The sequence below is a fragment of the Hibiscus syriacus genome, unplaced genomic scaffold (assembly GCF_006381635.1).
Source record: "Hibiscus syriacus cultivar Baekdansim isolate YM2019G1 unplaced genomic scaffold, ASM638163v2 tig00110776_pilon, whole genome shotgun sequence".
NCBI classification, from domain to species: domain Eukaryota; kingdom Viridiplantae; phylum Streptophyta; class Magnoliopsida; order Malvales; family Malvaceae; genus Hibiscus; species Hibiscus syriacus.
In genome coordinates, this window is record NW_024062857.1 from 572,840 (window position 1) to 644,928 (window position 72,089).

Genomic DNA, 72,089 nt, shown 5'->3' on the forward strand with positions numbered 1-72,089 from the left:
TGATCGAAGTAGTGCAATCCAATACGACGTTCGAACAAAATGTTAACTTGAAATAAATTGATTTTATTTTGTTAATTAACTTATTTTAAGTCAATGCTTGTCTCGCTAAATATCAACTTATTTTATTTTATACAAATGTTGATGCTCAATTTATATTCGAATTGCGTTTTTTAATCAATGATTAGGAAATATTCTTTATGGATAAGAAATAGTCGAAATAACATTCCCGACAGAGGATTGCTAATCTCGAGATTTCTTTTCAAGTTAAAGAATTTCCCCTAATATTTAATTTGAAGTAAATTAAGTAAACTCAATAAATAGATCATATTTTAACTTTATATTTGATTCATGATTTTTACCATTACGACAAAGTGTAAGCGACACAGTATCAATTTTGGGCGCTGTGGGGTGCTAATCTTTCCCAGCGCGTAACTGACTCTCGAATCCATTTAATCGAATCTTTGGACGCAGACCAAATTTTGTCTAAAAAATGATTTTTCTTAAAATCGTTTTAGGTATTCAACCTACATAATCCAAAGGTCGATGGTGACTCTTCCAATTTAATTCCAATTAATCCAAAATCTCTAATTTTTCCAAAATAAAATCATAACTGTTTTTAAAACAATAAACAATTATTTCACCTGAAAAATGGTTATGACAGCAGATTTGTAGAGGACAATGATTTGGAGAAAGAAAACATTGAGCATTAATAAAATGGTGAAGTTTACGTTGGAAAACATTTACTTTTAAGAGTAAAGTATACAAATTGGCTCTCCGACTATAAGGTCGTGTTTTGTTAAGTTATTCTATTATTAAAAGTTATAAAATAATTCATTAACTATAGAGTGTTGTTTTGTTGACTCCACCGACTATTAAAAAGTTACAGAATAATCACTCGACTATTCATATGTTCCAAACTCATCTTTTTTTGTTAAAAAAACTAACGATGACGTTAACATATTAATTAATATATGATAAAATTATTTTTAATGACGTATACTGACATCCTCGTTGCTTTCAAACACTGACTCAACAATATAATGTTTCTAGCATTAGCTCGATGGTAAAATGTAAACAGAGAGTCGATTCACAAAATATAATTCAATCAGTTCCGAGATCAAATTTTATCATATTCAAATCAACAAGTTAAGGTCCAACTTAGACGAGCGTCATTATTAATAAAAAATAATGAGTTTAGAACATACTAATAGTCAAGTGATAATTTTAACTTTAAATAGTCAAAAGACTCAATAAATACATCCTATAATCGATAAATCATTTTATAAATTTTAATAAAATATTCAAAAAAATAACACTGTATAATCAAAGGATGACTTGTGTACTTTACCCTACTTAACTAAGTACAACTCTTTACCACTTAGATTACTGCAATCTAAGTACTTCAATGCTCTAAAGAAAAGAGTACTACTACTTTACTTCCTAGTTAGTCTCCACTCTTAGATCGCCTTAATCATGCCGAATCTTCGCCTCCTTTTCTTCTCTTTCTTCCTCGTCTTCTTCTCAGTTCATTCCCAAGAAGACACTCCCATCGCTCGATTTCGTCGTTACCTTCAGTTCAAAACCGCTCATCCTGATCCTAACTACGCCGACCCTGTCTCTTTCCTCATATCCCAAGCAAACGCCATAGGCCTCCAATCCCGAACCTTTGAATTCGTCCCATCTAAACCAGTTCTTCTCCTAACATGGTCTGGCTCCGACCCTTCTCTTCCTTCGGTTCTCTTCAATTCCCACCTCGACTCCGTCCCAGCCAGACCTTCCAAATGGATCCACCCCCCTTTCGCCGCCACCCTCACCCCCGACGGTCGAATCTACGCCCGCGGTGCTCAAGATGACAAGGGCATCGCTATGCAATACTTGGAAGCCATTCGCAACCTCAAGGCTAAAGGGTTTACTCCTTTGCGAACTGTTCATATTTCTTACGTTCCTGATGAAGAAATCGGAGGGATTGATGGGTGTGACAAATTTGTCAACTCCAAGGAGTTTGAGGATTTGAATGTTGGGTTCGTTTTGGATGAAGGCCAGGCTTCTACTGGTGATGAGTATAGAGTGTTTTATGCTGATAGGCCAGAATGTATGATAATGGAGCAATGGAGAATCTGATGAAGAGTGTGGAAGTTATTACTAAGTTCAGGGAGAGCCAGTTTGTTGTTGTTAAATCTGGGGAAGCTATGAACTCTGAGGTTATTTCGGTTAATCCTGTTTATCTTAAGGCTGGGATACCTTCCCCAATTGGAAGTGTCTGATATTTGTGTGTTCTATACTAAATTGATGCTAAAATGGAAGTTTTCTATGGTGTTTGATGATGGGGTCACTACACTTAAGAGACCTTTTCTCTGCTATGCAGTTACAGAAGTTAAATCCATTCGTAGAGCCTTCATTACAACTTTGCCGGATGTGTTAATGCCCATTGCAGCAAATTTCATTATGGTACGGCTCTTATATAACCTGACCAAGTCAGAGAAATAATGATATTGTTAAACTCAATTCATTAGATTAGAAATTACATAAGAGCATGGACACAACCTAGCACATGTTTAAATTCTGGAGTATGTATCTGAGAATATCTTTCAGTACCAATCTTCCTTAAATCTGCATACGTACAAGTTTGCAGTAAAAACTTCATAATTTTCACTCTATTGATGCTTTGGTACTGAAAGACTTGTTCCCAGTTCAATGCCACAGTGTAATGGGTGATAAGTTTGTTCAAACAGTGCTTCGATTAATTGCTTGAATTTAGCTTACAAGATAACTATGCAAATGGTTGTGCAGGACTTGAGTAGTTTACATCGTCTATATATGAAAGGCATACCTGTTTTAGTGAATAACAATCCCTATTAAGGTATGAAATACAAAATGATGCTGCGGAGGTGCGGGGTGCCGTTTATATAGTTCAACTGTTAAATATCTAGGTAGGCTCCATAATTATTTAGTACTGATTTAATCATCCATGCAAAACCTATAATGGACTTTGATCTTCTTAAAAGAAGATATATATGCATTGCCGTAAGGATCAAGGTTTTAAATTCGCAAGCAACTCTTCTCAAACAACAAGGAACAAGCATGCATGGAAGGCAATTTGACAAATACAAAAAACCAAAAGAAAGATTGGTAAAAGGAACAGCGAAAACTTACCCAGCCAGAGTAAGTCCCCATGTTGTCAAAGTATAGAACAACTTTCCAGCATGCCAAATGTTCAAAACCTTCTCCAATTTGCTGACACCTCCTATTGCTTTCAGCAGAGCTGCTCATAATCTCATCACAGTAAGCAAACACTATATGGTATTCACATTTAATTAAAAGAATGGGGGAAAAGAGATGATAATTAGTAACAAAACCAATGGAAAATAATATAGGCTGAACTTCACCAGCAAGTTTTGAACAGGAAGAAGAAGAAATGTCAGGCAACATACTCATAAAACAGAAAACCGCTTTTTAAGTGTCTAAAGATTAAGGTTATCAACCATTTAAAACAAAAGACAAGTCAAGGGCTAATGCATGGTATCTTTAGTAATTATTACAGCACTGCTGCCCATCTTCCACTATGTAGATTTGTTGCAGTGAATTGCAATGCAACTTCCTATTTATCTAAAGAACGGGACCTCAATATTTACCATCAATTATCATGAGGCATTTATACTATCAGGTAATATACCAAGAAAAAGAAATGGGTGAAGATAAGTCTATTTAACAGGGAACTTACTTTTCTGCTGTTCTTCTGGGGTCAAAGTCTGCAATACCAGAATTACAAAAAAACATACGAACATGGTATATTTAGTAGAAAAGGAAAGTCAGATTGAGTAGCTAAAAACCTGAGCTTTAGGGTTTGACTATATGCATTTTGCCATAAAGTTAGCAACCCCATCCACAACATGCTCTTCACTAAGAACAATGTAATTCTCATCATCAATTCCACTCCACTCTTCAACATTGCTTGGAACCATTTCATCAGTTACCCATATCCACCAACTTGGTTCTTTTTGGTCAACATTAATCAGAACTTCAACTGAACGTATATCATCTCCTAATTTAAAAAAAACATGTTAGCTAATCAATCAATATTTATACATTCCTAACATAAAAGGAGCAAAGAAATAGCGCCAACAATTGTCCCGAGTAATTTACCCCACCTATGAGGTAATAATTTACAAGTCTGATTATGAATTTCTATACAATGATATGAGAAAATAGCTGATTTAAAAATGAAGAGAAATCCTCGTTTATCTGTTATAACTTATCACCATACAGAATCAGTATGTCTAATCTGAACAAATCAGTAAAGTAACTTTACCCTGCCAAAAATTAATCAACAAAAAGTTTAAAAATTCAGTGAAGAGATTTGGTATATAAGAACCTGTAGCTTCCTTGAATGGAAACTCAATTTTAGTATTGGATTCATTAAGTGATTTGAGCCGGCTCAAGAAGTTTTTAGAATCTACGGTAGACATCAACCGAGCATGGAGCTGCAATTAATTCCAGAAATTAGAAAAATAAAATAAAATAAAACGGAAAAATGAAGGAAAATTACGTACGTCGGGAGGACAATCGTTTAATAGAGCAGGATATTCAGATAGATTATTCCGAAGTTTAAGGTTCTGTTCAAGCTGATTCCTCAAACGTCAGTTTTCCGATTTTAGGATTTCCAATTCTTTTTCAAGTTTGGAGTTCTCATGATTTCTGGGAGCATCGTCGCGATGGTGGTGGTGGTGGTGGCAACATTCCAAGGCAGCCCATGCGACGTCGGCGACTTCGAGGACGGTCTTGGTAACCTCCACAGCTTCATGGCCGCCCATTGTCGAACGTAAAACCGGAACTTTTCTTAAGGGTTCTTGAGATTTGGGGGAAAACGATGAATTTTGACGATGGTTTGGGAACTTGGGATGGTGTCGTTTCGCGTTTTCGTGTCCAAATGAGCGGGTTCCGTAAGACTGTAAAACCGTCGCGAACCGGTTTTGTTTAATGTTGTCGCTAAATGCTTTGACTCTTTCAAGATAACAATTAGAATTCATCAAGACATTATTGATTAAAGAGTATATAAGTTTTTTTTTTAAGTTTTAAATTCAATTAACAATCAGTTGATCTAGTGGATGAGGCATTACATTCTTTAAGTAAAGTAAAATGTTCGAATCATGACGTTTGTGAATGAAGCAATTGAGTTGGAAGGGTCGTTCTCGTCATTATAGTACCTGATCTGGATTAGTTGATCAATAAATCATATACTAGTTATTAATTTAAAAAAAATTATGAATTCAAATAATTATATCCATAAAATATATATATTTACCAATGACTAAAAAATATTTTGAACCTATATTGTCTTATAATTATTTCATACTATTCAAAAAATAAAATAAAAATAATAACACTTATTTTCTTTGAATTAGTTACTATATGGAAGTCCTTAAACTATGGCTTATGTTGTTGTCTTGAAATATTTTCTAACTTTGCCCATAAAATAATTTAATTGTAATTAGATTTTGTCATATTCGGGATATAGACAAAAGAAAATATCTTATGTTATAATATATATATATATATATATATATATATATATATTTAAATATATTAAAAAATATCACATATGAAAAACAATAAAAGAATTTATATATAAATTTTGTTAAATACAAATTCTACAACACCCTCTATTCAATTAGAAGACTCGCTCGTGATGAAATCAGAGCAGAAAATGGGACACAATCGAATCTATAATAGCATAAACAGCTCACAATAAAGCATGGAGGCACCAAATTGCAACAAAAGCATTCTTATAAGGCAACCAAATCAAACTTAAAAAAAAGTAACATAGTATTAACTTAGCCAATTATGTCAAGTAACTACTTTTGAGGCTGTGTATACATTATCAATAGATTAACAAAATATTTAAACATATATTAGATTATAATCATAATAAAACATTTAAATATATATTATATTATAATTGTATAAGTATCAATATTTCTATTTGATATCATACTCGAATGATAAATCCATTCAAAAATTCAAACAAGTATTAAACCTCTAAAATTCTATGATATCGACACCTAAAGCATAGAAAATTGGTACCTTATCAATTTTTCATACTTTTAAACTCCCCCAAGTCATTCCAGTTTTCTAACCTAAAGCACATTTTTCTTCTCGTGCAAGGCCACCAAAACGTGAACAGAACGATTCGAACCTGCGCGGGCAGAGCCACATGATTCTAGTCATGCCTGATAACCACTCCGGCATGCCCACCACATTGGTACACGTGATCTGCATTTGTTATTCGTTTTATGAATTATATTATAGTAGCATCTGTTTCGCTTCCAATTTTCTATTTTGATTTTCTGCTATTAAATCGAATCGATTGGGAATCTGCTATTAATCATATATAAAATATAATAATTAATTTTTAGAAAATTTAATAAAATAATAATTAATTTTCACTTATACTTTTTTATTCATTTTAAAATTATTTTTTAAGTCAGTAATAAAATATTTGAAGTTATACACAATCAAATTATTTAAATCATACGTCCTAAACTTTAAAGCTCTAATCCAAAGCACGGATCATCTTATTTTGGTGATTAAAGAAATCGTTATTATTTTTAGAAGATATGAGTTCAAGCACCAATAATTACAAGGGTGATTAGAAGTTCATTATCAAATGGTTAATAGTATATATAACATATACTATTTTATAATCATTTTAGCTTAATAAAAAAATTCTAATCCCAAAATTTTAACATTTAAAATCGTAAAATTTTATAATAAGTAACAAAATGTTATTTTGTTCTGCAAGTGTAACTATGATATGAAAACCTAAACGGAACCCAATTGGTTAATTATCACGGAACGTTCCATGTTTAAAAACCAATAAAAATGGCAATTAACATTTTTTTAGCTTCTTGTGCTAAGTTGCACTTAAGGGGGAGTTTGATTGGTCGCATATTAGATTACCAGGGGAATGAAATATCATTCCTCCGTTTGGTTAGTAAATATTTCCAACTTCTGGTAATCTTTTATTTTCAACAGTGGTATTTTAGGGATATATTATCGGGAATGTGAATATTCATCTTCTCTTAGGTATTGTTGGATTACTAGTATTTTGGATTAAAATGCCCTTAATTTTTTAAAATATCATTATTCTGTCGTTGAATACTTTTTTTACGAAGGTTAAATTATAAATTTATCCTTAAACTATTTTAGATTTACAAAAAAAGTCCATAATTAGAATTTTATATGAAGTTCAGGGGTTAAAATAAAATTTTATCCTTTCATTAAACTTATTTATCTTTTCGATTTTGTAAAAAAAAATTATATAAATTTTATGAATTTAAATTTTTAAAATAAAATATATAAATTAATTATAATAATATTATAGTAGAATTCAACTTGTTAAAAAAACAAATATATAATGATAATTTGGTAAAATATACATTCCGATAATCTTTTATTCATTTAACCAAACATTATAATCTTACATTCCTGCTAAACGAACCAAAACACAAAATACAATATTCTCAGTAATTTTATTCCCGCTGGTAATCCTATTCTCACTGATAATCTTACATTCCGTGAATCAAACGCATCATAAGAATTTGATTGTATTTCAATGAAGCTGTAACAGCTATGGAAATGAAATATTTTAGGCAAACTTCAACAGTTGATGGTTTTTACTTCACCATATTTAAGGCCTCAAAGTAGAGTCAAAAGATGGCAAGTAAACAATAAATTTAATATCTGCAGATCAGATGATAGATGACTTTATATAGAGGTATTTGATAAATAATTTTTTGAAGTGTTTTTAGTTTATTTGAGCATAAATAATTTATTTGTAGTTAAATTTTATATTTTTAGTGTTTGATAAACACTTTTTTTAAGGACCTGATTGTATAAAATAAACTGAAAATAAAATTAATGGAAATTTATACGGATTACAAAATGGCAAAAGTGTCCAAATAATGATGTTGAAATTTTTAATTCCCAAAGTAACGTATTCATCTTATTAATTCCTAATATAGAGTGTTTTCTATAAGGTTTTGGGATCTCTCGGTGTCTTCAGGGGTGGATCAGATTTCTCAGCGTCTTTGGGTGAATTCAATTGTGGAAATCCCGGCGTCTTTAGCATTTAAAAAAAGTTGGCATTTTTACACAAATATCACCTTAACAGAAATTAATTAATTGTTAGGCACTGTTTAAGAATATTTTACAGATCTAGCATATTTTAAATACTTTCTATAAAATTATTCATGCATTAAATTACACAATACAATTATGTTTACCAATTACTACTTGACATTTTCTGATGCGTTTTTGACCCTTTCAAAATCTTATACGTATAGTATATTCTAGGATTTTGAAAAATAATTTTGTAGAAAAGCGCGACACATTCACAGCATAGGATTTTGAAAAATAAATATTAGTTATAAAACTTTTATAAATATTTTTTAAAATCCTATGCGGTACATGTACTGCGTCTTTCTGTAAAATTATTTTCACAATGATGATGATCTGTAATATTTTATAAAATTATTTATATTTTAAATTACTTACCCTCAAAGTTTCTTAGAATATACTATACGTATAGGATTTTGAAAGGGTCAAAAACGCATCAGAAAGTGTCAAGTGGTAATTGGTAGATATAATTGTATTATGTAATTTAATGCATAAATAATTTTATAGAAAGTATTTAAAAACATGCTAGATCCGTAAAATATTCTTAAACAGTGACTAACAAGTAATAAATTTTTGTTAAGGTGATATTTGTGTAAAATAGCCAAAAACAATTTCCTGAACACCCCGAAGATGCCGAGAGATCCCAAAACACTGTAGAAAACACCTTATATCAGGAATTAATCGGATGAGTACATTACTTTGGGAATTAAAAATTCCCACATCATTATTTGGGCACTTTTACCATTACAAAATAAGATGTTAAATGATACATTTGACTTTATTATTTTCATAATTACATCGTTTCCATAAAACCTCATTATTTTCATATTTCTTAATTATTCTTATTTGTTTATACTTGTTTGTATATGTATATTTTTCTTAAATATTTATGTAATCTAAATTTATTTTCAATGAAATGGCTATGCAACATCTAATGGTAAATTAGTGAAATTTTCTTTTATTGTTCTATTTTTAGTTATAGATTCTCAAATATATTTTAGTTAAGAAAATATGATAAACCATGAAAGTAAAAAATAAATGTAGTATTAATATTTTATACAAAGTTAATAAATTAGCTAACTCTATTTCCATATGTAATGGGGTAAGGGGGAGGTAGGGTAGTAGGTTGCTCTCAACACCAGATTGAGGGAAATTTTCGTGGAATACCTCCGTTATGAATTACCCTCAGTAGGACTCGATCCCACAACCACAAGGTTAAGAGCCTTGTGCTCTACCAACTGAGCTAGACGGGCAATTTATTATACAAAGTTAATAATATGTATTAATCTCACAAGGTTAATATTTGTAAATATTAAGTTTAAAAATATATTCAAAATTTTCAAAAATATTATAAAACTTAACAACTAAATGAAACATATCCTTATTTCTCATTTTATCCATATCAGTTATCAATTAAATTTTAGCAAACACTTCTATATAAAAAAGTTAACTAAATCAATTTCTCAAATTAACTAATCAAATCAGTTGATTGGAATATGTGGGGGAATATTAATTATTTTATCAGCTCCATCATCAACACTGATTGGTCAAAATTGTATGTGACCGGCCATTGATTTTCTCATCGGTTTGTGAGTTTTTCCCATCTTTGCTTTTACCCCCACACCACAGTGTAAAGGCCAAAGAAAGCAATTGAGCAATCAACCAATCTTTATTGAAAACCAAAGGTTAATAATACCTTCCGAGGTGGACTTTTTCTGCTAAAACAATGGCCCCAGGTGCAGCTGTGATGATCATACATAAATGATGCTACAAATACCGGCCCTAGTTGCCGAATCACGACTCTTTGAACATAATACGCCACTCCGGAGCACACTATCCCCTAATCAATCACAAATTATGTTAAAAGGGTTTAGTACTTGTGTTTCATGTGTCTGCTTGGGCTTCATTGGGGTACTTACAGAGTATGTCGCCTTGAGTCCCAGCCTAGTTTCCAGGCACTTAGGTCACGGACCATAACCAGAGACACCCCTGCACCTTCCACCATTCCCATGAAACATATCCAAGCCGTAAGCCAGAGATTGGCCGGGTACTTCTTCAATGTGAAGGACTGAACCAGAAATCATACACCGATGTTAGTTCATAAATAACTAAGTAGTTTAATCATATTTTCCCTTTTTCCAGAAATATTTAAACTCACTTGCAAAATAAAGAAGCTTGATTAACCAAAGATACTTTCAAGAAGCATTATTGTTCCAATTACCCAGTTTTTATCTGCAGATTCACTGGTACTTTCCATGGTGTATAGCTCCACCTGATTTCACAAAATCAATAACAGGACGTTTGTACAAAGTCATCACTATTGCTCTCACGACTCTGATTGCAGTTCCAATAATCTTTGCTACACTTCGTATCTTCTTCAGATTGATTTTCTCTAACCTGATAATTGACATAATTAAGGATCTTATTAACGTATCTGAGTGAGATAGAGATGAGTAGCAAAATGGCAGGTTTGTAGAGGGCAGAGGATTTGGAGAAAGAAAACATTGAGCAGTAATAAAATGGCGAAGTTTACGTTGGAAAAACATTTACTTTTAAGAATAAAGTATGCAAATTGGGCCCGACTATAAAATCGTGTTTTGTTAAATTATTCTATTATTAAAAGTTATAAAATAATTCATTAATTATAGGATTTTGTTTTGTTGAGTCTACCGACTATTAAAATGTTACAGAATAATCACTCGACTGTTCATATATTTCAAACTCATCGTTTTTTGTTAAAAGACTAACGATGATTTGAGCTGGACGTTAACTTATTAATTAAGATATGATAAAATTATTTTTTAATGAAGAATACTGACATCTTCGTTGTTTTCAAACACTGGCTCAACGATATAATGTTACTAGCATTAGCTCGACGGTATAATATATACAGAGAGTCGATTTACAAAATAAAATTCAATAAGTTCTGAGATCAAATTTTATCATATCTAAATCAACAAGTTAACGTCTAACTCGGACGAACGTCATTTTTTAATAGAAAATGATGAGTTTAGAACATACGAATAATCAAGTGATAATTTTTTAACTTTTAATAGTCAAAAGACTCAACAAAATAACATTATATAATATAAATACCATTTTATAAATTTTAATAATCAAAATACTCAAAAAAAAAAAAATAGCACTGTATAGTCATCGGCCATTTGTGTACTTTACTTCAATCTAAGTACTTCAATGCTCTAAAGAAATGAGTACTACTTCTTTACTTCCTAGTTAGTCTCCACTCTTAGATTGCCTTAATCATGCCGAATCTTCGCCTCCTTTTCTTCTCTTTCTTCCTCGTCTTCTTCTCAGTTCATTCCCAAGAAGACACTCCCATCGCTCGATTCCGTCGTTACCTTCAGTTCAAAACCGCTCATCCTGATCCTAACTACGCCGACCCTGTCTCTTTCCTCATATCCCAAGCAAACGCCATAGGCCTCCAAGCCCGAACCTTTGAATTCGTCCCATCTAAACCAGTTCTTCTTCTAACATGGTCTGGCTCCGACCCTTCTCTTCCTTCGGTTCTCTTCAATTCCCACCTCGACTCCGTCCCAGCCGAACCTTCCAAATGGATCCACCCCCCTTTCGCCGCCACCCTCACCCCCGACGGTCGAATCTACGCCCGCGGTGCTCAAGATGACAAGTGCATCGCTATGCAATACTTGGAAGCCATTCGCAACCTCAAGGCTAAAGGGTTTACTCCTTTGCGAACTGTTCATATTTCTTACGTTCCTGATGAAGAAATCGGAGGGATTGATGGGTGTGACAAATTTGTCAACTCCAAGGAGTTTGAGGATTTGAATGTTGGGTTCGTTTTGGATGAAGGCCAGGCTTCTACTGTTGATGAGTATAGAGTGTTTTATGCTGATAGGTCACCATGGGGACTTATAATAAAGGCCAGTGGAGCTCCAGGGCATGGTTCCAGAATGTATGATAATGGAGCAATGGAGAATCTGATGAAGAGTGTGGAAGTTATTACTAAGTTCAGGGAGAGCCAGTTTCATATTGTTAAATCTGGGGAAGCTATGAACTCTGAGGTTATTTCGGTTAATCCTGTTTATCTGAAGGCTGGGATACCTTCCCCAACTGTAAGTGTCTGATATTTGTGTGTTCTATACTTCATTGATGCTAAAATGGAAATTTTCTATGGTGTTTGATGATGGGGAGATTTGTTTGTTTGCAGGGATTTGTGATGAATATGCAACCTTCTGAGGCAGAGGCTGGATTTGATCTTAGGTTGCCACCAACAGCTGATCCGGATCTTATTAAGAAAAGAATTGATGAGGAATGGGCACCTGCTAGAAGGAATATGACTTATAAGGTAAAGCATAATTTTCATTACATGTTTGTGATGCTTTTCCTTATGATGGTTTGCAGACATATTATTGTTTTTTAAGCAATTAAGTTGATTGATTTGATTGGAATCAGTTTCATGTGCATCTCTTGGAATTGATTTGTTTCTAGACTATTTACATGATTTCTTTTGCAATTGGTGGTTATTTTGCTTTCGTGATATGCCCAATTGAAGTTATGGTGCTACTCGATCTTTTACAATATTAAATTGCCGATAACTGAAGGAACATTACAAGATTTACAGAATAATTGTGGTTTTATACAAGAAGTCTGATTTAAGTATTCTGCTGAATCTGCAACTAGCTCTTTACTATAATCAAACTCATAGAACCTTTTCTTTAACGAAATGCAGAGTAATCAATCCACTTGTTAATCATTCCTACATGTTATTGAAACCTCGCCACATTATATTCGTGGCCTAGCTTTTCTTTGTTTTTTTTTTTAACTAAAAAAGTAGGCCCTTAAGCAGCCTAGAATACAAGAAAAGAGCACATAATCAGCCGAAAGCATCCTCCACTAGCAAGTGTCAGGTGCCAGGTGCCAGGTGCCAGGAATAGGGTCCTTATAGTTATATAACCTCAAACTAAAATCACCATGCATGCAATATTTGACTATATGATCAGTCGCCTTATTTGTTGTTCTATTAACATGAAGCACTTTCACTTCCCGGTTTCTTTATAGTCTGTCTTGAATATCGTGGACAATAGTTGTTGATCACCCAACAGCCTCCTATTGTTGATTAGATCCACCAGTAGATTATCTGACTCAAGAATCACCTTTTCAAAACCTTACTGCCATGCAATTGAAATACCTTCAATCCTAGTCCAGAGCTCCGCCATCAGCACCGTACTCGGACCGATATTACTGGAAAAACCAGCAAGCCACGTGCATTTTCATCCCAGAGCACCCCGCCAACTGGAGCTTCTGCAGATTGCAATTGACAGAAGCATCTGTATTAAACTTGACCCACCCTTTACCGGGTAACTTTCAGCTTCGATCTGCCAAACTCCTCGAAGCAGCTGAGGGTCACTTTAGATTGGACGGCACTATGTTCTTGCACATTGCACAGTCACTCTATCAGTGCTCCACGCTTCCTGATTAAATACCACAAAATTCCTATGCTTCAACAAGGTCCAACAAACAATGGCCAATAACATTCTCCACTCACACCCATCATCTTACATTTTTGGCCTATCTTTTAGAACGAATCCTATAAGGCAGGCTGTGATTTGGTAATTTAGGACTGCATATTTTGAAAAGTGATAGAAATGGCTTCATCTTCATCAACCTAAGTAAAGTTGATACTGAATCATAACTTATTTCGGATGGGCGTGTAAAATGATAAATGTTAACAGTGTTAAAGCATGTATTCTTACATTCATTATCATGTGATCAATTGTATTCTTTACTGCCACTCAAATTCCATTTCTCTAGTCAACTAGTAACATACACAATGCCTCATATTGGGCCACCTTTTATGTACATCTGCAAATGTTTCCTTTCAATATTTTTCTACTCACAAATTCATCCCTAGAATGGTGAATGGTTAGTCTTCAATAATGTTCTGTGGAATCTTGATGAATAGAAGTACTTGCTAGGAATGCTCCTACGTGACAGTAGGGGTGCACTTGTTTGAGTGGTGAAATAGAAGGATGGAAAGAGCAGAACAGAAAAGTGGAAAGAAAATAAATTTTGAATGTGGTTGGCAGGAAGGAAAATGAGAGGAAAGAAACATGAAAGATGCCATTTACCATCCTAATGCATTAAACAAACCATTCCAAATTGGAATGATAAAGAGGAAAGAAAATGAAAAAGGTGGAAGTTAGCTGTTCATTTTAAAGTTTTCATTTCTTTCCACTCATTTTTTACTCTGCTCCGCAAGTGACAGAAAGAAATTATCTTTTGTTTCTATTTTTCATCTTTCCTTCGAAGCGCACCAATGGAAAGAACAAATATATTTTCAATCATTCTATTTTCTTCTCCTAAATTTTTAATCTTTTCAATTTTCATTCAACTTTACCAAGCAAGCCCAGGAGAGCCAAACTCTTGATCCGAGAAAATTATAAAACAATAACTGGTTGGCAAGTTGGAAAGAAAAATTGGGAAGACGAAATTTTAGAGTAGGAGAACATAGAAGATAGAAAATATATTTTTCTTTTCCATTTGATGTGCTTGGTAGAGTTATAAAATGAGAGAAAGAAAATGGAAGTTTTAAACAATATTTAGTTGTTTCAATATGTGCTTTGGCGTTCTTACTTAGTCGCTGTTTACTTGAAGTGTGCAATGAGTTATTTTAGCATGCTGATGATAATTGGTTTAACTGTTTTGTATCAACATAGTCACATACATTTTTGTTCTCTGTGGCTTCTAAATATGTATAATTTTATATATCTACCATTAGAGAATCCTCATGTTGAAAGATGATAAGCCCCATGGTAACTAACTGTTTTGTTCTGTAATACGCTTCTTGAATTTGACAGATCAATTAAGCCATGTCCTACTTATTAACATATTAGTCACTGTGCACTTGAATTTGCAATGAGTCATCTATACGTAGAGTTAATTAAGGTGTCAATGATTCACCAGCAAAAAGTTTCTTAGAACATTAAGTTTTAATGATAAAAAAGGATATAAATCGTCAACACGCTGGATCATCATCTATCTGCATTATTCTTATTCTCATGCAGTATTCTTGATTAGTAATAACTTATAATCTCAGATTTTCATTTTTCTGTTGCGCTGATTGCATTCTAATTTGGTAGTTAATCGAGAAAAGGGCCAATAAGAGATTACCAGGGCCGCCCTCTAATGACATTGACAAACGAGTCTAATCCATGGTGGCCTGTTTTCAAGCAAGCTATTGAGGCAGCTGGAGGAAAACTTTCGAGGCCTGAAATTTTAGCTTCAACAACTGATGCACGATTCACGAGACAAAGAGGAATTCCCACACTTGGTTTTTCCCCAATGACAAACACTCCCATCCTGTTGCATGATCATAACGAGGTTTGACTAATTGCAAACTTATAATCATTTTTCTTACTATTAAGATTAATTCCATTTCTTACAACGGTTCTGTCTTGCAGTTCCTGAAAGATACCGTGTACTTGAGGGGAATTGAAGTGTATGAATCCGTAATAAGTTCTCTGAGTACCTTTAAAGGAGAATCTAATTAGATGACTTCAACTGGTTTGACAAATCAACATGGTTGCAGTGTCTCTTGGTAAGATCAATCATCTTCTGTGTTCTGCTTGTGCAATATTTTCATAATGTACGTTATTTTTGTAAGTAACAATATCTTGTCTTGCTTGTTGCCATGTACTTTTCACAAAATCATTCATTTCCGTAATATGAACCAGCTTGCTATAATCTTACCAATGTAAAGCTATTGGTACGAAATCCATCTAACCAGCAACCACTACCAATCTAAGACTCCTTTAGTATTTAAACAATATGTAGACGATGTTGTTTGATCTGAATTTTACTGTAAGCATGAACGTCCCCATAGAATCTAAGAAGCACATAGAGCTGCTTTCCAGTTAATTGTGTTTGTTGTTGGGATGCTGTAAGTCAGGGGTTTGGTAGTTGTCCTTTGTCTCACCAGTTTTTCTGAGTGAAACTGTGAAAGCTTAGATTACAGTGTTGGTTTTTTTCTTCTTCAAAAATATCTGAATTCTGAATCATTTCAGGGTTCGAGTGCTTCAGGTTATCATCAACATCTGCAACAATTCAGATCGAAACAATTTGGAATCTGGACAGGTCAAGTGTTATTCCCAGCATGTAATTTACAAAAAAAAAACTTGTATTTCCTCCATAGCCGTTCATGAGAAAGAAACTGATATTCAATAAGTGAGGAAACATTCCACAAAGTTTCATGAATTGCTGCATAACAACTACTGTAATCTGCAATAGAATAAAGTAATCCTTTGGAACTTTGATGGATGAACATCTTGCATAAAACTTGAAGTTTAGTGAAATAGTCGTGTTCCCAAACAAGTCTATTAGATTGTTGTCAGTCGAACCTCATCCTGTTCCATTTCTAGTGTTTTCCAGGATCCTTCTTCCATCTTTCATGCAATGACAAGAGATTATACTGGCAGGAATGTTATTTAAAAATATTTAAAATCTTGTCGATGATATTTATTTTGTTATAGTATTTTGTAGCATTTTAAGTTTATACTTAAAAAGAAGTTTAATGATAATTTGGACCTTAAACTTAAAAATATATATGTATTTTTAATCTTGATTTTTCTCTTCTGTTTTAGCCATTTAACTTCAAATATTTTATTAAGCTGAATCAATTGGTAAAAAGGAATAACAATCTCGTTAAACCGACGTTTATTGTTTTATCTTTAGCCAATGCTAACATCCATCATTTTTATGTAAAATAAAATATTTAAAAATAATAAAAATATTATTTTTTAAAAAAATATATATTTAAAATAAAAAATGATAGAATTACAAAAAAATGAGGAAAATTTAAAATTTATAAGAAAAATATAGAAAATAGTTAAAAAATTGTTATTTGTTTCGTCAATTGATTCAATTTAATTAAAAGAAAAACTTATAAGTTTGGTGTCAAAAGAAACGAAATATTTAAGAATTAAAATAATATTTTTTCATAAAAAGATTGATGTTCAAAAATATTATTAAATCTATCTAAATTGTTATAATTGACTTTGGATAAGGAGGGAGCATTTGAACTAGGAAGCTTAATCCTTATCCGCCGAGCTTTCTAATTAAGATCAATGACTGTTGAACGATTAATTGGTATAATCATAGTATTCGATTTATTAATCGATTAATATGGACCTAGTATTGTAGAGGTGAGGACAATCCTACTAATACAGTTTTGTTTCATTCATAAACATTAAAATTTGAACCTTTAACTTTGCTTAAGGAATTTAGTGTCTCGTCACGCTAGACCAATTAGATCGATGAAGTTTGAGAGCTGAAGAATTTTTTTTTTAATTATGTTTGACTAACATTTACATTTCTAGTAACATTTTAAGAACTTGTATGGAAGCAACTAACCTCCTTTCATTTTCCGTATTTCATCTGCAATTTGTACTTATTTATTATACAAAAAAAAAAAACTTAAGGATTCGAATAGTTTTATCTTCATTTGTGCATGATTTTGGTCAAAATTAGATATTTCTCAAAAAAAAAATGTAGAAGGCCGAAAAAGACAAATGATGTATAGTATAAGCATTACGTTAGCCCTGAGTGTAGATATGGTGGTTGCAGATTTGACTCTTATTTTTCCTGGAAGTTTCTGTTTAGTCTAAACCCACATGGATTTTGCCTCTCTACCATCCAACATTCTCAATCCTTCTCAGCACTTTCGCCCATTCCCCTTTCAATATTCATTCAAAACAAAGCTATAATTCCAGTTGGCTGAGGCTCAATTCTCCATATCGTATTTAATGCAAATAAAATCTTCATTGTCACCTTCCTCCCTACACACCCGGTACGGAATAGTTATGGGACAGTACGGTATTTTCAATGCCAGTTATTGATGAGACTTGAGATGGTGGAAGAAGCATGAATCTTCATTAATGGCATCTCTGTTTGTTTGTTTGTATCAGGTAAGGATCTTGATATTGATACAGAAAGTTCTAGGACAGATTTCTAATATCTGCTTTTTCCATATCTTTATTCTTAACCTGCAGAGTTGCCCCAGACAAACATATTATCCTTTGCAGTTTGCATGCAATTTAACTTACGACAGTTGATGATGGTGCTTTCCATTATGTTGTCTGTGTATATCTATTGGATGTCACAAGATGATTCAAAATCTTATCTATTGTTACTGTTGTTTTTATCAAGAACAGAAAAACCAATAAACACTATGACATTCAATATTTAATCGGGATCCTCCGATTTGAATGTCAAACATCACATTAATCATCAAAATGACCCAGAATAAAATCAGACTTAATTTCCCACGTTTAATTCTTTTAAAAACAGTAACATATAAACATTGATATAAACATACATAACACGAGTCATCATAAGCAATTAAAATCAAGATTTGAGACCTCATCCTCCTATTCCTTCATCTTTTCATCTATATTTCCTTCTCGCATATTCTTTTCTACTCCAAAATCTATGGTATTTGAGTTGATAAAATCAAGATCTGTAAAAAAATACCATTCACTAAGAATTAAGAGAAGGTAAAATCATCTTCATTTTTAGAGTTTCAAGAAATCCTCCCTTTTGTATCATTGCATGGTAGGAAGATATTTGGGGTTTAGATTATTGGACGCTTCATTAACGAGTTTAATTAATTTTTTTTGTCTAACCCTAAAATTGTATTTTATAAACTTTAGTATTGATATAATTAATATGATATCAATATCGTATGAAAGTTTATAAAAACCTGGATAATTTTGAAAGAAAATGTTGATTCTCATTCTTGAGGTGATGATATTTTTCATTGAGTATCGGTATTTTGAATAAAGTATCGATATTGGTTTAAAAAAATACAATTCCAGTTAACCAATTTGGTATTGACGCTACACACGAGTATTGATACACTATGGAGAGTAACATACTACTAGATGTGTATAAATACCAATACTTATAAAATGTTAAAAACTGAAGCATAATTTACTCAAATCACTTGTAATATTTCATAAGGTTTACAAATGGATCATGCTTAAAATGATTCAAACTCTCTGAAGTATATTGTGCCTTGAAATAAATAAACACAAATTATGCATGAAACTTCGATGTAGTGTTTATGATGATTAAATGTCTTTTGAGAAATGTGATTTGATCTCGAATGATAATATTATTGATTTATAACCATGTGTGACATGGGAACATGTAAGGTTCAACGTTATTATTGATTTGAATTCCATACATGAGTGGTGCTCTTACGATTTGTGGTCCTAAGTAACGATTAATGATTTATATTTCTGATTTGCTTTCATGCGTGACGATGGATTAGTCATGTTAGACTTGATATTATTGTTCGATTTTCAATCATGAGTGACAAGGGACTATCCGAACATATCCATATGTTTGTGCATATGTGCAATTATTGTTATTGTTTGAAATATATGCAACATGTGTTGATCATTAGTTAACTACCAGTTTCAATAGAACATGATTATTTTGACTAAAAATTAAAACGTTGAGGTTAATATACTTAAAAAATGAGTCAAAATGACCATTTAGATAAATATTAAGGATAATTTTGTCATTATACATTTTTACAATCGGTCATGTAAGTAAATATACAATATGTAAACATGTTTTTTAAGACATGTGTGATATAATGTATTTTTATCTTATGACATAAAATAATATTAATACAAAAATTTAATCTAAAAATGATATTAATTTATGAAATAATTCTTTATAAGATGATATTTAAGTAAATGAAACTAATATCAATTAATAAAAATTTATCCATTCAAAAATTTATTAAGCGATCTCAATAATAAAAAGGGTTAATATTGTTGGTTTTAGATATCCCAAATCCGAATAGTGTGTCTACAAAAAATGTATACAAGATATAAAAAATCCAGACCAGCTGCCGAATATAGAAAATGAAATTACTTGCTCATTTCCAAGAAACTAACCCTGTTTCATTCCTAAATTTCTGACAAGTTCAATTAGAGAATTGAGCAAAGATGGGCCGAGCATGTGAAGAGAAATTATTTTGAAAACCATGTTCTTATTGCAGAATCAGATCGTGCCAGCCCCAGCAGCAGTATTTGATTGAATAACATTTCACAATTGATTTAGGACAACACCCTCTAATTATAGTAAAGAGATGCCTTCTTAGTTCATTCTTTTATTATTTAGTGTGACAATGGGAAAGCAGCAAGATTTGTCAAGGTATCCGACACTCTTCTTTCCTCCCCACATGAATTATCATTGGAAAGAGCATTTCTATGTGCAAATTACTTAATATTTCTCTGCCATTGCCCCTTTTCTTCCTTGTGAAAATGTATTGCATGTACAGATTATGTCCTTTTCCGCATTATATCATTGCAAACAGTTAGCTTGGCCTGCCTTGTGCGACCTATCTTACTTGATGTTTAAATCCTATACATGCACGAACATAAATATAAAGATATAATTTGGAAGGAGAATCATGAATGTTGATTCTAGCGAGCTGACGAAGATGATGAATAGTGAGATTAGTTAAGAGAGTGAAGGTTCCGAATCTCTTCTCCAATATGCATGATGTTTTATATATTAACTTTTAATATTAGTGTCAGACCTAAAATAATGAAGGTATAGTTTGTAGAGAATGAAGGTATAGTTTGTAGAGAATTTTTGGAGGAAATATAACGAACTCAATACATACTTTGGTTTAAACTTGGGACGCATGTGGCCAAATGATTGTAGTTGATCTTGGTTCGAGTGCAGAGAGAACTTGGGGAGAAAGTCAAGCCATGCATGCGTAAGCAGCTAAGCAAATAGCATGAAAGAGATGAGAGATGATGTGTGTATTGAGGCTTTTTGTAATTTATTAATTATACTTTAAACAGAAAAAAGAAAGTGCACGAGGCTGATGGATGCCCAAGAGACGCGGTTTTAGACCTGCCAGACAGTGCAGCAACAGCTGGCCTTTTCCTCTTATTGTTTTTTCTTTCCATCGGCAATGGCTTTCTTTTAAATTATTTATGTCTCTTACGTAATGTTTTTCTTTTTTGAAATACAGTTCTATTACCTAATAAGATGCATACAAAATTTTTATATGAATTTTTTTAACGAGTTTTAATATCGAAAATAAAAGACTATAAGATATATCATCATTAACAATTTAAGATTTAACCCTAATATCTAGTATTTAATTATAAGATAGTTACTTGATTATAAAGAAAATTTATTTAATAAAAATCTACTCAAATTAATTTTTTTACTAGTAATCAATATAAAAGAAAATAAGTTTCAAACTCTTAATCAAACTATGTTTTATATATTCCTCAATTAAATTTAAATCAAACTATAATATAATAATTTAATCCGATTTATTTACAAATTTAGATCAAACTATATATATATTAAGCAATCACATTTGAGTAACATGATCATAATACTTCCAAGAACTAAAAAGCATGTAGATCTTGGAAGTGCCAAGGAAGAATCCAATGTTCCTCTTTTTCTTTCTAAACTCACATTAGTATAACAAATAAACAAAAGGGTATCTGAACTCACATGAACAATAAAAACATAAAATGATAAAGAAACCAATATGAAAGTTTTGTGGTTTGTATATCATATTCGAACAGTTATATTTGTATAATATGTATATTATCAATAATTTAAAAATATTTTGAATAAATATTACTTTATAATCAACCTAAATTATTAAAAAAATACTATCATTCCAAGAGCAGATATAGCCAACTGCAATGGGATATCGGTTGAATCATTCAAAAATGATTTCTAGCTGTAATTTTGTGAATGGACAAAACTATTTGACTCCTCGAGAACAAGTAGGATGAGTGGTGAGGTTTGCAGATTGACATTTCTCAACTGCATGTGTCATCCACATGTTTGGTGCAAAATATTTACCATACAACCAGTCATATATCTGTCAGTCAAACATTTCTATGTTTTTTGTATTCATATGTGGAACCATACGGATTTGACCAATGTATCTGTTAGGTATGGCTCATAAATATACCAGTAAAGAGGACAGGAGATGGAGCGGAGTGAGCGAACATCAACTGTCCTTACAAAGAAAGTCTCGTTGTGGGGTTACGAATGATGTGGGTTGGGGGTGCGGGGGCGCAGCCCGCGGTACGGTACAGGGTTAATTTTGTAATTATGTACCAGGGTTTTCTATTATAAATAGAGATGTAACCTAGACCTAAAAGATCATTGAATAAAAACTTCTAGCGCCGCCTAGGCACCGAGGACGTAAGCACATTGCCGAACCTCGTAAAATTCTCGTGTTCTTTTGTTTTCTTTACCCGTTTTCGTCAACAATTGGTATCAGATGTCAGGAGCAAAATTCGAAGTCGCGAAATTCGATGGTCAGGGTAACTTCAGATTATGGCAAACGAGGGTGAAGGATCTATTGGCGCAGCAAGGGATCTTGAAGGCTTTGCGATCTACAAAGCCGGCGTCGATGGATGAGGAAGATTGGGAAGAATTGCAGCAGCGAGCGGCAGGAACCATACGATTATGCTTGGCGGACGAGGTCATGTATCACGTCATGCATCTATCGTCTCCAGACGAAATTTGGAGGAAGTTGGAAAGTCAGTTTATGTCCAAATCCTTAACGACAAAACTGTATCTGAAGCAGCGGCTGTATGGGCTGAAGATGCAGGATGATCACGATTTGGCGCAACACGGAATGTCTTCAATCAAATCGTTTCTGATCTGGCTCGGCTTGATGTGAAAATTGAGGATGAAGACAGAGCGATGATTCTGTTGTGTTCGTTGCCTCCCTCTACGAACACATGGTGACTACTCTACATATGGGAAAGAGACTATCAATGTTGAGGAGATTACTGCAGCCTTGTTGGCTCACAACCAGCGGAAGCAGAATGCAGGGGAAAGCTCTCAAGCCGATAGCTTATATGTCAAGGGTAATCGAGATCGTGGACGGAAGCCAGAGAAGGCAGGGTCCGGGAAGCGGAATTCCAGATCCAAATCCAGGGATAAGAAGACGATTCACTGTTACAAGTGCAAGGAGGCGGGACATATGAAGCGAGACTGTCCGAAGTTGAAAAAGCAGACTGATGAGAAGCGTGATGGCTCATCCAAGTCTGTGAACGTGGTCGAGGATGATAATTCTGATTGTAGTGAGGGTGATATGCTTTCTATTTCAACGACACAATGACGGATGCTTGGATTCTGATTCTGGATGTTCTTATCAATCACGCCAAATATGGAATGGTTTTCGACATACAGGCCGGTTAATTCTGGTTCGGTTTATTTGGGTGATGATCGATGTTGCAATATTGTTGGTATTGGTGATGTCAGAATTAAGATGCACGATGGCTCCGTTCGGACGTTGAGTGGTGTTCGACATATCCCAGACTTAAAGAAGAATTTGATTCCTTGGGCACTTTGCACAAGAATGGTTTTATCCCTAAGGCTGACGAGGATAGGGAAACCATTCGGATTGTTAAAGGATCATTGACTGTGATGAAAGGCAAGATGACTGCAGGGAATATCTACAGATTGTTAGGGAGTACCGTTGCAGGTGGAGTCACTCTGTTGAGTCCTGTGATGATACGACAAAATTGTGGCATATGCGCCTTGCTCATCTTAGTGAACGTGGTATGGCAGAATTACACAGAGAAACTTGTTGCATGGTGTCAAAAGCTGTAAGCTCGACTTTGCAAGTATTGTCTTGGTAAACAGACTAAAGTCCGTTTCAAGACTGCGAAGCACACAACTCAAGGGATTCTTGATTATGTGCATTCTGATGTATGGGGGCCTTCCACGACATCGTCTTTGGGTGGATCTAGGTACTATGTTACTTTTATTGATGATTTTTCACGGAAAGTTTGGGTGTTTTTTGAAACAGAAATCTGAAGTTTTTGAGAAGTTCAAGCTGTGGAAAGCTGAGGTAGAAAACCAAACAGGACGAAAAATCAAGTGTTTGCGGTCTGACAATGGCACGGAGTACACAGATTCACAGTTCCTACAATTCTGTAAGGAGCATGGGATTCAGAGGCATTTTACAGTGCGCAAGACACCACAACAGAATGGTGTTGCGGAACGAATGAACAGGTCGTTGAATGAAAGAGCCAGATGTTTGCGGTTGAATGCGGGGCTTCCCAAACACTTCTGGGCTGAGGCTGTTAACATGGCGTGTTACCTTATCAACAGATCGCCAAGGGCATCGCTGGCTGGGAAAGTTGTAGAAGAGGTATGGACTGGTCATGATGTTAGTTTGATAACTTACGGATTTTGGTTGTCTGCTTATGTGCATGTACCTGCTGATGAGAGATCCAAACTTGATGCAAATCGAAGGAGTGCTTTTCTGGGTTACAAGAAAGGTGTCAAAGGATTCAAGTTATGGGATCCAGTTGCGAAGAAAGTTGTGATTAGTAGAGATGTCGTTTTTGATGAACAATCCATGTTGCAGCAGAAGCAAGACACGACAGTGGTGGATTTCGAGCAGTTTCCAGTTGAGAAACCAGAAACTTCTCAACCGACTTCTGGTGGTTCCACTACGGATGATTTGCAGGATTATAGTCTCGCCAGAGACAGGGTGAGACGGACGAATATAAAGCCTCCGAACAGATTGGGTTTTGAAGACTTGGTATCTTTTGCACTTATTGTAGCAATGATGATCCGGTACTTTTCATGATGCCGTTACTAGTCAGGAAAACGACAAGTGGATGGCAGCCATGGTTGAGGAGATGGAGTCTTTGAATCACAATCGCACATGGGAGTTAGTTCCCCTTCCTGAGGGTAAGAAGCCGATTGGTTGCAAATGGGTGTATAAGAAGAAACCAGTAGTAACAGAAAAAGAGGGGGAGAAGTTCAAGGCTCGTTTGGTAGCGAAGGGTTTTTTCACAGCAGAAAGGAGTGATTATGATGAAATCTTTTCTCCTGTGGTCAGGCACACTTCAATCCGAGCAGTACTTGCATTGGGGCTAGTTGGGATTTGCATTTAGAGCAGATGGATGTTAAAATGCTTTTTTGCATGGTGATTTAGAGGAGCAGATCTACATGCGGCAACCTGAAGGTTTCACTCAACCTGGAAACGAGAATTTAGTTTGCAGATTAAAGAAATCTTGTACGGGTTGAAACAGTCTCCGAGACAGTGGTATAAACGGTTGATCCTATATGATCAAGATTGGCTACAACCGATGTGAGTATGATTGTTGTGTCTATGTTAAGAGCCTTGATGATGGTTCTTTTATTTTCTATTACTGTATGTTGATGATATGTTGATTGCTGCGAAGAACATGGATGATGTTATCGGTTTGAAAACTTTATTGAGTCAGGAATTTGATATGAAAGATTTAGGTGCTGCAAAGAAAATTCTTGGAATGGAAATTTGCAGGGACAGAGACTCAAAGAAACTGCGGCTCTCAACGGGGTTATGTTGAGAAATGCTAGAAAGGTTTGCGATGAGCAGCGCAAAACCAGTTAGCACTCCATTGGCGAATCACTTTAAGCTCATCAGAACAGTGCCCCAAGACAGATAAGGAAGCTGAGATATGGCAAAGGTTCCGTATTCTAATGTGTTGGCTACTGATGTATGCGATGGTATGTACTCGTCCTGATTTAGCTCATGCTGTTAGTCAAGTTTGTAAGTACATGTCTAAACCTGGTAAGCAACATTGGGAAGCAGTCAAGTGGATCTTTCGGTACTTAAAGGGTACTGTGGGACATGGAATTGTTTTTGGGAGTCAGCGGGATAATCCTTTGGTTGTAGGATATGTGGATTCAGATATGCAGGTGACTTGGATAATAGAAGATCTACGACAGGTATGTCTTTACTCTTGGTGGAGGGCCTATTTGTTGGAAGTCTACTGTTCAATCTATGTGGCTCTATCTACAACTGAAGCTGAGTACATGGCAGCGGCTGAAGCTGCAAAAGAAGCTTTATGGCTATTGGTTTAGTGAAGGAGTTGGGTGTTCAACAAGGTGGAGTTCAGTTGCTTTGTGATAATCAAAGTGCTATTCACTTGGCTAAGAATCAGGTGTATCGTGCTAGAACTAAACATATTGATGTAAGGTTCCACAAGATCAGAGAGTTGGTTGCATCTGGAGAGGTTTTGTTCAGAAGGTACATATGATGAAAATGCCGCTGATATGTTCACTAAGCCAGTTACGACAGACAAGTTCAAGCATGCTTGGACTTGTTGAATGTTTCGAGTTGTTAAAGAATCAAGGTAACCCAACCCACATTGAATTTTCAAGAGGCAGGATATTCGCCAAGGTGGAGATTGTTAGGTATGGCTCATAAATATACCAGTAAAGAGGACAGGAGATGGAGCGGAGTGAGCGAAGCGAACATCAACTGTCCTTACAAAGAAAGTCTCGTTGTGGGGTTAATTTTGTAATTATGTACCAGGGTTTTCTATTATAAATAGAGATGTAACCTAGACCTAAAAGATCATGAATAAAACTTCTAGCGCGACTAGGCCGAGGACGTAAGACATTGTCGAACCTCGTAAAATTCTCGTGTTCTTTTATTTTCTTTACCCGTTTTCGTCAACAGTATCTTCTTCCAACTTCAAAAACTGAGGCCTCCCCCCATCTATAAATACTCCCCACTTTCAGCTCTTACCTCATTACCTCCTACGTTTCAAAAAGAACAAAAACCAGAAGCATTGATCCTTCAACCACTACACACTGTAATTTGTCCATGATTACTTACCTTGTCAATGGTGAAGAGTGGTAGCAAAAGATACAAGCAGAGCCAATAAAGCAAATGACACCATTGACATCTCCAACACCATCATCGTCATCATCCTGCAAGAAGAAGTACAAGGGTGTAAGAATGAGGAGCTGGGGTTCTTGGGTGTCTGAGATTAGGGCACCCAATCAGAAAACGAGGATTTGGTTAGGGTCTTATTCTACAGCAGAAGAGCGCTAGAGCCTATGATGCTGCACTGCTATGCCTCAAAGGTTCCTCAGCAAATCTAACTTCCACTCAATCCACTGATCATACATCCCTGATAAAATGTCTCCTAAGTCAATACAAAGAGTTACCGCCGCCGCTGCAAATAGTTCCGTTGACAATGGAAGCAGCAGCAGCAGCACCCCACCAATATCTCCAACACCATATCATCATCAACAGTTTCTTCCCCATCATGTCCTCTTCACTTATGATCAAGCGATGATGAAGTATCGCTGATGCCATCACTTGAGCCTGTTTCCATGATGGAACATCATGGTACAGCTCCTTGACAGCCTGCAATCTCCAAAGTACATTGATCAGATGTTCAACTTAGCCCCATTTGATCCACCGACAGTGATGATGAATGATTTTTATGAGGAGTTAGGCGATATTCGTTATGGAGTTTCTCCTAAGGCAAAGTCACCATTCATTTTCGTCTCTATTGTATTCATTGATGATCTTCAACTGCGGCAGCGACTCAAAATTCATATTTCAGATTATAATTCAGTCAGGGAGAAGAAATCCGCATGGAGATGAAACATTTTTTGGAATCCCAAATGGAGATTTCTACGTATTCAATATGTATAAATTAAAGGGCATATTACTTTGTAATGGAAAATAAGTATATTTGTTATTAAATGTTAGGGTTCTTTCCATTTATTTTCCAAACTTTGGGAACTGTGGTGGAGCCACAAATTGCTAGCCAGTTGCCTAAGCCTCCAACATCTTCTGCCGTGCTGGAAGAAACTTCGGGTCGGAGAAATAGTCACAGTTAGATTGTTCATCGGCCCTGCTAACTGGCAACTCGTAGCGGCAAACGGGGCAAGAATTGTGAAGCCTTAACCAAGGCACGATGCAATCACTGTGGTAGATATGGTTACAAGGCAACTCCCTTGCCTCTCCACCTACCTCGAATTCCTCCTTACAAACTGGAAACTGCGAATCATGGCGTAGATGTAATTCCGATACCTTCACAGTCGGAATTGCATCGATTGTTGACTCCGGAGCCGGGGGGTAGTCCTGACCTGTCATTTGTGATAGTTTCTCTATCAAATCATTTAGTCCCGGTCGGAAAAGAAGTTCCTTGGATCAAGACCAGGGCGTGCAGGGGTTTCATGAGGCAGAGTTGGTTCACCTTCGCCTTGGCCAAATGGACCTGCTGGTCGTATGATATTCCAAGTTCTAGGAAGACGTAGAGATTCAGGTTCATCAGTTCATCAGCACTATGGCTCCTGCGCCTGCGAAGATGCTCTACGGGAAAAGTTTGACCTTCAGAGTGAAGTAAATTGTTCCGACGTCTGAACCGAGGCCAGCTTTGAGGTCTTGGTTATCAGAATTGCCAGTATTGATTAGCCTGATGGGGGATCCATAAGAAGAGAAAGTGCTTCCAACCAACGAGCTTCAGAGGATGGATCAAAAGCAGTGAAACCAATAACCATCCTAGGTCTGGGGATTTCCATCTCGCAAACAAACTGCCCGTGACATCGAGGGCAGATGATCTCCCGAGGATTCGTAGGGGCAATCCGGACAGATTGATGGCAGTGGTAACACGAGTAAAGCTGGTAGTTCCTTCAGGGACGGCACCATTCGTCCCATCGGTAGCATCAGTGGTAGCATCGGTGCCACTGAATCTTGTTCTAGATGGTCTTTTTGACATGATCTTCTTGTTTTAAGATGTTTTTCTTCTTGTTTCTGATCAAATTTGTTTAAGGTTTAAGAAATTATGATAATTGGAAACAACATATATCATACATGTACCGAGATAGCAGAAAAGTATGGCTTGTAGATCTGCTAAAGCAATCCTCCCTTTCAAGAGTTTGGCTTCTTTTATTGTATGTATATATTAATGTTTGTTTGGCTTTGGAATGTCTATCTTCGCACTGTTATCGTCATACAAAGGAAAGGATGAGAAAAGTTTTTGGCAAAGGGATCTTTGTTGTTGTAAGCAATACCATAAACACTCTAAATTTTTATTTTGGACGTAATTGATATAATCTTTAATTATCAACATCAATTCGGGTTTATACCAAAACATAAACAAGTTTTTTTAATGTGTATATATATATATATATATAAATTTATGACCACACTCATAATAAAAAGCAATACCATAATCTAAAGAGGTTATTGTTATTAAGTAAATATACTAATACAATACACTTATATACACTTTAGTGCAAAAAAATCAACATTATTCAAATACTATAATCATTAATAACATTTAAAATATCATGAAGAGAATAACTTTACAATTAAACCAATTTGCTTGAGATAAGATTATTGTATTAAAATACGTAATGCGGACATATATAGTATAATGTTATTATAAAATGTGATACAAAATTGTTATCAATTACATAAATGTGTCATAGGTATTAAAGTGTTATGGAAATATAATAAAGATAACATACAGTTGTACTTATAATTGATGAGTGATATAATTATAATATTAAGATTGATTCAATAATCAATTATACAAAGGTAGTGGTTCCCAAAAAATAGTTTTAACTTGTATTTTTCTCCATCCATTCGGAGAATTTTACGGTAAAAAAATCAATTTTATTGGAAGATCAAAACTAAAAGATTTGAGGCTTAATATATCAATGTATAAAATACGCTTTCGCATTTAATAGTTTGTTCTAATGGTTTGATATGACAGATCCTAGATTTTAGTTTTATTTAAGTTCTACGGTTCTATCAAAGAATTATCATAGCAAGACAATAAGTCGCATAATAACATTTTGTTGGATCTAACAAAATTAGATAAGTTGGAAAAAAATTTAAGCATCAATCAATGAATAGGTGGTAATATAGATAACATTAAAATTTAAACTTCTAATCTTGTTAAAGGATCTAATGTCTTGTTCCATTAGATTAACTGAAGTTAATACAAGTAATATTGCTTTCAAGTTGAATAGGGTTAACGAATCAGGTATTGTTGTGCAGTTAAGATTGAGCTTGGGTATAAAAATTATTTGTAAGGTATATTATATTTTTTAAAATAAAACTTTTAAATATTAAAAATAATATTATTAGAAGAAACATGTATAAAATTTAAATATAAATTTCAAAACGAACATAGAAAATATTAAAAAAATAAAATGAGGGTTCACATGACCGTAAACCCTTTACTCTTGGGCCTTGGATCTACTTCTGAATGGCATAGCCCAAAAGTCCAGTCAATTTTAACTCTAAAATCATCGTCGTCATTTGACTGAATGAAACTTGATAACAAATTGTTTGCCATTAATTTTAGCATTCTTAATTGCAAAAAGAGGGTCTTAAACCCAATTCCGTCTAGGGTGACAGTTGACTAACAGGTTTATAATTGTAATGGTTGTAAACATTTCATTTGGAATGTGAATAGAGACAACAAGATGTTTTGTGGGGAGTGAATTTCTAAAATTTTAGAGGAGGTAAACTTATAAAAGTTTAGATACGAAGAAAATAGATTACCAACGGAAAATATAAGAATATATCTAAATTTTATGATAATTTTAAATTTTCAAAAAGACGACTATCCTGGTTCCTGTTGCTCTCCTGTGTCCTACCCTGAGTGTAAAGTGAATTGTTATAAGAATTCCTTGAGGACCTGTAATTTGGGTTTGGTGGACCATTCAGTCAGATTGTAGGAAAAGAGGCTTGTGAGAGCTGCTGCTGTTAATTTCCATTGAAGCAATGAAAAGCAAAATCCTACATGCTTTCTGATATGAATATAGACAAGAAACAAATGAACAGCTTTCATATTACCATTATGACTCAAAAAGTTTAATAAAAACTGACCATTTGTGCATGAGAGAGTCTACGCTACAACTTGTTATGTAAGTTAGGAAAAGATAGAATCTATTATAATCGAAAATGTTATCAAGAGTATAACCTTTTAATTGGACATAGTAATATTTTAGGTTAAACCGAAAAGTTTGTATTACTTTTTTGGTTGTGAACCCTAAAACTACCGCAATGAAAATATTATAAATTTGTATAACTTTTTAAAATTGAACATGACAATATTTAAAATAAATATAACCTTAAATAATTGCGGCTTTGCATGTTGTTTACTCTAAACTGAAATGCAGTGCTGTCCCATTTCAGTATGAAAATGCAGAACTTGAGGAAATATCCTTATGTGAGAGGATCAGCACATTAGATAAAGATGGTCCAACCATTGACCCACTGTTCTAACAACACCAACATGGGTGGTGGGTTCCCAAAATTCCCACATCTTTTGTTTGCTTTTGCAAGCCCTACTCTCTGCCACACTTATAATGATGTGGTTAACTGTTATTATTCTCTTTTTCTCTCATGTTGCTTCTTTTCCTCCGAAGTCCTAATCATTTCTTCTACGTATGTTAAGTGTGCATTCACGATGATAGGACTTTTGAGCTTTTCTAATTTCAAGAATGTTATCATGAACATGTATGTTTACTATGAATATATCTATTTCTTACAATAAAATTCCAATATATTTGAGGATTACCCCAAAACTATTACTCTCGAAGTCAAGAATTCACTCCTCACTTATCATAAACTTTTTATTATAAATTACTAAAAGTTCACTATATTATAATTTTTCACTATGTCAATTTTTTCAAATTTCTCTAGTTGTATTCCCTTGTGATCTACCATATCCATTCGAATTTTATTTTATAGCTTGTAGCACTTGATCTTAATGTGCCGTTTTTTCTTGTAATAGTATATTTTTCTTGTGTTCCTGAATTTCAACCTAGTGTTGACATCACTATCAAAAATCATTTTTCTTCGGTTCTTCCACGAACCATGATACTCTCTCTGAAAGAGTCAAATTCAACCCCAATATCAATGTTTTATCTTATCTAAGGAGTCGCGAACTTTTTCAATTGTGAGAGATTCATGACTATACAAAATTGTATCTATAAATGTTGAATAATAAGGGGATAATGAATAAATTAGAAATAATCTTAAATCATTTTTATCATACTTAATATTCGTTTCCAAATCTAAGATAATTTCTTTAAAGATAGAGTATTCTACCAAAAACATACATTCTATCAAACACACACACACGCACGCACATATATATATATAATAACTCGGAACACTTACAACATCCCTACAAAATTCATCTTTGTAATGTAAACTCAAAAATTTTAGACAATACAGAAAGAATACATCTCTTCAAAATAATTCTTTTTTTCATAATTTTAAAATTTTAGGCATGCCATCTATTTATAGGGTCAAATACTTTATCGAGAAGAATTATTATTTCATAATTTTTTTAACTAAATAAACTTATTCACCAAGTAATCATCAATCGGTAGAATTACAATAAAATATAACTTAATTTCTAATTAAAATTGAATCGATATCTAATATGATAAAAAAATTTAAATAAACAAATTAAATTCAATAAAATCAAATAAAATTAACTAAAAAATAGGCAATTATCAAAGCTGCTTCGATTGTTTATGGCTCTCGTCTATTTATTTATTTTTTTCAGAAAAAAGGAAAGAAGAAGATATGGATTTTGTATATGTAAGAAACACGATGGAATTGGAAGGTTTTGTGAGTATATTATTCCAATAGCCTATTGAACCCATTCTTAGTTGCTTAACGTATTTTTTATAATAATATATATGATTTTGTTATTATTATGGAATGCCAAGAGAACTCAAATCATGAGATAATGAGTACAAAACAAGAGTCAAACATACAGAATATCTAAAACTATGTGTATGTGGAAGGAGGTGTAACCCCACAAATCAATGACACTTGACATGGGCAGCTGTTAATGGAAACCCACGCAGAACCTCAGAACGCACGCTGCTTCAACTGTGGCCGATGTGGGTTTTGGGGTCTGTTTTTCTTTAACTTGGCTTCTTTCACAATCGATACATATATGATGCCAATAAAACTTGTTTGAGACGAAGTGTAATAAAGTTGGTTTAGATTTCCAAAGGCATAATCTTAAAATTAGTCCCTATTTATTTGAATGGTCATCTTAGTCTTTATTCTTTTTTCCCTAACATATTTAGTCTCCAAGATTTTAATTTTTGGTAAAAATGGTCCATGTTAGATAAAAATAGTTAGTCTACTAACGGTTAACACATATTGTTGACATGATATTTTCACACGTGTTTAACTGTTGACGTGTCATATGACATGTCGTCACCTTAGATGACATGATACATGCCATATTATCACCTTGGGTGATGTGGCGCACAACACTTCATATCTTAGGTGACATGCAATATCATGTCAGCAACATGTATTGATCATTAGTCAACTATCACTCTTCATCTAGTACGGATTATTTTGATAAAAAATTCAACTATTGAAATTTTAAATGTTCCAAACAAAAATCAAAATGATAACCTCAACAAATGTTGGGGAAAACTTTTACATTATTCATTTCCAAAGTGCAAACTTCTAGTAAAAATCAAATTTGTCAGATTTTTCATATTTCATAAAACCATGGATGAAGACAAGACAGGGAACTCCACTGCCATGGAAAATTTCAATTGGATGCAGTATTTGTGCTTGGCGTTAGCAAATGGAATGGAATCCACACAATGAAGGGAAACAAAGTTACGGGTGCAACTGTCTTCCATCAAACAAGGTACACAATTTGTTATTAACTAGTTTCTTCGATGGTCGGAAAATTTTGTCCCATTACAAACATTAGAAGCTTGATGTTTGAAGTTTAATTTCAGTGTTGAAAAACGTGTCCCCCTGAGTTGACATTTCTGTTGTGAACGCCATGAATATCAGATGATGATATCTTCCATGCTTTAAATGCCTTGCGCCAATCAAATATGACAACACAATCTTCACTTCAAACAAGCTTGTATTTAGGCGTTTTGTGTAAAGTTTTATGAATGTTAAGCCATCGAATTCACATAACTGAAAGCAGTAAGTATTTAGCAAAACAAAGATTGAATTTTGCTACATCCGAAACAAGGAAATTATCCTTTGGATTAGTGAACCCCCCCCCATTAAAACCCTGTGTAGATGACAACAAAACAGGGCAATATAGCCTTAGGATTGAACACATACAACTCATCTAAGTTGGAGTAGACCCCAAATCGCCCCCCACTGAGTCGTAATCCTCCATGTTACCTTCCATGCTCTTCTGAACTCTCCAGCAATCACCCTACAAACGAGCATTGCCCTCTTTTCATTCCCATCTTCAACTCCGGCCGCTTTATCATGAGCTTTGCCACTGTTTGCTGTTGTGAGGATTCCTTTTCCATTGGCTTCTTGAACTACCTTGAAACCGTTGTTTAGAATGCTACACACATTGCAGTTTGGGATTGAGTTGCATAAGTTGGAGGAGCCGTTGTGGCCGAGTGAACATGCAAAAGTGGTGCAGTGGAACCTGAGGAGCTCGTTGCCGTCGGCTATGCAGCGTGGGTGCTTTTTGGGGAGCTTAGTTGCTTTCAATTTGATGGAGTCTCGGTATTCCTCGAATTTGGAGATGGTTCTGGGGGTGTTGTGGACTTTGAGGATATGATCAATTTTGCATATGGGCGTTTGTTTCTTTAACCAGCTTGACTGGAATATGATTTCCACTATGTTCTTGCTGGTGTCCTCAGGACCCAGTTCAGATACTGTTGATAAACATGGAGAGCAGCAAAGTAAGATTAAGAAACTTATATATGATTGTTGAAATTGCAGGGAAGATGATTTACCTGCATGTCTAGCAGCTTGATGAAGCTCCAAATGTTCAGCTTTCATGAAAACCTCACCACATTCAGGGCAGGTGCAAATGGAAGTCCTCAAGGAAGGATCTTTGGCTATCCCAAGGACTGGATCAACCACCATTCGGCACTCGTAACAGCCGGAGAATCTCCTGAATGGCATTCCTCTGAAAGACCCACCACCAACGGAGGAGGCTGATGCGGCCGAAGATAAAGAAAGCGAAGAATTCGTTGAAGAAACAACACCATCGAGTTCATGTAGAGGACCTTTCATGGATCTGCTAGAAGAAGCTTCAAGTGATGATGATGATGCCTTTTTCTTATGGACTTCAGGGGAAGAAGCTGCTTCAGGCTTTTGCATAACCTTGGTGTTGCTACATAATGAACCCGAACACCTCATTTTCTTGCATTTCTTCCCACTTTCTTCCATCAGCTGCTCCTTTTTCTTTTTTTCTGCTGCTGCTCTTGTTGATGTTGGGGGGTTTTGCCATAGAAAAGGCCTTTGACAACCGCCCAAGGAGGTGGTTTGTCATTCTTCTGAGGCCGCTTCTTCTGGTTTCAGCAAGTGCTCATGCTTGGTTTTCTTTGATGGGTAGGTCCAGCCATTTCCACTGAGATTTAGACAAAATGATGGGTTTTTTCTTTATATCATAATCTCTGATGGACTGTCTTAGGAGACATGAAGCTGAGACAGTTTGGAAGTGAGAGAACTGCAGAGATGCTTCTTAGCATGATTTTCAGAACCGGACCGGTCATGCTACCAGTTTACTAGTTCAACCGGTTAAACCGGTCTGACCGGTCGGAAGAATCGGACGACGTTATAATTGTTTAAAAAATTAAATAAAAATACCAAAAATATTTAATAAAAAATAATTTTTTATATCACAAGTCATATTCAAAGCAATTCATAACATATACAAGTTAAAAACCATAAAATCAAGTGAAACAAAATGATTCAAATTAACTACAACATAATATTTAAGGTAAAACATATTAAATAATAAATATAATTATATAAATATAATTAAAAAATAAATTTGGAGTTAAAAAAATCATAACAAAATGATATTGTTTGGTTTAATTTTTTTTTTAAAACAATACCACATGGCTAAGAAACATAGAAGAGCATCACAAAAGTCTAAAGAGAAAATATGAGAACAAAACAATCTCATATTACTAAGAAACATAGAAGCGCATCACAACTAACTTCTATAAATAATAGAGGTAATTTGACATTCAAAATCATGGAGCCTTTTGGTGAGCATTGAGTAAACTATTCTTTCACTTCAATCAAGCTTGAATTTTAGGCTTCAATCGAGCTTCTAATTTTTTTTTTGAGTTCACGAGTTTGAGTTGAACTTGATAATTTTTAGCTTGTGAGTTTGAGTTGAGTTGAGTTTACTTTTAAAATTTTCAAGTTCGAGTCGAGCTCAGCAATACTCGAGTTCGACTTGGCTCGTTTAACGAATGACGTTGTTTGGTTTAAAGATTTAAAAAAAAAAAACAAAAATCCCGATTTTCTCGGTTTTTTCCCATTTTTTCCGATTTTCAGCCGGTCCGGTTCGAACGGTTCAACGGTTCTGGCCGATTCACTATTAGCGGTTCAACCGATTTAGATTAAACCGGACTAAACAACAATTTTCGATTGAACCGACCGGTCCGGTCCGATTTTCAAAACAGAGCTTCTTAGGTGGCTACTCACTTGGCTTATTATTTGCAAATTTTATTTATGTAAAGGGTTTCTAATTTAATTTATCTCTATAGATTTATTCATGGCAACTCCAAGCCGTTGAATTCCATCATAGATATTCGGATCATCTCTCTACGAGAAACGAAATGTGGGTCCCAGCATTAAATTACATAAACAGAACCTCCTTTGTTTTTCCATGTATAAACCTCCAACTCGACGAGGGAGGGATTACAGGGACTATAAAAGAACGCAAGATGAAAATTAATGGCAGTTATTTTTTTGAAGTAAATGAGGTGCAAGGATCATTTGAATGACCTTAGCAGCAACGTCGGCGTCTGCGTCACTTGTCTCCGGCAGCATCTTCTTGCGATCCTCGCCACCCAATCTCAATTGGCACGCGCTGCCGAGAGTCTTCGGAAACCTGACCCACCGCCGCTGATTTTCCCTCGGTCTGTTTCTCCGTAGGTTAGTAGACGGAAATCTGAAGACGACGGTTCCGATTGGATCCACCACCAGCGGTTTTACAGCACTCCTCAGGTTTGGCCTACCCACGGCACCGGAACCAGCAGCTTAATGGCAGTTATTATTGGATAACTACTATTTTAAAATAAAATAAACAATAATAGTAAAAAAGTTGTATTGTGTTACGGAGAGTTATTGTTTTAGAAATTTTTATTTTTATTAATAATCGAAAATAAATGTTATCCTTTGAAGTTAACATTATATTTTTAATTCTAAATATTTGAAAAATGGAAGATGAAACTCAAAATAAAATACTCTTTTCTGGGAAAGAATAAAAAATGTCGAAAGAATATGAATATGAAGAACAATCACAATGTATATCGTTAAATAAGATAATGGAAAAAGTTTAATGAAAAAGATACAAGTGTCTGAATTAGATCTTTTTGATTATTTCAAGTGTTTAAAATATTTTTATTTAAAGTAGACGTTTAACATTTCTAACGTTACTCTTTTAAGTACATATATCGTAATGATCGTTAAATTTTTTTATTATTTGAAAGAGCAACATTAAAAATATTATACACCTAATTTGAAGGAAAAAATATTTTACACACTTAAAATGAATTAAAGATATAATTTGAGTACTTAATTTTTTTTCTTTAAACTTTGAGAAAATTAAAAAAAAAAGTCTGAAAAGAAAAAAAAAAGAACTAAATGATTGAGTGGTTTGCAAATGAGTAAATGACTTCCTTATAAAAGAAAAAATTGAAAAGAATACATACGAACAAATTGTGAAAAGATAATACACGATACGTGTCAAAAATAAATCATCAATACGAATATAAATACAGGAACTGAGTGGGAGACAATAACGACATGCATGAGCGGGGCTTTTTTCTATTAAAAGTATGAGTAATAGAGCACGAATCAAGTAGTCTCCGTAATATAAAAATTGTTGTTATTTCTTACAGACCCGAATTCGAACACTATAAATGTTATGAGAGATTGAAAGTTATCATTTAATAGTTATTATTTCCACTTATAACCCAAATTAATATATATATATATATATATATTATCGAGAAAATACGTATATAAATACTCTTTGTAAGGCTAATATCTCATTAATGTGAGACATCCTTCTTAGATTACCAACAATCTCCGCCAGTAATCAAAAGAAGGAAGTTTGGGGACAAATTCCACACGCAGAAAACTGAAAAGGATTGGTGCTGACTGCTGCTGGTGATTTCTTTTGAATTCCTTCTTTGTCCAAATGAAGAAAAACTAATTGTACATTGTTTGCAATTGAGAAATATCACGAGTTATTCGAGTTTTAACGAATCAAAACGAACTACTTAATATTTGACTCGAAAAACTCTCAAAAAACTAAAAAAAAAAAAACAATATCAAATATTTATTTTTTAAATTAAATTATTAATAATATTAACATTTATAAGGTCTTTTAGAATATAATATAAGATTTTCATGTACTTATGGTTCATATTCAAACTTGAGTTCGAGTTTGAATCAAGCTCGAGTTTAAGCTTCAATCGAGTCAAGTCCGATAATATTTCGAGTCAAAGATTTTACAAGCTTTAATTTTTTTTATTTGAACTTGAAAATTTGAAACTCACAAACTTTAAAGTATTGAATTTTAATTTTTTATTTATTTCCAGTTTGAGTCAAACTTAACCCACTTAAAATTAGAGACCGACATGTCCATTCAAATGTTTTTATCTATTCTCTTGAGGCCTATGCACTCGCATGATTAATTTAGGAAGGAGCACCCAAAAACTTGGACTCTACAAAAGTGGGCTAAAACTAATTAGAGATGGGCCTAGCTAAATTAAGTGAATGTTAGTCTTTTTAGAAGTTTTGAATTCGAATAATTGTATTCATAGAATATATGTACATTGTTAAATAATTATAAAAATTTAAATAGATACTATCTTATAATCCCCATACTATTAAAAAAATAACAACCAAATTTTCAAGAAAAAAAATCTCTATGAAGAGTTGAGTTTAATTGTCTTTGTTAACTAGGCAAAAGAAAGTGTCTTATTGCTTAAAAGGGTTTTCAGAATGCACTGGAAAAAATGTAGTTTAACTACGTTGCTTTCAACAACAAAAAAGTTCAAATAAACTAGGAGGACAAAGAAGATGAAGAAAGAAAAATTGTATGAAAGACTGTATAAAAAGAATCTTGTCGTTCAATGTAATTTTACTAAACCTATTCAATGTAATTGATTATCCAAATATTTTACTAAACCTTATCCTTCTTTCTCGGTTTATTTCTTCTCTCTCCAAGACAGTTTTTATTTTGTATAACACAATATAATTTTACATTATTTCCCATTTAATTAAATATATCTCAACTCTCCTAATCCAAAACATGTAACTTATGTATAACTTTACTAGTAATGCATGTATGCACCTGTGAGTTTATTGGGCTTTTCTAGAAGAGAAAATAACCTCAGTGACCGAAAATGTCTTATAATATACGATTTTAATCAAATTTTTTTCTATTTGCCAAAATGACCAACAAAATCGCAATGCGATCTCTAAATCGCAACGCGATCTCCAGTATCGCAAATCAGTTTCCAGATTCGCAAAGCGATTTTGACTATTGCAACGCGATTCTGACTATCGCAACACAAAATTTCAAATTCGCAACAGGTTTTAGTTTCGCAACACAAATTTTTTGGGTATATAACTACGCAGCAGCAACAACTCATAACCTAAATCCCTAAATCGCAACTCATTCCATCTCCATCTATCACTCTCTCCGGCGATATCCATTCCTATATCCAACGACATCTTATATCCAACGACATCTTTCCCCATCCGACAACAGGTTTTAGTTTCGTAGCTTGTTTGTTTAGTAAATTAATTTACAATAATGAAATCATCTAATGTTGATCATGTTTGGATAGATTTGTGTTTTGGAGGGTCATGGGAGAATGTTCATGGTGTTTTACAATATATGCCTTTACCCATGAATCTTCAACTAAAACTATCATTAAAAAAGTTAACTTATGAAACTCTAATGTTACGTGTTGCAAATAAATTGAATTTAGAGCCCCTAAGTGGATTTAGGCTATATTATCAAAGAAAAGGTAAAGTTTATTTGTTAACCGACAATGAAGATGTTGAAAAATTCATTGCTTACATTAGTGTTTTGTAAGTTGATGTTACATTGTATGTTGTTGAACCTAGAAGTAGTGAAGTTGGGTCAGTAGCGGGTAGTAATCAACTAAGTTTTTCAACCTCAATTTATGGTGCTCAAAATTTAATGGTTCCACCACAATTTCATCACCAATCAAATTTTGTTTCACCATATTTCCAATACCAAAAACAATCTCAAAACCCACAACCTTTCCCTAATCCAAATCCTAATCAACTTTCAGCACCAAATTCCGGTTTTCATATTGACCAGTTAGACGATGATGAGCCAACATAAAAAATTGTGAGTACTAGTTAGTATTCGAAATTTAATCTTGCTCAATACCCTGACTTTGATCTTGGTCAATACTCGGATTTTGATGATGTTTTAGAAGAAGAAACAGACCTTGCATGTAATGATTTTGATATTGGTCAATACCCGAATTTTGATGATGAAACAGCCGCTGCCGAGGAAGATGTTGTTGATGATAATACGGAGGAATTTACGACTGTGAATGAACATGTTGAACATCCATTATGTAATTCATATAACCCTGAAGAAGAAAAAGAAGAAGAAATCCCCGAAGAAAAGTCCCCGAAGAAAATGCCACGGGAGTATAACTGGAATATGCCAGAATTATTTCAGATACCGAAAGAAGAGTTGGTAAAGATAGCAGTTGATTGTTACACAAAAATTATTCGTATCAAGAAAGATGATTGTTTTGATACAAAGGAAGACTTGAAGATAGCTTTGTATACGAAATGTGTGGAAGATGGATATCAACTAAAAGTTAACAAATCAAGCAAAGATCGTTTCAAAACAAGGTGTATGATTGATAAAAACTGTATGTGGCGTATGATTGCAAAGAGGATAAAAGATTGCGAAATGTTTCAAGTTAGGACTTTTATTGATAAACATACATGTTAAAGAACCCAAGTTTTTCCTCACCCTAGACAGGCAAACAAAAAGGTGTTGGGTGGTTTTCTGGCTGAGTTAATGTTTTTGAATGGTAGGGTATATCGGGGACATGAAATTATGACTGACATGAATGCTCGGTTCAAGATTAGTATCTCATATTCTCAAGCTTGGAGAGCCAAATGTTATGCATTGGAATTGTTGAGGGGGTCGCCAGAAGCATCGTTTTCCCAACTGCCGGCTTATTGTCATAATTTAAAGGTGAAAAATCCTGGGTTGTTAACTCATATCAAAACAGATAGAGATGGACGCTTTGAGTTGCTGTTTATCGCCATTGGTGCTGCGGTTAGTAAATCAATATAATTTTGTTGACTCATTTTTGTTAGTTACATGCATTTCACATTTAAATGATTATATTTCTTGTGTATATTATTTTGTAGATTCGTTCGTTTATTACTTGTATGCGCCCAGTTATTATAGTTGACGGAGCACATTTGAAAGGTCGATACCTTGGAGTAAACTTATTAGCAGTAGTCATGGATGCTAACAATGGGATATTGCCAATAGTTTACGGGGTTGGCAAATCTGAAATCTCTGATTCATGGACATGGTTTATGGGGCATCTTAGGGATTGCATAGGTCCTATTGGCAATATGACAATCATATCCTATAGGGCAAACTCAATTGACAACGCTGTTAGAAGGTGTTTCCCAGATGCCTTTCATGGACTTTGTGGTGTTCAATTGTATAGAAATTTAAAATCAAGGTCTGCTGGTATAAAATATCACAAATGGACATACTGGAAGGCTGTAAAAGCTTATCGGGAAGTGGATTTTAATAAGCATATAAATTGTTTAAGACGTGTTTTGCCTCAGTGTGCTCAAACACTAGAAGATGTCGGGTTTGAAAGATGGTCAAGAGTACATCAACTTGGAGCAAGATATGGTTTCATGATGTCTAATAGTGCAGAATCAATCAACGCTCTAAGTCGTCATTCCCAGAAATTACCCATTACTATGTTAATGGAGATTTTTCGAGCCTCTATTCAACAGTGGTACTACAAGAAAAGAAACCATGCAAGTATTATTTCTTTAAATTCGTAACTTATCATATATTTTACTAAGTATTATTTATTTAAATTTACAGGAACATTGGAACATCGTGTTACACCATGGACTGAAAAAAAGATAACGAAACGTGTTGTGAAGTCAACGTCATGGAGAGTTGAACCATGTTCAAACACTTTGTTTGAAGTACTGGATAATAATTTAAATGGGTTTGTCGATCTAAATGCAAAGATGTGTAGTTGTATGAAATGACAAACATTTGGTTATCCATGTGGCCATGTTATAAAAGTTTCTATTCATCTAAACCAAGATGATTCAAGCGCATACGCTATGGATTGCTACACTACAGAAGTATATCGACAGACTTATGCCGAGATTATCTACCTATTCTACATCTTTCTGAGTGGGACATACCAGATGACTTACAAACAATTTTGCCACCAGCCATGGACAGAAGGCTACCTAACCGACCAAAAAGTCACGATCATATACCGTCTAAAGGTGAAGAGAAGAAGAGATCGACATATAGTCGGTGCAAGGAAAGTGGTCATACAAGTTTGACATGTGGATCACCAGTGCCATCACAATCATCTTTTCCTCTACCACAATATGGATCCTCATCAAAATCCAAAGCTCATATTGTGTCAAGCAAAAGGCAATCAAAATCGCAATCAAAATCAAAATCCCAATCACAACCAGCTTCACCTTTTAGGACTATTAACTTAGGTGATTTTTAAATGCAAACGTTGTATTATGTGTATTTTATGTGTAAACTTTTAACATTTTCAGTTAGGCATGTATTAGTAACTTGAGTTTGAACATTGCTATGATCTGTTCAGTTGTTATCACTTATTACACATTCATTTGAATATCGCAACGTGAATTTGACTATCGCAACGCAAAAATCGCAACGCGAATTTGATTATCGCAACGTGAATTTGATTATCGCAACGAGAATTTGACTATCGCAACGAGAAAATCGCAAAGCGTATTAGACTATCGCAACGCGAATTAACTTTCGCAACGCGAATTGACTTTCGCGTTGCGATTTTGGATTTCGCGTTGCGATTTTGGATTTCGCATTGCGATTTTGAGTTTAGCGTTGCGAAAGTGTACCTTCAACAGGTCTTTTGCCTTCAATATGATGCAGATTGAAAATCAACAAATCAACTTTTACGTTTCAATCAATTAAACAAGCACAAATAAGAATTATTTACACATCAATTAAACAAATCAACTTTTACAAATCAATTAAACAAGCAAAAAATAATAATAATTCTTATTTTCCTCATCAATTAAACAAATCAACTTTTAAGAATCAATTAAACAATAAAAAAAAGTGTACCCCAGACAGTTGTTTATGCACCCATACATCAATTTCACGCAGCTCACTTCAGGATTAACCTGCAGAAACCAAACATTTGCTTAAACAACACTTTCTACACATCTAAAACCAACAAACAACAAATTATTGAATTCTAGGTACTTAACAACACTTGCATTTGACTTACCAATTGTTTATGGACACTTTCATAACACGGATGCAGGTAGGCAGCGTCTCGCATATATCTCTCTAGCCATAAAATGCCGAAACCACAAGCTTACTGCACCTCTATCTCTATCGGTGGGAGGTAGAAACTGTATACTTCCTGTCGTCAAACGCTCCAAACACATGCATACGAGAGGACCACAATCCCCTCTGGCTCCCTGCATTTTTTGTGGCACGATCTCGTCTCTGATAACTGTAACATTGAACTTCTTTGGCTTCTTGTTTCCAGAATAAGTCCAATAATTAATCACATCCAAGAATTTAGCCAAAATTAGAGCTCAATCCCTTAATAATATCTCTCAAATCAGACAATGATATGTAATTTATCATGCTGTCATATACTATTATCTTCAGGGATGGGAGCTGAAGCTCGACGAGAAACCAATGATTATGGTTCCAAAACAGGGATAAACACCTGCAATCATAAGTAATAATTCAATTGCGCACTTATTTATGAACACATTTAAAATATTTAAAAATAAATACTAACTTTATCGACCTCCCACCATGCAGGATAAAGTTTAGCTTGTCCATTACCCAACACATATGATTCATCTCGTTGATTCTTCAAGTGAACTATGTGAAAAGACGTCGGCATAATTGTATATCACGTATTTTTTTTTATTTTTCCTCATTTTCCTTATTATTAGAAGACGTGACACCCATGCATCAATATGTTGTTTTACAAAAAAGACATATATTAGTGAATTACATAAATTTTAAAAAAAATTAATCAAAATGAAATATAAGAAAAATATAATTTTTTTGGTTGAAGTAATGCAATTCATTCAAGTTTCAATTTGCAGAAGAAGAATAGTTTCTGAAACTTAAAATCGCAACACGAAAATGAAAATCACAACACGAAAATGACTATCGCAACGCGAATTTGACTATCACAACGAGATAATCGCAACGCGAAATGCAAATCGCAACGAGAAAATCGCAACGCGAAACTAAAATCGCGTTGCGATTTTGTCGTTGCGATTTTCATTTCGCATTGCGATTCTTTGTTTCAAATAGTCATTCTCTAAAATTGAAACTTGAATGAATTGCATTACTTCAACCAAAAGACAAAATAAAGACAAATACTAACTTCAAAGGGTTAAAGACTAAACAGTTTAGCAGTATTGGCAACAATCGAATGAATTTAATAAGCAATCTAAGTGAAATAGTTAATCTATTATTGAAATTACCAGTAAACTTATCATCAATTTCAATATGAAAAACCTAATAATAATGCAAAAAATTTTAAAATAAAAATAATTAAAAAAAACTAACCCTCGGTGGTTGATTTGGTTGATTTTCCATTTCTGACCGTGAATGATTGTGAAGGTGGCTCTGAGAGATGGAGATAGATGGATTTCGCCGGAGATGGGGACGGATTTCGTCGGAGATGGGGACGAATGTTGCCGTAGAGAGTGAGAGATGGAGATGGGACTGAGTTGTGATTTAGGGTTTTAGGTTATGAGTTGCGATTACAGGATATATTAATATTCGTGTTTAGAATTTGAAAATAAAATACGCGTTGCGATACTAATGACGCTTTGAAAATCACATTGCGATTTTGTATTATCGCGTTGCGATTTACATATTCGCATTGCGATAGTCAAAATCACGTTGCGAATCTAGAAACTGATTTGCGATACTGGAGATCGCGTTGCGATTTAGAGATCGCATTGCGATTTTGTTGGTCATTTTGGCAAATCGAAAAAAAGTTGGTCTAAATCGTAATTATAAGACATTTTTGGTCACTGAGGTTATTTTCTCTTTCTAGAATTTTGTCTCTATTTCCTTTGTTGATCACTAATCCTTACCCTAAAAAAACTCACTTATCCTTGATTTTCATTACTTTGCTCGTCATCCATTACTTTAAACCTACTTGACAAAACATTAACAACTTAATTTATGTAAGAAGGTCATGAAAATATCGAGTGTCTTTAGTGGTAAAAGAGTGTGTTGTTCTCATAGATGTTTTGAGTTCGAACAGTTGCCTTTGCAGGTGGGTGTATGCATTGTCAATGCTTAAGAAATGTCCTGAACAAATACTATCATGTAATCAAGAATAAAAATACTAGATGCGAAAGCGTACCTAAATTAATTGATAAGTTGAGATCTTTGAGTCTTTCTTTAGTGTGATATTCCAAAAAGATATATTTTCTCTTGTCGTAAAAACTCACATGATAAGTAATACAAGTTAACCATTTTTGGGACGACTATCTCTTTATATAGACTAAATATTGAGTAAATTTTTTTAAGTATTTATAATTTTGTTCCTCGTCAAATTATATACGTAACTTATGATATCTTCATTTTAATTTCATAACACTTTAATACTTATGACACATATAACATAATTGATTACTTAATTTTATGTCATACTTTATAATAACATTGTATATTATACATATGTACCTACAATTATAGATTTTAATCCGACATTCATTATTACATTAATTTTTAGTCAAAATTTATGTTTTCTTTTTCTTTTTACTGACCCTATTGATTTTTGTATAGTCGATTGTGGTTGGATTATGTCTGGATAATATTATTTCTAAAAATTAAAACATTTGACCTTAGTTTTCTTTTAGTTTGTGTTATTTAATTATACTATAAAATTAAAAGCAATCCAACTTACTGTAATTATTTTGTTAGTTAATTTAATTAGACGGCACAACACAAACAGCAATACTAGGCCACTAGACATCAAAGCATAAAATAGAAAAACAAATGAGAGATAAACAAAATAATTTATAAATATTCAAATGTTGATACCATCCAAAGTGTTTGGAGGCATTTCCAAATTGTTTGGGATGACCCAATTAAATTATTAAATATTTGACAGAAAAATGAATGAGATATTTAATAGAATATAAAATAACGTGATAAACACACCACAATGAATTTGATACCCATATTATATTTATATTTAGAATTTTATATTATGCGATACATGAACTCAAATTGTCCATTAGGATAAAAAAAATTGTATTTTTCAATCCTAGCTATGTGTTATAGGGTCCAAAATATCCTACCAAAAGGAAATTGCGTTGGCCAACATTTACATTGTTATTGGTAGCTCTAGTTCATTAAAGTACATTCTTCTATGATAGTCAAATACTCAAAGGCACTTTCATGAATAAAGTGTTAGTGTTCCACTAAAACTTGTCTATCTACCAAAGTTTTAAATCTTCATATTCAAACATTGCACCAAGACAGTTAAAATTAAAGACTTGTTGACATAACAATTAGATTACAACATTTATAATTTATTTATTTATCTATTTATTTTTAATTTAGAAATAGAGTTACGTTGAAAGATGATCAGTCGGTGATGGTGTCAAGATTATCTTTCTCTATGAGGAGATATAAGAGAAATGAATAAGGGTGAGATGATTCTAATCATTTCTCTCGATTATGGTCGAGAAGTTTTTTAGAGGGTCTTAGAGTTGGCATTAGGTGTAGGGATCTAATGACTAATTGTAGGTTAGATCTATATAATTAGGTGACAATATATTTAACTCTGATAAATCACATGAGTCTGTTGGAGGTCATGACAATAGATTACAATTTTTCAAGATAGGTTAGATATTTAAAGTTCTTCTTTCACATACACTTTTTTTTTTCTATATTTTCGGAATTCCTAGATGTCAAAGATTCATAGATGCTTTTGAGTCCTCTGAAAACTATAAAATGAGGTAAAAATATAGGAAGAACCTTTAACATAATATAGTGAAACTAAAAACCATTGTTAAATTCTTTTTCACATCGTAGCGCTAGGTAGTAAAAAAATTGTTTGACGTTTTTTATTTATTTAAATTAAATTCATCACTATTAATTTGATTTAATTCGGTTGATTCATATAATTGCTAGAGATTCAAATTATATATGTACCGTTAAAAAAGAGAAAAGAACGTATATAAAAAGATTTGGTATAATATAGGATCTCATTGTTCAAAGTCAGGTTAAAATGGTTCCCATGAATTGAAAAAAGTGGTAAGAGGCCAATGAAAGGCGATTGCGTAAACTAAGCGAAAGGTTACCCTTGGAAGTTCCAAGCAGCAAGAGCTGTTTATTTCAGCTCCCAGCCTGTACGCGTCGGTGTCGGCTCTTTCGCCACTGCTCCTTGGACCCGCTCTCTATAAAATTAATTTACAATCATAATAATAAAGTAAATATTCACTGACATAAAAATTTAATTATTTAAAATCACACAAGTATAAGGAAAATATTAAATATAATTAAAAAAATTAAATAAAAGATAAATACAAATAAATATAATTATATCAATTAATTTAGATAAAATATGCAAAAGCGGTTAATTGGGAATTTATGAGTACAGTTATCGGGAGATGATTGCCCTTTGCGCAAGGATTGAGCCACCTTTGTTTCTGGTGTCTGCTGCACGCACAGTCCGTCGCCAGTGGATAAAACTGGTTTTGACAAACTCGAATCAGGTCCATACATTGCCTTTGCTGTTGAAAAAGGGTCATTAAATTAACAAAAAAAAAACATAGTGCTGGGAAATAATAATTTGGATTCGGAGTATAATTTATTTGGTCTCTGTTCCTTTGGCTTTTGCTCTTTGTTTTTTACTGTTAAAATAACCAAATAAGTATCTAAACTTTGTATGCCATATGATTCTTGGTCAAGAGGCATCTCATATTCACCATCCATTATTATGCCCACATGTGTACTTCCCTAGCTAATTATTTTTATATAGTTTACATGCGATTACAATTTAATATTTGTTCAAAATATTTCTTAATTATTGACAAAGTACACATACCTTTCAAACACAACTGTTCAAACTCATGACGAGAACAACATTCCCCTTAATAACTAAGACCTCTTGAGTTTCTAGCTACTTAAAATATATAACATATTCATATAAACATAAACAATTTGTTCAATAAATTTAAATTGTTTAAATTGTCTATAATTTACCTCTACACATAGAAAGATGAATGAATTTATGTTAGAAAAATGCATACTTAGGAAGTTATATTAAAAATTTAAGGCTATGGAAATATAAAATTTCAAGAGATAAAAATTATATCATCAAAAGAAAATATAAAAAAGATACAAATTATATTATAAAAATTTAAAATTTTCAAAAGATACGATTTCACTACTCAATTCATCCTATTGTATATATAATATATATGAAGTTACCAACAGCAAAAGTACAAGTGTAAGCTTAGCACACTTTTGATATTGAAGATTCATGAATGATTCTCACTTTTTCCCCCTTTGGGACCAAATCATAAGAGAAATGGAAATATAGGTAATAAAGACAGAAAATTGATGGAGCAATTAAGACTTTATGATTCACCACCGTCAAGGCATAATGGTAAAGATTAAAGAAGGAATCCACATAACTTTTAGAAAGTTCAATTTTCATTCTTATTACCATACATGAAGTTCATGTGTTCCTACCATAAATATACACATAATATTTCTAACGTAAGATGACTTTATAAACTTGACTGATTTTGCAATCTGTTACCTTGCAGATACCAAGAGAAATAATGGGGATCGTATGATTTTATATTAAGAATTTAAACTTTTTAAATTTTAATAAAAAATAAATTTGTAAAATTTTAAAAGATAAAAATAAATTATTAATAAAATGTAAATTTATTTAAAATATAATAATTTAAACTTTTTAGAAGGCTAATGTCTCGATCAGAGATGGATCGATGGAGTGCGACCTTATCCCCTATAAATTTCAAAATTTCTTAGATTTTAATTTTTTCTTATATTCTTATTAATTATCTAATTTAACACTCTTATTAATCTTATAATTTTATATTTTTTAAAATTTTAATATAAATTTTTAAGTCTCGTAGGTCAGATCTCCACTGTCTCATCCATTCGTTCATTCTTGGAAGGAACGATATAAAGGGATATGCATTGTTTATACCTAGTCACGTTGGATCTCTATATGAACTTCACGTGGCAAATCCTCAATTTTCCAGCAGCTGCAAGCAATACAGACGTAAGATTTATACCTTATTAACCTTTTCCCTATATTTATAATTGAATTTTAAAAAAAAGTATTTTAATTATTAAATAGGTTCACTAGGCAGCTCAATCCGAATGACTAACTTTTTATCTGGCAGAAGGTACATGAGGTTTTTGTATTTTTTTTGTAAATCAATATGATATTGAAATTATTTTTATATTTAATGTGATTCTAAAAATAAAAAAAATTAAAAAACCCTAATATGGTTTATTAATTAACGGTTTTCATTATATATCATTACAATATTAATATGACATTTCACGGTGTTTACGGGCACTTTAGGGTGATTGATGATATGACAGATTGATTAAATTAATTTTTTTTATTGAGTTTGAGAGTCAAATTGATTTTTTTTTCAAAGTTAAGGAGTTTATTTAATTTTTTCTAAAAAATATTTTCAATTTAAAGTATACAAATATACAAAATATTAAATATTAAATTAAATTACTAAAAAAATATATATGCACTAACCAGAGTGATTAAAAATATTATTCTTAAATGATTTACTGAATTTATAGGAGAATTCTAATGTGACTTTTATTTTATTTTTATTTTGTAGAGATGAATTTGTTATTTTTTGAAAAATAAAAAATAGAGTGACAAAAAAACCTAGAATACATGGAGTAGATATCCATCTTAACTTTATAGAATTGTATCTCATAAAAATGGTACCTAAGACCTTTGTTATATTCACTAAAATGCTCCTCTTAATTATATTTTTAAATTATATAGTTTCATGATAATTTATAAATAAACTTTAATTTCATAAATTTTAAATTTTATTTTTTATAAGATTTTATAAGATTTATTTTATTTTATTAAAATTTAGTGAAATAAAATCAGAAAGATATTTGGAGTTTAAAATAATTAGATGTACATATATAAAATAAAATTTTTGCAGGATGAATGAATTTAGATTTATATAAATAAAAATCAGGTTAAATTTGAGATAAAAAAATAATAATATATATTTTTAATTGTTAGTAATTTTTTTTTTATTATTTGATTTATTTTTTTAAATTTTTTTATATTTTAAATTTAAAATATTTTTATTTTAAAAAAATCAACTAATCTCTTAAAATATAAAAAAAATCAATTTGGCTTTCAAATTCAATAGAAAAGCAAATTTAGCCTATCTACCATGTAACCAGCCACTGTGGATCACCATGTCAACATCGTTGATCACCACATCATCACCGGGAAATGCCACATTAACGTCGTAACGATCAATGATAAAAACCGTTGGTCAAATAGTCACATTGAGTTATTTTTCTATGTTTGGGAGACACATTAAATATAAAAATAATTTGAGGGCTACATTATTTTTTTAAAAATATACAAGGACCTCATATACATTTTTACCTTTTTATTTTTTAGGTTTAACTTAAATAAATTAAAATTTTAATAATTAAATCGACTAAATATTCCGTTACAAGTTTATTATCTGTTGTACTAAAAGTTAAGTTAAATATTAAATATAATAAATATTTGATAAAAAGTGTATTTTACTAAATAAATTTAAAACAATTTATTGTCGGTTTGAAGGATTCTTATGTTGAATAGTATATACTGGACTCTACCCATTTCGATTCAACTAGTTAATTCTATCCAATTTCACAACACCGAAATAGAGGTAAATTTGATAGAATAATTCTTCCGCTAAAATTATTTTGAGATATATGATTGATAGAAAATTATTTAGGAGTTTATGATATTTGTTAGAATAGATTAGGAACTCATTATGTGGCCAATTTGAGTTTTATAAAATATAATTTTTATTAAAATTCGTCGGGTAGATATAATGAATTCTAATAACAAATTATATTTGATGGAACTCATCTATAAAATTCGTCATATTCAGGTGACGAGTTTAAAATAAAATATATTTTGTGTAACTCGTCATACTCGCAAGATCAGTTCTTAATCTACTATAACATATATAATATATACTTAAATAATTTTCCACCGATCTTATTTCCCTTTTTTTCCACCCATAATATCTCCCTAATTTTGTCTAAAATAGATCAGCCTATTCTTAGATAAATGTAACACCTTCATTTGATTATTTTTTACTCTTTCCACTTACATGTTTACGTAATTTGTTATTGTCAAATCTATTATCATACAATTATATTCATTTGTCACGTCAACATACAAATAGTTATTTTTGTAACTCCCTAGACCTGACTTATGCGTTACGACCATATCTAGCGGATTACAATAAAAATTTTCAAAACATTTTTCAATTATTTAAAACCATATTATGAATAAACATCTTTAAAAATATAGTTGATAATATTAAAGTTCAATTCCAGTAATTAAAAGTCGTCGTAAGGACTGAGTAAAATAAAATATTCCATAATCAGTTTCGAAGCAAATATATTATCAGTATCAAAAGCAACATACGTCGTAAAACCAATATTTTCAAAATATAGGCACATGTCACCCAAAATAAATGCAACTCGGAAGATAAATACATTATGACAAAATGATACTGAATGAATGTGTCGATCCTCCAAGTGACAGGTCTGGGTCACTTATTAAAAAGTATCTAAAAGAAAAAAGTTTGGGGAGTGAGCTAGAGAGCACAATGTGTTCCAATAGTGCATAAATAAAACATACAATTAAGTGTCCAAATCAGTTCAGTTCAAAGTTATGAAAATGTCAGTAGTGTTTTTGGCTTAAAATACAGAATTGCCCTCCAACCGAATACCATATGCAGTTCCTTAGAACTGCATCCATAAGGACTTACCCTAAGCCCAAAGGGCGTAGGTGCCAACCTAAGGGAGCACCTTGAATCCATAAGGTCTTACCCTATCCGAAGCGTAGGTGCACACATGAGGGGTGTGCCCTCTAGTCCATAAGGATTTAGCCAATGCACATAGTAGAGGTGCCACCCTAAGGGGGGACCTTAGGGTCCATAAGGTTTTACCATTAGGCCCATTGGGCCCAAGCGCCCACCCAAGGGTCGCCTTAGGTTTATAAGGAATTATCAGCTTGATCGGTGCTGAACCTGCATGAGGAATTACCAGCTTGATCGAAGCTGAACCTGCAGAGACTTCATACCAGATCCCAGATTACCCCAAAGAGAATCATTTTCAAATAGTAACTAACAGTAGGAAGGAAATCGGAGCTCAAACATATATCAATTCAGTAAAAATAGTAAATAGAGAACATGAATCAGACAAGCATGCTTAAAACTTCAGTAAATAAGAAATCAGGCTTGAAACAGATAAATCATGTAAAATTAAATCAGGTCAGCAAGCCATATTGTAAATCAGGTAAAACAATCATGTGCATATAATATTTCAAACAAGTATTTAAAATAGATATATATAGCACACAATGAACACACCTCGCAAAAAGAATCGGTCTGGTAGATCTATTGAATACCAGCTGCACTATGCTTTTCGATTGTACGATAACCAAAGTCATATCAGAACAAGGTTATTATCGAAGTAATACACTAAAATGAGTATTTAACAGGGTTGTATAACTATACGAGTAATCACGGGCTCTCACAGACGAGCGGGTTGGGAGGAACCAGGCCGACCAGACGAACGGTCTGGAGAATCACGGGTACCTTAATTAAACGACATAATAATTTAGTCCTTGACCCTCAAATTAGTTGCACTTAAATTAATCTCCTAAATGAATTACTTAAATTACATATGTATATTCGGGTTTATGGGTCAATTTAGAGGCTTTCGGGTTCGAATTTGGCAAAACAGACTTCAAACTCAGGACGTCGAAAAACATAAAATATGACTTTTTGGAAAATTTGACTTTTTGGTCAAAGTCAATGTGCATGTCAATAGTCAGGTCAAAGTCAAAGTCAATGGGTCAAATCAGTTTGGACTAACTCAGGTCAGTCCGAGTTGACTCGGTCGGGTCAAACAAGCCTGACTCAGACAGAGTTTGTAACACTCATTTCTCATATACCCTTCCGTACACGAGATACAAATGTCACATTATTCTTAAAATAGTCATCATTAATAACTTTCCGAAAATATTTTTTTCTTTTTTCCCCTAAAATATAACTTTGTAATATAAAATCAACATTGATTTAACCCGATATAAGTTCTACTTAATTAAAGTTGAAAACATTTTAATATTGTGATTACATGCCAACTAAGTTTTTACAAAATAACTAGATTGTCTTGTGTCACGAATTAGTCCACCTTAGTTGATGATCACCACAACTACAAAATCACTCACTCAACTAATCTTTTCTTTGTCCTACTCGTGAGAAACAACACACGTTAAGCATTTACTTAGTGAGATATAATATAGTAAATAACTTTAAAGAATACATAAGTATCTTATAGTTATTTAACTTAAGAAGAAGTTATATCATCCATAGGAATTTGTTAAGTCATTCGTGTTATATCCAAACCTTGGTCATATTATCCTCAATATCATCTTTAGTATGCCCAACATACTTCTCTTTAGCTCATTAAACTCTATTATGTCTATTTTCCCGTATTAACACATCAATTTATACATTTTAATATATATATATGGAATCCTTTCATGCCTTAATGAATCCTTTCATGCATTTTCAATTATGGCATCCTTTCATGCCTTAATGCATCATTTCATGCATTTTCAATTATGCCAATCTTTCATGCCTTAATGCATCCTTTCATGCATTTTCAATTATGGCATCCTTTCATGCCTTAATGCATCATTTCATGCATTTTCAATTATGTCATCCTTTCATGCCTTAATGCATCCTTTCATGCATTTTCAATTATGGCATCCTTGCATGCCTTAATGCATCATTTCATGCATTTTCAATTATGAATTCGATTTAAAGCAGTTCATTCTCTAAGATGTATTCATAATATCCTTTTTATACTTATAAATGTCATAATCAATATTATAAAACATATATATAATTTAAACAATCTACATAGAATATTCATCTTCTTTCATACTTATAATAAAGTACTCACCTGGCTTGCATTGCTTTGATATCCAAAAATATACAAATTGCTACTCCGGAACTTGGCCTTTGCCTTTACTTGATTCAGGAGCTTGGTTCCGATCTACCTAATTACCCATTAAGTACACATAACATACAAATGTTAGTATACTCCTTAACCTTAAACTTTAAACATATTCAAAATATCATTATCTCAATTTCTATAATAATTTCAACCTAATTAGCCGAGCTAGGCTCAATAGTATCGATATTACTACCCTGATACCTATACTTCTATACCATGGTACCGATACCCCATTTCGGTATTGATACAAAATTTAGCTTTGATGTTGCCTGGTATCGATACCCTTACCATGGTATCGATACTACTATACTATGGTATCGATACCCCCTTAATATATCGATACCAAAATTAGATTCGATGTTTACTTGTTATCGATACCCTTACAATGGTATCGATACTGCCTCAATGGTATGGATACTGATTAAATCAATATCAATATTATCTAGCAAATTCCTCCCCTTTTGCATATAGTATTAGTACTGTTCTATCAATACCGATACCCCCTTGCCCAGATTTCCAGTTTATAACCTGAGGATTACACAAGTGAGGGAAAATTTAGTTACATTTACCTCATACAATACTATTAAACTCTTCTTTAACTATCCATACTAACATTCCTTTATTTTAATACTTAAAACATATAGTACCCCTCAAGATCATTGGATTCTAAGAATCACACCAAAATTTCTAACTTGAATTTAAGCTCAATCAATTCTTCTAAATTTTTATTTACTAACTTAACAAGTCAAAACTACTAATAATCATTAATAAACACCAATATACTAACATTTCATTTCCAAACCCATTTTCTAAAATCTCCGTTATTTTCTCTATTTCATAGTTTTAACCTCAATTAATCATTCCTTAAGCTTTTATCATACTCCGATCTTCAATAACCAACATAAAATAAAAGAACAAACCTTCAAACTAAGATCTTACCTTTAGCTAAGGTTGAAGGTTTTTCACGTGAAAGAGGAAGAATAAGAGAGTATTAGTTTTTCTTTTCCCCTTTCTCTTATTTCCCTACTTAATATACCATGTAAAGAAATGAATTTTTAATTCATTTTTACTCCAATTACCCAAAATTCCCTTCTTAATCATTCATCACTACAATTAAGTATAATATATTATTCTCAATCCATTCTCATCTTTATAAATTAATCAATTTAGTCCTCCAACTTTTTTAATTCCTTTTAATTCAACCACTAACCTATTATTTGGGATATTAAAGAGTTGGGCTGATTCGATCCACCTGGATCGTTTCTAAAAGGGGCCAAAGCTGGATGAGGAGCCCAATGTGTACACGACGGTGCGTGGCAACGGTGACCAATTACTCCAAATCACCCAATCATCATTGCAACACCAAACATCTCAAAAATCAGCCAAAAACCACAATAATTAACCGAATTTAAGCATTTGGAAGCTTACCCACGGTGGACAGTGAGAACGACACCGGTGGACGATGAACCTGGTTGGGTTTTGGTCGGGCAACGATGGGGAGTTCAGAGGCGGTGGCGATGAGGCAATAGAATGATCATGGCAGTTAAAAATGTGATTAACTGAGGCGATGAGGGGTTTAAATGAAATTTTAAACTTTCATCCACGTCAAACGACAGACGTTTAGCGTTGATGGTTGGCTGTGTTGCTTCACGATGGCATAGCGCTTCGATTGGAGGTGTCGAAGTCGCTCAACAATGAACGATGACGGAGGAGGGTAGTGAGGATTTTAAAAGTTTTTGCTCTTGATTCAGGCCAAATGGCGTTCGATTCGGGGTCGTTAACGGTTGGGTACGAATCGTGGGAGGATACCGATTCGACTGGTGGCGATAAAGCATGACAACGGTAGCCAGAGTAGGGTAGATTGATGAAGGGGTCGACTAGGGATTTGGGGGGAAATTGGGGAACTTGGGGTTTAGCTCCCACTGGGGGGTTCCGATTTGGGTATTTTTAACCTGAGCCTAACCATTAAAATTTGTTTTTATTTTTATAATCACCAACATTGGCCTAGGCTAGATGGTAGAGGGATGGCTGGCTATGCCCTAGGTCATGGGTTTAAACCATCACAACCACTAAATTCTATTTTTTTAATTTTCTCTACAACCCAAAAATAGGAAAATTCAGGACTAAGTCCTTGAACTTCCCAAACATATGAGATTAATCAATAATTTTCAAAATTATCCATTTTAATCCCTTAACTAAATTAAATATATTTTAAAATTAAAATTGGTGTGTGACAACTCTCATCCCCTTAAAAGAATTTCATCCTCAAAATTCATTTGAGTCGAATAGAAAATGAAAACTAGGTCTCTAAAGGTTCTTTCATAAGACAAAGGTTAATTATTCTATTGACATTAACTGGAAATATTATTAGACTCAGAATGGAAACAAGGGTATCGATTCCTCAAATAAAAAAAATATGAGGGTATTACGATACAAAATTCGAATATAGAAAGGGCATTGTTAGAAATGCATGGTTAGAAACAGAAATAACAATAAATCTACATGCAGAAGTCCCTGACTCAACTCGATCACTAGAACGTCAGGTAGCATAGACAAGGGCAGACTGTCCAGTCTCAGGAATAGTTAGTCCTTTACTCTGCGATCGAGCTCTACTGTCGACCCTAGAAACAGATCTGGAAGTCCTACCCTGAGTGTGACTCCTAGCAAGAATCTGAACAAAAGCTTGTGAACGTGTTGGAGTCTGAGAGGGGGTCTGATCGACAGAGGCTGGATGCGAATAATTCCTCAGAAAGTGCTCATTAGATCCAAAATGATAACAAGTACCTATCTTCTCACGACACTCTCCCCAGTGTCGATTTTTACAATGCTCACAACTCGATATCAGAGTGAAACCTAAAGAATCTCCTCGACTAGGTGCTGGAGGTAGAGGTGATGCAAGCCTCGACTGACCAAAATGTCTCCTAGATCGCTCTCTATCTACCCTATCTCTATTAGTAGTAGAAGCCTCAACTTCTTCAATATCTTTTGCTCTCCCTACTACAATATCGAACACCTCATCCTGGTGAGTAACTACCTGACGACGCAACTCGTTTCTATCCCTAAGAAATATTTTGGCACCTATCACTTTCGGTAGGTACCAAACTAGAATCACACTTCAGCAACTTCAAGAACTCTATATTATACTCAGAAATTGTCATGTCTCCCTGAGCCACGTCCTGGAAATGATGTCGCCTCTGCATAAGATAACTCTCTCCCAGAAAATAACTCATAAACCACTATCTGAAGAAATCCCATATCAAGCGATCAGCCGAAACACTACTGGCCATATACTCCCACTATGTGTGGGTATTCCCGTCCAACATAGAGACAACTCCTAAATAACATCGTTGGAAATCTAAACCTAACTAATCTTACGTCGCTCGGTATCACATCCTCAGCCTTAATTAGAGCTCCACCAATATGGCCTCCAAAGGTCCTAACTCCATTATCAATTATAGTCTGAGAAATAGGAACTTCATATTTAACACCAACAGCTCGAACCGCTCCCTGAATCAACTGAATAAACTGTCTACCGAGATTCTCATATAATACTACCTTCATAGACTCAGTCTTAGAAATGATCGCTCCTTTAACCAGAGTAGTTAAACATATTCTTGGAGTAGGGGACAGATCCATCGGGGTCGTAGGGGTAGAATTATTTATCAGAGGTGGGGGATCTACACGCATCTCATCTATGGGTTCCGTAAATCTAGTCGTTCAACCTCACCCACGCCCATGTTGACGAACACGCCTAGCAATCATATCGGAAAACCTTGAGTTCACTACAGAAAGGTAAAGCCTAAGATTATATTGACACTTGGAGTCTCACATAAAACTAAACTCGTAAAAACTTAGTGACATGGCCTTCGTGACTTATTTTGTAAAATATTTTAAAACCGTATTTTTAGTTTGGACTCATTCACAGTCCAAGGTTTAAAAACCAAAAGCTCTTATACCATCTAAATGTAACCCCTAGACCCGACCTATGCGTTACGACCATATTTAGCAGATTACAATAAAAATTTACAAAACATTTTTCAATTATTTAAAAACATATTACGAATAAACATTTAAAGTTGACTTACACTAATTAAAAGTCATCATAATGACTGAGTAAAATAAAATATCTCGTAGTCAGTTTCGAAGCAAATATATCATCAGTATCAAAAGTAACACACGTCATAAAACAAATATTTTCAAAATATAGGCATATGTCACCCAAAATAAATGCAACTCAGAAGATAAATACATTACGACAAAATGATATTGAACGAATTTGTCGATCCTCCAAGTACCAGGTCCGGGTTGCTTATTAAAAAGTATCTGAAAGAAAAAAGTTAGGGGAGTGAGCTAGAGAGCTCAGTGTGTTCCAACAGTGCATAAATAAAACATACAATTAAGTTTTCAAATCAGTTTAGTTCTAATTTATGAAAATGTTAGTAGTGTTTTTGGCTTAAAATACATAATCACCCTCCAACAGAACACTATATTCAGTTCCCCATAACTGCATCTATAAGGACTTACCCTAGGGACAAAGGGTGTAGGTGGCAACTTAAGGGAGCACCTTGGGTCCATAAGTTCTTACATTAGTCGAAGCGTAGATGTATACCTGAGGGGTATGCCCTCAAGCCCATAAGGACTTACCCAATACACATAGCAGATGTGCTACCCTAAGGGAGTACCTTAGGATTTATAAGGTCTTACCACTAGGCTCAATGGGCCCAAGATCCTACTCAACGGTCGCTTTAGGTCCATAAGGAATTACCAACTTGATCAGTGCTGAACCTACATAAGGAATTACCAGATTGATCAAAGATGAACCTGAAGAGACATCATAAAGATCCCAGAGTACCCCAAAGAGAATCATTTTTAAAAGGTAACTAATAGTAGCAAGGAAATCAAAGTTCAAACATATATCAATTCAGTAAAAACAATAACCAGAGAATATGAATCAGGCAAACATGCTTAAAACTTCAATAAATCAAAAATCAGGCTTGAAACAAATAAATCATGCAAAATTAAATCAGGTCAGCTAGCCATATTGAAAATTATGTAAAACAATCATGTGCAAATGATATTTTAAACATTATTTAAAACATATATATATAGTACACAATGAATACATCTCGAAAAAAATTGATACGTTAGATCTATTGAGCACTAGCTTCACTACGTTCTTCGACTATACGAGAACCTAAGTCATATCATAACCAGTTTATTATCAAAATAATACACTAAATTGAGCATTTAACAGGGTTATAGAACTATACAAGTAATCATGGGCTCTCGTAGACAAACAAGTCTAGAGGAACCGAGCTTAGTAGATGAACGATCGGGAGAATCACGAGTACCTTAATTAAATGACATAATAATTTAGTCATTGACCCTTAAATTAGTTGCACTTAAATTAATATCTTAAATGAATTACTTAAATTACATATGTATATTCAGGTTTATGGATCAATTTGGAGGCCTTCGGGTTCAAATTTGGCAAAACAGACTTTGGATTCGGACTCAGAATGTTGAAAAACATAAAATATTACTTTTCAAAAAATATGACTTTTTCGTCAAAGTCGACGAGCATGTCAAAAGTCAACATGTAGGTTAACGGTCATGTCAAAGTCAAAGTCAATAGGTTAGACTGGTTCTGGATAACTTGGGTCAGTCCGAGATGACTTGGTCAGGTCAAAAATACCTGATTCAGAAAGATTTGGGTCGGTTTGGTCTACCTGGACTGTTTCTAGAAGGGGCCAAAGCTGGAGGAAGAGGCCACATGCATGTGACGACGTGTACTGATGACGATGAGATCAGAGACGACGACCAGTTACTCCAAAATACCCAATCATCATTTACAACACCAAACAGCTTGAAAATTAGCCAAAAATCACAATAAATAATCTAATTTAAATGTTTTGAAGCTTACCCACGGCAGAAGACGATAACGGCGATGATGGATAACAAACATGATTGGGATTTGGTTGGACGACGACAGGGAGTTTAGAGGCGGCGACGTCAAGGCATGAGGACGGTCGTGGCGGCCGAAAAACGCGATTAACTAAGGCGACGGGTGGTTTTGTCAAAACTTTAAATGTTCATCTACGACGAACGATAGGCGTTTAGCATCGGTGGTTGGGTGCGGTTACTTCGTGGTGGCTTGGCACTTTGATTGGAGGTGTCGGAGTCGCTTACCGATGAGCAGTGACAGAGAAGGGGCAATGAGGATTTCGAAAGCCTTTGCTCTCGATTCAGGCTAAACGGTGGCCAATTTAGGTCGTTGATGGTTGAGGGTGGGTTGTGGGAGCACGACAATGGCGGCTAGAGCAGAAGGATCAATGAAGGGGTCAACTAGGGATTTGGGTGGAAAATTGAGGAACTTAGGGTTTTGCTTGCACTGGGGGTTCCAATTTGGGTATTTTTAATCTAGGCTTAACCCTAAGTTATGGGTTCAAACCATCACAAACCCCTAAATTCCATTTTTTTAATTTTCTCTATAGCCCAAAAATAAGAAAATTCATGACTAAGACCTTGAAGTTCCCAAACATACAAGATTAACCCAAAAATTTTAAAACTATCCATTTTAGTCCCTTAATTAAATTAAATATATTTTAAAATTAAAATTAGGGTGTGATAACTCCATAAAAAATTGTATTTAAGGCCTTTTCACTTAAGTTATTAATTGTCTAAAAGCCTATATAGGATCATATAGATTTATTTAGAAGGATATAGTTGCATGTGGTGGATATATTTTGACGTGGTATGCTATTTTGGAAAACGAAGTTGCGTTATGGGGAATGTGTGTTGTGTAATGATGTACAAGATTTGAGAGAAAGGATGTGCAAGGAGAATTGTCGTGACAAAAGAATATATTTTTATTAAAGCCAGTTGTACTTATCTACACGTGCTTTCTGCTGCAACCACTTAAGAGGGGACCACTTCCACCTTTGTACCACCCCTCACGTGAATGGAATAAACCTTAGGGTACCATGGGAATTTTGACAGAAACCTCTAGGTTTATTCCCCACTATAAATAGGATACGAGGTCACCATATTTAATGGGACTTGATTTTGAAACATTTGAGATGAAACTTTATAGAGAAGAGGCAGCTGGAAGAAAAAAATTCTCCTTTTTCTTTATCTTCATCTTTTTTTGTAGTGTTCATCCATTAACAAGCTCGAGGGAGTGGCAAGCTAGGCATCCGAGAGAAGCTAGCATGCTAAGGTGGTTTGTGGTGGCCGAAGGGAGCTTTGGCAGTACACGTAGAAGGCTTTTCCTCTATCCATTTGATGTTCTTTCTCACTTATCACATTCAGGTTGTAAGAAACGAATTGATTTTATGATTTATTTCATGGATTATTCGAACCCCACCATGAACTAGCTTTATTTGGTGGGAGTTCAGTATGGATGTTTAAGTTTTTTTCTTTAATGGATGGTTGTTCTTTTTTTGTGTTTTTATTTGTTTTGTTTTTGGTGCTTAACGACTTAAGGTTGTAGGAGCTATGAGAGTAGCCATTCCTTAGGAAAAGAATTAGTGTTCGAGAGAAACTAAGTAGCTCATCTTTAGTGTTCGAGAGAAACTAAGGAGGGTCAATATAAATAAAGGGTTCTAGATAGTAACTAGACCTAATCCACCCTTAGGCATAAGGCTGGGATTTCAATCGACTAAAAGGAGTAGTGCTCGGTTGAGAGGTTATATGTTAGTGCCAACACTGAGTGGTATTGTCGTGATATATTATATTGATCTGAACCAATAGGATTCATGCGCCTGCTAATGCCGAGAGGTATTTCCATGACATTCTAAATATATCGAGTCCCTTGACTTGAGATAGCATAGGGCATTTTCGTAAACCTTGTCATACAATTAAGATATAAAAGTAAGACCATCATGAGAAGACAAACTTAAGTTTCCTAAGTGACTCCTATCATTCATTCCTGTAGTAGCTTGTTGTGTGAGGATTGTCAAGTCATTCTATTCAAATCCAGTGTTTATATTTTATTTTGCATTTACATTCTCATTTGATTACTCTACATATAATCTATTTTTCATGACATCTCCATTTGCTTCCACGTTACACTATCATTATATCCCCACCAATATACATTTCATTTTGTCTCAGCACTCTCATTAGTACATATTATCACACTAACTATGCTTAGATTAAGTAGTTATTTGCTTTGATTGAACTTATAAATTTCCTCCAATCCCCGTGTATACGACACTCACTCATCCATCATTGTATTACTTGTTCAATTGTGTATGTTTGCACATACTTCGTTTCCATATTTAGTACTCACAAAACGTGAACAAGTTTTTGGCGCTGTTGCCGGGGATTGACAACTGGAAGTTAATTAGTTTTTCATAGCATTTTTATATTACTTCTTCAATTTTATATAGTTTTACTTGTTATTTTCCTGGTTTTTCAAGATTTTGTCGGTGTATGACCATAAGAAATTCTGAAGAGCCATTAAAACCAATTGAACCTGGGATAGAGAGACTTTTTAGGCAAATGAGACATGCTCAACGTGCTCTAGCAAACATGTATCAAATTGGCAATCAAGGTATTAATGATGAGGAATATCAAAATATTGAGGCAATTCCGAATGTTGGAATGAAGCTAGGTCTCATGCTATTCGAGATCATTTAAATCATATCTTGGATGACTTAAATCCTGAAATTGTGGCACCCAAGATTCAGACAACCCATTTTGAGCTCAAACATGTCATGTTTAATATGATGAATTCGATAGGGAAGTTTGGGGACATGCAGCATGAAGATGCCATGCATCATATTCGTAACTTCTTGGAGGTATGTGATTCTTTACAACAACAAGAAGTGCATGAAGATGTACTAAAGCTAAAGTTATTTCCATATTCTCCGTGTGACCAAGAAGGAGCTTGGTTGAGTAGTGTTTCAGCTGGCTCGATGGAGTCTTGGTCTGATATGTGCAAACATTGTTTGCTGCGGTATAATATGCCAAACATGAGCACCCAACTGAGGAATGACATTGCTTCTTTTCGTCAAGCTGATGATGAATCAATGTATGAATGTTGGGATCAATATAAAGGACTACTTCGTAAATGTTCTAATCATAGTTTTCAAGATTAGACTCAAGTAGTAATGTTCTACAATAGAGTCAATGCACCCACGAGAATGATGTTGGATGCCTTGGAAAATGGGACATTGCTTGATAAATCACCTGTAGAGGCATTTGACATCATGGATAGGATTGCCAACAATGATTATCAATTCCCATCTACAAGGCTTGGAGTCAGGCGAAAAGCGCCGGGGACATTCGAGTTTAATACTAAGTATTTCGTGTCTGCCCAACTTTCTGTCATCACCAATATGTTAAAAAATCTGCAACGATCAAGTGAGATGAAAAAAGTGCAGGAAATCAACTCAGCATGTCTACTATGCCATGGAAATCACTATGAGAGTGAGTGTCATACCAATCAGGAATTCATCAACTATATAGGAAACTACAATCGAGGCAATAACGACCCCTATTCTAATACCTACAATCCTAGATGGCGTCAACATCCAAATTTCTCATGGGAAAATCAAGGAACCAACAATACAAGTCAATCCGCTAGGCAGCAGAAATTCAATGACTCCAAAGGTTTTCAAATGATATGCCATGTATAATTCTAATAAGGGAGTACCATCTTCATCCAACACAAGTTCTTTGGAGGCCACGATTCAAGATTTTATAACAACCACGAAGAGGATGCTGCAAGACCATACTACATCTATAAAAAACCAAGAAGCCTTATTACAAAGTCAAAGAGCTTTGTTTCAAAGCCATAACTCATCTTTGAGGGCTTTGAAGGGTCAGGTTGGTCAAATTGTCGTCATATTACAAAAACGTCAACCAGGTCGTCTGCCAAGTGACACTGAAGTTACTAAAGCTCATTTTAAGGAGCAATGTAGTGCACTCATTCTACGGAGTGGCACCCAAATCAATGTAGAAGATAAGTTTAAGGGAAAGAAGAAGAATGATTCAACCCATGTAACAGTGCAAGCTTAGCAAGAAATTCGAGAAGAGACACAAAAGGAGGATGATAAGGATGAGGATTCATCTAGAGAAACTATTGAGAGAGCAAACAAAAATGCCATGGAAAAAGTTATTCCCAACCAGTCATCAGAAGAAGTCAGACCCCCACTACCCTTCTCACAAAGACTGAAGGAACATAAGATGACATTCAATTCAAGATGTTTTTCGACATTCTCGACCAGTTATAGAGAAAATGCCCACATATGCCAAATTTCTCAAAGAGATTCTTAAAAAGAAAAGAAAATTTGAGAAGTACGAGGCCATTACCACGACAAAAGCATACTACCCTGCTTTAAACAAGCTAACACCAAAGCGACAAGATTTAGGCAACTTTATTATTCCATGCTCGATATGAGAAAACTATGTTGGGAATGAACTATGTGACTTAGGTCCAAGTGTGAACTTAATGCCAAAGTCGATCTTCTTGAAGCTTAGAATGGGAAATGCAAGACCCACCTCCATTATTTTGTAACTAGCCAACCGCTTACATATTGGGGAGACCTTTCCTAGCTACTGAGCGTATTCTTATTAATTGTGTGAAGGGCAATCTCACTATGAGAGTGGCTGACCAATGTGTGATCATGAATGTCTTCTATACTCTCAATTATATGGATGAGTCTGAAGAATGTCAAAGCATTTTAGAAGCAGATTCAGTGGTAGTAGAAGAAGCTGATCAATTTTCCCATAACAATTTCATTCAATTGAAAAATTATGAGAGGCTTATTGAAGAGGAAAGCGTCGAGGAGCCTGAAGACTTTTCTTGGAAGGTGCAGCAGGCTAGCTTCATCACAGCTAGCACAAGTATACACTTTGATCCTCTTGATCTTGATAAGTGTATTTCTCCTAAGCCCTCATTACAACATGCACCTACCCTAGATCTAAAGAATTTGCCACATCATCTTAAATATGCTTACTTGGCTATTGGTGAAACTTTACCTGTCATTATCTCTTCTAACCTTACTCCTAACCAAGAACGTAGCTTCCTAAGTGTTTTGTCATAACATAAAAAATACATTAGGATGAACTATGACAGATCTGAAAGGGATAAGTCCCACTATTTGCATGCACAAGATTATGCTGGAAGGATATCATGGCAAACCCATATATCCATAAAGAATACTAAACCCTGTCATGAAGAAGGTTGTAATGAAAAAAATCCTCAAATGGCTTGATGCTGGATTGATTTACCCCATATCTAATAGTTCATGGATAAACCATGTCCAATGTGTTCCCAAAAAAGGAGGCATGACATTAATGTTCCTTTTCTTGAAGTTGTAGAGAAAATGCCCACATATTCCAAATTTCTCAAAGAGATTGCTACAAAAAAAAGAAAATTGAGAAGTACGAGATCATTTCCACGACAAAAGAATATTGCTCTGCCTTAAGCAAGCTGCCACCAAAGTGACAAGATCCAGGAAACTTTATTATTCTATGATCGATAGGAGAAAACTATGCTGGGAAGGCACTATGTGACTTAGGCTCAAGTGTGAACTTAATTCCAAAGTCGATCTTCTTGAAGCTTGGAATGGGAAATGCAAGACCCACCTCCATTATTTTGCAACTAGTCGACCGCTCCCATATTCGTCTTGAGGGGTGAGTCGAGGATGTCATTGTCAGGTGAAAAAATTTGTGTTCCTAGTAGAATTCCTTATACTTAATTGTGAGGCAAATAACACGACGCCCATAATATTGGGGAGACCCTTCCTAGCTACTGAGCATATTCTTATTGATTGTGAGAAGGACGAGCTCACCATGAGAGTGGCTGACCAATATGTAAACGTGAATATCTTTCGTACTCTCAAGTATATGGATGAGTCTAAAGAATGTCAAAGCATTTTGGAAGCAGATTCAGTGACAACATAAGAAACTGATCAATTTTTGCCTTAACAATTTCATTCCGCTGGAAAATTACGAGAGGCTTAATGAAGAGGAAAGTATTAAGGAGCCCGAGGACTTTTCTTGAGAGGTGTAGCATTCTAGCTTCTTTATAGCTAGCATAGGTACACACTTTGAACCTCTTGATTTTGATACGTTTATTCCTCCTAAGCCCTCATTACAATATGCACCTAACCTAGATCTAAAGAATTTACCACAACATCTTAAATATGCTTACTTGGGTAGTGATGAAACTTTACCTATCATTATCTCTTTTTCCCTTACTCCTAACCAAGAACATAGCTTGTTAAGTGTTTTGTCACAGCATAAAAATGCCTTAGGATTGACTATGGCAGACCTGAAGGGGATAAGTCCCCCTATTTGCATGCACAAGATTCTGCTGGAAGGATGCCATGGCAAATCCATAGAGCCACAAAGAATACTAAACCTTGCCATGAAGAAGGTTGTAATGAAATAAATCCTCAAATGGCTTGATGCTGGAATAATTTACCTCATATTTAATAGTTCATGGATAAGTCATGTCCAATGCATGCCCAAGAAAGGATGCATGACTGTGGTGACCAATGAAGACAATCATCTATTACCAACAAGCACCATCACCGGATAGAGGATATGCATGGATTACCGCAAGTTAAACAATGCTACAAAGAAGGATCCTTTCCATTTTCCCTTCATCGATCAAATGATAGATCGATTGGTAGGCAAGGTGTTTTACTGTTTCTTGGGCGGATATTCTAGGTACAATCAAATTATCATTGCACCAGAGGACCAGGAGAAGACTATGTTCACGTGTCTCTATAGCACTTATGCTTTCTGAAGGATGCCTTTTGGACTCTGTAATGCCCGAAAACTTTCAACATTGTATGCAAGCTATCTTCTCTGACATGGTTGAGGATTTTCTAGAAATCTTTATGGACGACTTCTCCGTTTCTGGAGATAACTTTGAAAAATGCATAGGCAATTTGGAAAAGGTACTCAAGTGATGTGAGGAGGCCAACCTCATACTGAATTGGGAAAAATGTCACTTCATGGTGACCGAAGGCATTTTGCTCAGCCATATGATATCTCATAAGGGCATTGAAGTGGATAAAGCCAAAATTATGGTGATTGAGAAGCTACCCCCACCAATATCTGTCAAGAGCATTATGAGTTTCCTTGGACATGCTGGGTTATATAAAAGATTCATCAATGACTTCTCCACGATATCTAAGCCCTTATGCACCCTGTTTCAACAAAATCAACCCTTCGTGTTTGATAAAAATTGCCATGACGTAGTCACTGAGCTGAAACATAGACTTATCTCTGCACCCATTGTTATACCCCCCGATTGGATGTCACAATTTGGCTAATGTGTGTTGCGAACGATTATGCCCTAGGAGCTATTCTTGGGCAAAGAAGAGGTAAAATTTTCCATGTTATATATTATGTTAGTTGTACCTTAAATGAAACACAATCGAATTATACTACTACTGAGAAGGAATTACTTGTGTTGTATTTGCATTTGATAAATTTATGTCATACTTGATAGGCATCAAAGTTATTGTTCACACTGATCACTCAACCATAAAATACTTAGTGAACAAGTAAGATTCCAAGCCTAGACTCATTAGATGGATATTACTATTGCAAGAATTTAACTTAGATGTGATTGATAGAAAATGTACTGAAAACCGGGTTGAAGACCATCTATCTAGGCTAGATAATATTTCAAAATGTCATGACAATTTAGATATTCAAGAAGAAGTCCCAGATGAGAAAATTTTATATGCCACAATAATTTTGTGGTATGCTGGCATAGTTAATTTTCTTGTTAATGATATTTTGCCTTATGAATTGAAAAATAAGGGTAGGAGGAAGTTCCATCACAATTCTAAGTTCTATTTCTAGGATGAGCCATATTTATTCAAACAATGCACAGACCAAATTATTCGACGTTGTGTCCCTGAGGAGGAGCAAAGGGACATTATACACCATTGTCACACAGTCCCCCTGTGGAGGCCATTTTAGAGGTGTAAGGACCATTGTCAAGGTTCTTCAATCCATCTTTTATTAGCCTGCACTTTTCAAGGATGCTCATGAGTTTTGCAAAGTGTGTGATAGACACCAACGCATTGGGAACATTTCCAGACGACACAAAATGCCATTGTAAAACATTCTGGAGATCAAGCTCTTTGATTTGTGGGGCAATGATTTCATGGGACCATTCTCATATTCTTTTAGAGACTTATATATCTTGCTTGCGGTGGACTACGTGTCCAAGTGGGTTGAGGCAGTTGCAACACCGATTAATGACTCTAAAACTGTGCTCAAGGGACTTCACAAGAATATCTTTGCACGGTTTGGAGCACCTAGAGCCATCATTAGCGATGAAGGTACTCATTTTGATAACAAGCTAATTGCCAAGGCATTGCATTGATATTGAGTGTGACATAAAATTGCCATGTCATATCACCCACAAACCAATGGGCAAGCTGAAGTATCCAACCGTGAGATTAAGCAAATTCTGAAGATGGTAGTGAATCTGAGGAGGAAAGATTGGTCCCTAAAGCTTGATAAAGAACTTTGGGCTTATCGAACAACATTCAAAACACCTTTGGGAATGTCACCTTTCAAGATGATGTATGGGAAAACATACCACTTACTCGTAGAGTTAGAGCATAAGACATATTGGGCTATGAAAAAGCTAAGTTTTGATGCGCAACTAGCTGAGGAGCAAAGATTACTCGACTTGAATGAAATAGAAGAGTTTAGAGCACAAGCATATGAAAATGCCAAGCTTTACAAGGAAAAGACCAAGAAGTGACATGATAAAATGTTTTTTCCAAGGTAGTTTCATGTAGGTCAGCATGTGCTCCTTTACAACTCGAGGCTGAAGCTTTTCCCCGAAAAAATTAAGTCACGATGGTCTAGACCCTTTGAAGTACACCATGTCTACCCCCATGGTGTTATTGATATAAGGAACATAGATAATGAGACCATTTTCAAAGTCAATAGCCAACGTCTGAAAGTATACCAATGAGCCCCGCCTTTGTGTGTCAAATCGACACAACATTTTGAAAATGCCACGACATTTTAGATTTATTATAGTGCATAAATAATATGTGCAATTTATTTTATTTTATTATTTGTTCAGTTATTTTTCAGTTATATGAGTAATTTTTAATTTTTTCAAGGACCCGCACAGATGGCATGTGAGGATAGTACGATTAATGACATAGGAGTGGGTGGCAACAAGACAAACATATGAGAGAAATCTTTACTTTTGACTTTTTAAAATTTCTTTCTTTTTGGGTGTTACTTTTGCATTTAATATTTTTGTCTATTTCTTTAAATCACCACATCCACTCGTTAAATAACCCCTTTCTCCTTTTTATTTTTATCTTTGTACTCTCTTACTTCAACTTCATCTTCTTTTCTTCTTCTTCCCTCATTCAAACAACACGCCATAACTTCAAGCTTCAAGCTTTTTCATCTTTTATTTCTTTTGTCAACCAAACGACGGTGCATTCACGTCCTTCAACTATTAATTGTTACTTTCAATTGCAGGATATTGTTGATAGCCACACCACGTTCACAAAGGAGGCAGACAACGAGACTCATGGCATTTTAGAGGACATATGCTTTTCAAACACAAAATGGAATGTGCAACAAGCGATCCGATGATCGGTCGATCGTGAGAGGATGTGAACCACTTTATAAAGCATAAGCTCATCCCCACTACCCATAACACCATTTTTTTCATACAGAGGATGGTTCTGCTACACTCTATTTTGGTTGGGTGCTCTATTTATGTGGGAAAGATCATAGTGGATCAAGTTCATACTTGTTTGAAGCAACCCACAAGTGCCTTGGTATTTCCAAACCTTATCACGAAACTTTTTCGTAAAAAAAAGTGATTGTTGACCAATTTGATGAAATATTGCCTGGGTTGTTGGGTATTACAAAAGTCAAGCTATATACGCTGCTATGGTTCAAAGAGAAGAAGGGAAAGGAAAAATATGAGAGCACCTCCCAAGCTGATGCGAAGCAAGATGCCATGGTGAAACTAGATACTCTCTCAAAGGTAGCCAAGCGAACCCAGGATCAAGTGGCAAGTTTGACCAACAACTTGACGACCTTCTTTGCCTATGCCAAGCGAAAGGATGAGGTTGTAGAAACTTTCTTCATGGAGCTCCTTCTGCATATAGATCATGACTTCCCGTATTCCCTGATACACTCTTGCGAACAAATGAGGATGTCACGGCATCAGCAGATGCTACCCAATCAGCTAATGAGGAGGAGTGAGAAGATGTTGATCCAATCCACACAGTGCCCGTAACCGAACAACAACAGACTGAGCCCCAACTACCAATCTTGATAGCACCACCGCAACCCACGAAGCCACATGATGTAGCACAATCGAAAATGCCATTGATTTTCCCTCTGTGAATGAGTCGATGTCGTTTGAAGAAGGTGTCTTAACTTGAGGAGCCTCAATTCACTCCGATCTGTAAAGGCCTTAAGACCCCCTATTGCACCGCCAACAAACTCTGAACACGCTAACCTTACACCATTACACAAGCACCTACGTCATAGAGCTACGGCAACACCACCGCCATAAATATTCAAGGTACATTGCACAACATTGCATAACATGTAGTTTAGTTTTAACTTAGTTTTTATCAAGCATTGAAGACAATGTTTCTCTCAAGTTTGGGGGAGGCAGGGTTCTTATTAAATCATTGTATGATAGTATTAATAGAATGAATATGCCATGACATTATTAAGTGTTTGAGTTAGTTTTTTAGAATAAATTAATGATGCCTGATGATGATGAACTCCTTATGGCTATAATTGAATGTACTTGACTATGAGAATGATAGAACTAACGCTAAGACTTGTTTCTTTGTAAGTTTTTGATACATGATTGTATATTTCCATGCTTAGGGGACTTAGAAATTTTTTATAAGAGAACTCTTGCATTTCTTGGCATAAAACTTTGACAATGACCTTGAATAATGAAAACCCCACATTTTTCTTTTTAAAAAATATGATGAAAAATAAAATTGTGAATAAATGCTTCGGCATAACTGTAGAGGGACACTTCAGTATGCCATGGCATTTCCTGGATAATGTATTTAAATAAATGGCAACCACGACATACGAGTGAATGAAAGTAGTCACGAGATGACTCTACTTGACTAGCTCGGGGTGGAAAGTATGCTCCCTTTAACCTAGAGTGTGGGATGGTAGGGGTGATGAGCTTACACCCCTCGTAGAAATTTTAAAAAAAAGAAAACATTGTGGGAGTAAACTTGCATTTAAGTGACTAATAAATGTCATGGAAAAAAGAGAGTTTGCCTAGAAATTTTCTAGATTTGTTAAGCATGGACTTGATAAAATCACGCACACACACACAAAGAATCTTGTCTTAGGGAACAATACTTGATTTCTCAAACTAGTTTAGCATGTTGAAGCCAATTATCCTGAGGGCTGAAATTCTATCTC

The 72,089-nt window shown here is 34.3% G+C and overlaps 2 protein-coding genes and 4 pseudogenes across 2 annotated transcripts; 3 read left to right on the forward strand and 3 right to left on the reverse strand.

The window, feature by feature from the left end:
- The first annotated feature begins 1,473 nt into the window (after window positions 1-1,473).
- On the forward strand, window positions 1,474-2,121 carry LOC120139839 (aminoacylase-1-like). The gene has a single exon (XM_039154959.1). It carries the CDS (start codon window positions 1,474-1,476, stop codon window positions 2,119-2,121), a length of 648 nt encoding a protein of 215 aa, XP_039010890.1.
- A 236-nt stretch (window positions 2,122-2,357) lies between these two features.
- Window positions 2,358-4,934, reverse strand: LOC120139840 (annotated as a pseudogene).
- Window positions 4,935-11,399: 6,465 nt separating this feature from the next.
- Window positions 11,400-16,409, forward strand: LOC120139849 (aminoacylase-1-like). The gene is made up of 6 exons (XM_039154965.1): window positions 11,400-12,266; window positions 12,362-12,499; window positions 13,275-13,282; window positions 15,303-15,534; window positions 15,615-15,751; window positions 16,218-16,409. Exons 1-5 carry the CDS (start codon window positions 11,439-11,441, stop codon window positions 15,702-15,704), a joined length of 1,296 nt encoding a protein of 431 aa, XP_039010896.1. The 5' UTR covers window positions 11,400-11,438; the 3' UTR covers window positions 15,705-15,751; window positions 16,218-16,409.
- Window positions 16,410-26,784: 10,375 nt separating this feature from the next.
- Window positions 26,785-27,697, forward strand: LOC120139817 (annotated as a pseudogene).
- Window positions 27,698-27,735: 38 nt separating this feature from the next.
- LOC120139841 lies at window positions 27,736-28,751 on the reverse strand (annotated as a pseudogene).
- A 5,274-nt stretch (window positions 28,752-34,025) lies between these two features.
- LOC120139843 lies at window positions 34,026-48,290 on the reverse strand (annotated as a pseudogene).
- Window positions 48,291-72,089: the final 23,799 nt, after the last annotated feature.

Excerpts from the sequence above, each read along its gene's own strand:
- LOC120139839 (XM_039154959.1), top strand. The coding sequence starts at position 1,474 with ATGCCGAATCTTCGCCTCCTTTTCTTCTCTTTCTTCCTCGTCTTCTTC.
- LOC120139849 (XM_039154965.1), top strand. The coding sequence starts at position 11,439 with ATGCCGAATCTTCGCCTCCTTTTCTTCTCTTTCTTCCTCGTCTTCTTC. Across the intron at positions 12,267-12,361 it reads CTGGGATACCTTCCCCAACT|GGATTTGTGATGAATATGCA; the intron begins GTAAGTGTCTGA and ends GTTTGTTTGCAG. Across the intron at positions 15,535-15,614 it reads TGTTGCATGATCATAACGAG|TTCCTGAAAGATACCGTGTA; the intron begins GTTTGACTAATT and ends TCTGTCTTGCAG.